Genomic DNA, 72,089 nt, shown 5'->3' with positions numbered 1-72,089 from the left:
AAGAAACGTTAAATTTGGCAGTATAAATTCAGAGGTGAGACACAGTATAGGGCGGTTATGAAGGGCTGCCAGACCGACCCCGACAAAGACACTATTCATAGGTATGATAGCGTTTTGTCTACTTAAAGATAATGATCCACTTATGATAATAGTATTAAATTTAAGATAATCCGTGGGGATTATCAGAAAGATTCGGAATGCGGATTAATGAAGCGACAGTTACATAGATAAAAAGCTGGCTATATCAAACGATTTGTAGAAGAGGCATCAGTAATAAATTTGGATAGTATAGAAACTGTTTGTTTGGGGTTTAGTGAAAAGGAGACATTTGACACTAGCGATGGGTTTAATTTTGGCCGTGACTATGTAGATGAGGCAGAAGTGAATGTTTCGGAACAGTGGTCGGGTTGTTCAATTGGCATTTTTGATGAATAAAGTGATTAGAATTTGTGCTTTGAATTATGGTAATGATACTGTAAGACTTAATAGCTTATTACTTATAGTAAGAGCACATGGACATGAAAAACTTCCTAAGGATTCTAGAACACTTTTGCTTACTTCAAAGAGTAACCACCCAGCAAACACAAATCGTCCCAGCATGGTCCTTAGAGCCCAGCTTGGTCCCGTCCAAAATTCGTCCTACGGGACGAATTTTGGACGTCCCATTTTAGTCTTCGTAGAACCAATTTCGTGACATCCGATATTCAGCCCAATCGACGTCGCATGGATCTCCACTATTCGTCCGAAATGTTTCGTCCATCAATGCTATCTAGAGGTGCGATTATCAGCAATTAATTTTAATTTTTTTCACCTGTATTTGTATTTGAGCTGATAATGATTAATGAACCACAAAATATTAATTTTATTAAGAATATTATTATTTAAATTTACGAGTTTATTTAACGTGAATTAATGAAATTACGTGTTAAATCAAAACTACTTAATTATTTAATTAATTTTTTCTGTTCTTAATTTTTATATTTTTTTATATTATTATTTTCTTAATTTTTATTTCCATTATTTTCATTTGATGAATTATTTCTACAATCACAGCCAATTACTGCGAAAAAGCTGATCTAAGTTGGCCGCGCTAAAGTCCTTTTAAAATATCTGGTAGCCCAGTTTGTAGTTTCTTTTATATGACGCCATTACTCGATAGTTTGGAATCGGTCACCATAAAGTACATAATGCGTTCTACACAAACGTTAAAGATTATAACATAGTAATCTCTAGTATTGCTGATAATATATCATAAGAGTAAGTATTTTATTAAAAAACTGTTTGATTTTTTTAATGATTTATAACCTCTCTCCGGTCGGAGCGTTTTGGTGGTTAGATGGTAATTAATCAAATATGATATTAATTGTCCGGTGTTATACGCTCCCACCGAAAATGATTATAAAAGGGGAAAGGGAAAGGGGAGGTTGTGGAATCTCAGACGGAAAAACAGTATGATCGCAATCAAAATTATCTTTATTCAATCCTTTTTAACAAAATACACTCTTAAAAATAATATAATGGAGATGTAAACCAACATAATGAAATAAAACGAGGGGACCTGGCAAAATCTTACAGGGAACTTACTCTTTCTTTCGGTTCTCGGCCTTAGTGACTGATAGCTCGGGAACTCACAGGTAAAATGGAGATTCACGTAGGGTTAGGGGACTTGATTACTTGGTTTGGTTGGAGCTTAGAAGGGAAACTCTAGATTTGGGTTGATTTAGTCAGTTTGAAGGTGGGGGACTTTACTTGACTCGCTATTTGACCCAGTGAATTTTTAGAAGGAAACTTAGGAGAATCTACTACTTATCAATTGTCCTTTTGTCCGGCGTCTTCATTTCTCTTTGGAGAGGAGGGATTTCTTCTCTTCTTTCGCGCGGGGGTCTCGTTCTCACAGTCCGAGGGGGGGGACAAACAGTCACAACACTTCGTTCAAACGCACGCGGAAGGGTTGCACGTTCCCCGAACGGCAAGGGATGAATCCAGGCAGCAGATCGCAGCGGCTCCCAGAGCCCTCTTTCTCTCCTGATTCACGATGCGTCGCTTGACTCGAAGTTGCAATGGAAGGCTGGGGACTCTTTCTCTGGAATTTGACGACTCTGCTGTAGTCTCTTCGGTTTACGGGCTTCCGGGTTACGGGATTTCCGGATTACGCAAGTAGGCTCCCAGCAGTCTTCGTCGGGATAACTCTTTCGGACCTGAACGGGACTCTCGAACTCTGGATTGGATTTACGTCTCTCGCTCTCTTGGGATTTGGATTAGCCTTCTTTCTGGATTCATTGATTTTCGTAGCTGGATACGTCTGGGGACTCGCTGAACGTCATTATTATGAATGTTAAATGATAGGGGACCTCATGGTTTCATTTCGACTTCGCTAAAGTTTCTAAGTTTGGGTTAAAGTTTAAAGTTTTCAAGTGAAGGGTCGGGCCATGGCGGAGCAGAGCTTCCGCCTGCGAGTCTCTGGGGATTATCTTCTGGTTTCTTTTGGTTTTCTCTTTTTTTTTGTTTCTAGGGTGCGGGGCCTTTTTATACCCTCGATCTTGTCACTCATTCCTTAATGATCGTGCTCTTTTTGGGCATTGGGTCCCTAGGACGTATGGGGGTGGCTTACGCCTTTGGCCATGCTTTTTCGGGTTGACGTGACTTGACGAATTTGAGATCGGTGGGGAGTTGGGGGTCCTTTCATCTTATCGCGTCTTTGGTAACCTTGGCCTTGTTTCTGAGGGATCCAATGCACGATTTATACTATGGCTATTTTTAGAAGTTTATGATAGTTTCAAGGTTTTTTGCGAGGGGCTCTCTCAAACTGACAATAAAAACTCTCCTCCCTGCCTCCTTCTATTGAATTCTTTGGGTCCTAGGCTTAACACTGTAATCTACATTACTTTACATTTAACTTTCATATTTTACTAAAACTTAATGGGGATCACACTTAAATTACATTTCTAATCTTGGGCCATCAGGTCATATAGTTCCTTAGGGACTTTATACTTTAGAAATGACTAGGGGGCCAACCTTTATTATATACATGACTTAAACTTAAATTTGTACTTAAAATAGTTAACATTTCTTAGATTTAGATATTTCCATATTAAAACAGGAGGGGTACTTTACCTTGTTTATTTATCAAAATATAATTATTGCGTAGGAAACTAATTTATTATAGCGATATTACGTTAGTTACGTCAGCTTAACCTTAAACACATACTGACGAAAAGTTCGAGGGGACATTCATAAAGACTTACTTCGCTTACCAGATTTAAAAACAAGACGAGGAGTACGCACAACCTAAAAACACTCGGGGACTTTTCATAAAATATAAAATGGAATAAAAATGACAAATTATTGAAACAAAACAAGAGAATGCAACCGAGGCGGTTACAGATTTTAACTCGATTTTTTTAATGTGTCTTTTACAGAGGTAGGAAGAAAATATGTTTGATCAAAGTCTATACATTTTGGACCTGCACATGTTTCAATTTAACTTTTTAAGTTTATTATTCATTACTCTCACTGAAAGATTCTCCTAAAGCTTTATTTCATTTTGTTATATTTTGTATATTGAATTTGGAATTCCAAAAGTAAGATTTGCGTGTAATTCTCCGAATGTTAGGGAAGGTTCGCTGTTTTTAAAGTTCATTTTGGACCTGTACATGTTTCAATTTAACTTTTTAAGTTTATTATTCATTACTCTCACTGAACGGTTCGCCTAAAGCTTTATTTCATTTTGTTATATTTTGTATATTGAATTTGGAATTCCAAAAGTAAGATTTGCGTTGAATTCTCCGAATGTTAGGGAAGGTTCGCGGTTTTTAAAGTTCATTTTGGACCTGTACATGTTTCAATTTAACTTTTTAAGTTTATTATTCATTACTCTCACTGAACGGTTCGCCTAAAGCTTTATTTTATACTGTGATATATTATATAGTTAAATTGTAATTCCAAAAGTAAGATTTGCGTTGAATTCTCCGAATGTTAGGGAAGGTTCGCGGTTTTTAAAGTTCATTTTGGACCTGTACATGTTTCAATTTAACTTTTTAAGTTTATTATTCATTACTCTCACTGAAAGGTTCGCCTAAAGCTTTATTTCATTTTGTTATATTTTGTATATTGAATTTGGAATTCCAAAAGTAAGATTTGCGTTGAATTCTTCGAATGTTAGGGAAGGTTCGCGGTTTTTAAAGTTCATTTTGGACCTGTACATGTTTCAATTTAACTTTTTAAGTTTATTATTCATTACTCTCACTGAACGGTTCGCCTAAAGCTTTATTTTATACTGTGATATATTATATAGTTTAATTGTAATTCCAAAAGTAAGATTTGCGTTGAATTCTCCGAATGTTAGGGAAGGTTCGCGGTTTTTAAAGTTCATTTTGGACCTGTACATGTTTCAATTTAACTTTTTAAGTTTATTATTCATTACTCTCACTGAAAGGTTCGCCTAAAGCTTTATTTCATTTTGTTATATTTTGTATATTGAATTTGGAATTCCAAAAGTAAGATTTGCGTTGAATTCTCCGAATGTTAGGGAAGGTTTGCGGTTTTAAAGTTCATTTTGGACCTGTCCATGTTTCAATTTAACTTTTTAAGTTTATTATTCATTACTCTCACTGAACGGTTCGCCTAAAGCTTTATTTTATACTGTGATATATTATATAGTTTAATTGTAATTCCAAAAGTAAGATTTGCGTTGAATTCTCCGAATGTTAGGGAAGGTTCGCGGTTTTTAAAGTTCATTTTGGACCTGTACATGTTTCAATTTAACTTTTTAAGTTTATAATTCATTACTCTCACTGAAAGGTTCGCCTAAAGCTTTATTTCATTTTGTTATATTTTGTATATTGAATTTGGAATTCCAAAAGTAAGATTTGCGTTGAATTCTCCGAATGTTAGGGAAGGTTCGCGGTTTTTAAAGTTCATTTTGGACCTGTACATGTTTCAATTTAACTTTTTAAGTTTATTATTCATTACTCTCACTGAAAGGTTCGCCTAAAGCTTTATTTCATTTTGTTATATTTTGTATATTGAATTTGGAATTCCAAAAGTAAGATTTGGGTGTAATTCTCCGAATGTTAGGGAAGGTTCGCTGTTTTTAAAGTTCATTTTGGACCTGTACATGTTTCAATTTAACTTTTTAAGTTTATTATTCATTACTCTCACTGAACGGTTCGCCTAAAGCTTTATTTCATTTTGTTATATTTTGTATATTGAATTTGGAATTCCAAAAGTAAGATTTGCGTTGAATTCTCCGAATGTTAGGGAAGGTTCGCGGTTTTTAAAGTTCATTTTGGACCTGTACATGTTTCAATTTAACTTTTTAAGTTTATTATTCATTACTCTCACTGAACGGTTCACCTAAAGCTTTATTTTATACTGTGATATATTATATAGTTTAATTGTAATTCCAAAAGTAAGATTTGCGTTGAATTCTCCGAATGTTAGGGAAGGTTCGCGGATTTTAAAGTTCATTTTGGACCTGTACATGTTTCAATTTAACTTTTTAAGTTTATTATTCATTACTCTCACTGAACGGTTCGCCTAAAGCTTTATTTTATACTGTGATAATTTATACAGGGTGTCTCAATTTGCTCGATCAGGCCATTTTTCTCAAAATGTATTTATGCTAGGGTTCTGAAATTTTCAGGGTTTATTTGTTCGGTATTGAAGGATTTGGTTACTAAATTTCAGAATTTTTTTTCACCGGTAGGTGTCACGCAAAATGTTTCAATAGAAAAGTTGTAGGGCATAGTCGAAAGTGTAAAAATAATTTTGGTTCGGTTGAAAAAGACCTATTTTTCACTAAGTTTGGAGGTCGGGGGAAAAACAAGTTGTACTAGCAGGCAATAGCCTTTAACGAATTGTAGGTAACATGCATTTCAGTTATAAGATTTCGAAAAATAAACACATAATATTTAGCCCAAGTGACAAATGTTTTTTAATGACTTCTACAAAATGTTTTCAAAAATGCCACCTTCTGATGCAATGCACAAATATGCACGATGTTGTATATTGCGAAATGCTCCACGAACCATTTCTGGAGTCACCCGGCGACATGCTTCGATGATTCTTTGTCGTAAATCTTCAACGCTCGTCACAGGTGTTTGGTATAGGTAGTCGTTTACCAATCCCCAAAGAAAAAAGTCGAGTGGTGTTAGATCAGGGGATCTTGCAGGCCAACGAACAGGACCAGTTCTTCCGATCCATCTTCCAGGAAACTCGTCGTTTAGATATGCAACCACGTCACGATATTGGTGAGGTGGCGCCCCATCTTGCTGGAACCAGATGCGTCTGTACTCGGCCAGAGGAATGTCGTCTAACACGTTGGATATTTCCTTTTGAAGAAACTCCAAGTAGTTTTGACCGTTCAGACGATTTGGCAGGAAGAACGGGCCAATAATTCTGTCACCTAACAGACCAGCCCACACATTTAAGCGAAACTGCACTTGGTGGCGGTGAGGAAATCCCCAGTGTGGATTATCGTAGTCCCACATATGTTGGTTTTGACGGTTGAAAGGCCCATCTCTTCCGAATGAACATTCGTCGGACATCAGTAGTTGATCGTGAAAATCCTGGTGTGCGTCAGCCATGAGGCAAAACCAATTGCAGAAGTCGAGTCGGCGCTGTCTATCACCGTCATGCAGTCCTTGGTGAAGTGTCGCTCGATAAGGATGAAAATGGTGTGTTTTGAGTGTTCTCCAAACGTAGTTTCGATCCAACCCTAAGTCAAAGCTGGCAGTCCTGACGCTCGCTCGAGGATAGGCGACGAAGTAGGCAAGTATGTTTTTTCCATGCCGATGTCCTGGAGTCCACGACCACGAAACCTCGGATTGATATTACCCCAGTTGTCGAAGTCGCGGACAACTCTAAGAACCGTCGTTTGACTTGGTTGCAATTGGGAAATCTTCGTCTAAATAACTGACTTACTAGAGTAACATTACGACGACCTTCTCCGTAAAATAATTCTAGCATATGAGCGCGCTGATCTCGAGTGTAAAGAGGCATACTGGACAACAATCGGCCAGGCTGAGATAATGTTTTAACTTTGAAATGTAAACGCTTTAAATACTACTCGGACAATTGATATTTCACGTTAAAAAACAACAAAAGAAAAATAAGCGTAATTTTTGGTCTACAAATCTTTGTTTGATGATCTTACTCGTAACCACGTCGAAATGGAAGACGCGGTCTTTGTCTACTTTGTCTAATTAGGTGTTGAACGTAATAATTTTCTTTAACAATAACTTTTTGCAGATCTGATTATTAACTACATAGCTGAAAGCATAAGTTCCCTAAAATAAATGTACATGTGTGTTGTGATTATGTACGATTGTTTACGTTAAAGGCTATTGCCTGCTAGTACAACTTGTTTTTTCGCCCGACCTCCAAACTCAGTGAAAAATAGGTCTTTTTCAACCGAACCAAAATTATTTTTACGCTTTCGACTATGCCCTACAACTTTTCCATTAAAACATTTTGCGTGACACCTACCGGTGAAAAAATAAATTTTCCAAAACGGCACAAAATCGTTCGATTTTTCTGAAATTTAGTAACCAAAGCCTTCCATACCTAACAAATATACCCTGTAAATTTCAGAGCCCTAGCATAAATAAATTTTGAGAAAAATGGCCTGATCGAGCAAATTGAGACACCCTGTATAGTTAAATTGTAATTCCAAAAGTAAGATTTTCGTTGAATTCTCCGAATGTTAGGGAAGGTTCGTTGTTTTTAAAGTTCATTTTGGACCTGTACATGTTTCAATTTAACTTTTTAAGTTTATAATTCATTACTCTCACTGAAAGGTTCGCCTAAAGCTTTATTTCATTTTGTTATATTTTGTATATTGAATTTGGAATTCCAAAAGTAAGATTTGCGTTGAATTCTCCGAATGTTAGGGAAGGTTCGCGGTTTTTGAAGTTCATTTTGGACCTGTACATGTTTCAATTTAACTTTTTAAGTTTATTATTCATTACTCTCACTGAAAGGTTCGCCTAAAGCTTTATTTCATTTTGTTATATTTTGTATATTGAATTTGGAATTCCAAAAGTAAGATTTGCGTTGAATTCTCCGAATGTTAGGGAAGGTTCGCGGTTTTTAAAGTTCATTTTGGACCTGTACATGTTTCAATTTAACTTTTTAAGTTTATTATTCATTACTCTCACTGAACGGTTCGCCCAAAGCTTTATTTTATACTGTGATAATTTATACAGGGTGTCTCAATTTGCTCGATCAGGCCATTTTTCTCAAAATGTATTTATGCTAGGGTTCTGAAATTTTCAGGGTTTATTTGTTCGGTATTGAAGGATTTGGTTACTAAATTTCAGAATTTTTTTCACCGGCAGGTGTCACGCAAAATGTTTCAATAGAAAAGTTGTAGGGCATAGTCGAAAGTGTAAAAATAATTTTGGTTCGGTTGAAAAAGACCTATTTTTCACTAAGTTTGGAGGTCGGGGGAAAAACAAGTTGTACTAGCAGGCAATAGCCTTTAACGAATTGTTGGAATGAAAGTGGAAAATTTTCGTATGATAATCAACTGGGTGGATCATTTTATAATAAAAATCAACGTGGTGGATATTTCACATATATGGGTGGAGTGGAACGTAGTGGAGATATTGTGAGTGTTTAAATATAAAAAATTGGCGTTTTAATGGAAGTAGATTTTAACAGCACTGAGTACTTCACGGTGGCCTTTGACTTCCTATAATTCTGGAAACAGCTACATTGGTGGGAAGACTTTTTATTTGACGTTTGATAGAGTACTTGCGCACCCATATAAAATACTTCCAAAAATCGTAATATTTTTATTCATATATATTATATTTATTTCTGGTTTACAGATCTTAGCCAAGCCAAATTCCAAAAAACCATATTATTAATGATGATTGACCTAAATTCAAATGTGGAAAGAATAATTCGTCAGCAGAAAATCAAGAATTTGCAGCAATCAAAGGTTTTCCCCCGCTGCCTTAAATACAATTGATGATGTTAAAACTGTTGAAAAATAATTAGGAAACGAAGAAATCTTGAAAGAAACGGTAGTTAAACAAATATTTCTGTTTTAATTCCAAATTCTTGTAAGGACCGAAATTTTTCGAGGCTTCAAATAATATCAAATCATAACTCACCCCAACGTCATGTGCTAAATTTGACCATAGCTTGCCCGGGCTAGCCATATAAAGGGCTTTTGCACTACTATGGGCGCTAATGTACTGGTGAACTGCGGGGACACCTTACAACCTGTTGGATATTGTTCAAAATCGATAACTTTCAAGTTATATTCCCATAATTGATAATTTTTTTTATTTAATCTTGAAATGCTCTTTCGCTTAACACGTTTTTGGAAATAAAGCAACGATTGATATCTGACTGCTACAATACATATATAATATTAAATGAGTCTATTTTTCAGATTAAAAATTTCGCAACCTATGGTGGAAAGAAACTAAAAGATACGTGCAGAAATTTAATGAAAAGAGTGTTTTCCCATGGAATAAAACTGAAATACAACTGGGTTGGAGCTAATGGCAAGAAAACATTTGACCACTTAAAAATAAAGGATGTTATAATTGGTAAGATCATAAAACTCAAATTTTACTTGGGTTAGAAGTAAATCCTAGCAATTATTGTTTTATATATGGTTTTTTATATTATCGTTTAAACTTACTTCCCTCATATTTTTAATTAAATTTCGTCGCAAAAAAATATGCCATCCTAGGGTAAGCAGTCTTTAAGCTTCCATCATTCGGATATTTATTCTGATAGAGATCCAGCCCCATTATGTGACAGAAACCATTTAATGCATTTGGGGATTTTCTCAATTGTTAAAAGTGCATTGCGAAGTGTGATTTAAATTACATAACACATAATTGATTTTTGGTACATTCAGAAACCATTAAACAAAATGTCAAAGGAGAAAAGGATTACGATATTCAAGTCGTGATCAAGCACTGGATCAAATACGCACCGGACCGTGAAAGTGGCCGCGAAAAAAACAAAGAAAATTCCAGACAGGCAAAGTGATAGCGACCAATAAGGCGAAATAATAAAATTAATTAAAAAAATCATGTTTTTTTATTTTGCTCTTAAAACAAAGTCGGGGTACCTCGGATTATGGGGTTGGCCAGTGGCTTTATTATGTCTAAAATTGAAACGTACAGTTGGCCACCCAGTGGTTTTACAGCAGTTATTACAATTAATTTTGGTACTGCCGTTGGAAACTAACTGCAACCCACCTGGAAAACCAGTAGTAGGCCATCACCAGCTTTTATAGACACACACTACACCTACCCAACGTTAAAACCACCAGTTGGTCAGGTAGGACATTTCGACTTCTAAAATGGTGGTGCGCCACCTAAGTTGGCCAACTGTAAAACTCTTACAGTTGGGTCAATAGGATTGTGCTACTTGGATATATGGATTGACATTTTCTCGATTTCTAAGTATTTGAATTAACTTGTTGTTTGATTGGGTTATTAAGTCGTTTTAGCAAACATTTGACCAAATCTCAAAAACTGAGAACTGAGATCAAAATGTTATAAGAAAACAGTTCAATTCAAGTATTAAGGTGTAAATGAGAAATAAAGTAGTTTGAGATAAAATGTTTAGATATCGAATATTTTGGATCATCTAGTAAATATTATTTCTTTAATATTTTATAATTTGCAAATGATATCTTTAATATAAAATAAATCCTTTTTTTTAAAAGAACAAATGACGTCCATTTAACTGGTTTATTTCCACAATAACTAACCCTTACACTTTTTATATATTATTAGGTGAAATTAACCCTGTAAGTAGATTAACTTTGCATAACATCTTCAAACTTTCATTTGCATCAAATGAGAATATCTCAGATGCGTTTTATATAAATATAAAAAATTCGCATAACGTTTTTAATTTTCCTTTAGAAGTAGTTTTAATTAGTTTTAAGTCAATATGAAACAACCTTAAACATCAATAAGAATGATCATAACTAATTTCGAATTATATAATTTGAGTGAACCACTTTATATACTTTGTAAATTGTTATCCTAGTATAAACAAGGGTACCCTCAAGTTCAATTACTATAATCCAAAGTTACTTTCATGTATTAATTGCAAAAAAGTTATTATTACACAGAAATTTATTAAATGATTTAGTTATTTTAAAACCGAGAGGCTAAGCCATAAAAAAACTAAACACCAATAATGCTGGCGCTGAAAATTGCTTTCGTGGTTCTTTAGCTAGTCAACTATATTCTATTAAATTCTAGATATACAAGGGGTATCAGAGAGGTCTGGCACAAATTTACAAAAGTGTTCTTTGAGTAATGTTTTCCTAAATTGAACCGTATCCGAGTAATGGGCTGAATTGTTTGCTTTTAATAGGCATTTCTTTTTTATCGAAAAAGATAAGAAAACGATCATAAGTTCCTTATTAATTGAAAGAAGTGATTTAATTAACAATAAAAAGGTGTTTCATAGAGACCACGGAAGAGTCGAGCTCGCGCCCAAAAATAGCTCTCGGACTCTTTAGAGCCCAGAGCCCGCCTGTCTCTGCAACCGAATAACCAATTTGCATCCTTTATTTCATACCAATATTGGGTTAAGAAGGGTTTCACTCAATTTTTAGTTATAGTACTACCCAAAATAATAATGCACAATAGTGTCAAATAATAACACAAATTTGGTCACTCATCTACTTTAAATTCATGTTGGGTTGTTAACAACAACCTTATTTTTGTAGATCTTTTAACGAAAATGCAGTCAAATTAGTCACTTACTTTAACCTGATATTGAGTCAGAAGGCAAAACTCTTTTCAAGTCAATTTTCACTATCCAACCATGTTTCTTCCCAAATTATTAGATATAAATTCCAATGGCATAAATTATGCCCCCGGATACGCCGTGGCATCGCATTGATTAACATAATACACATTTAAGTACTGTTACTTATGGCGTATAAAATGAAAATCATTGCAGCATCTCTTTAAATTCGATAGACTGTTTGGGGGTCCCTTAGTTCAAGATGCTTAAGATTAAAAGTAATAATAAATTAGGTTATTAAACCCATAATGATATTTGTATTACGAGCTTGGTACTTTACCAGAAACATTTTAGCAGTAACTAAGAAATGATGCAAGATATAATTGATTTGATTACGAACTTGGTACTTTTACAAAAACATTTTAGCTGTAGTTAACAATTAGGCTTTTATGGATACATACATCGGAGGTTTTAACTTTTCGCAACGACTTATTGTTAGACGTTAATCGTAATTTAACTACATAGAAATGTGTGCTCTTCTGGGAAAAATTTAAGAAAATGTGACTTTTGACGGCCAATTATTATGTTAGCAGTAGTTCTTAGATCATGTGACTACATTAAAATGAAACTTTTGGGGTTAAAGATTAATACCCAATTTTAAAAAACCTATCTAGTTATTTTTGACCACTTATGGGTAAAAAAAATTACAAATTGGTTTTAAACCCAACCGTTTTGAGTGTGTAAGATATTTCATTCAAAGGGTGTTGGCCCAAAATGGTCGATTGCGATAGCGTGCTAAGTTTTTCTGTGATGGTTGGTGTTGCTAATGTGGTATATTGGCCTGATACGCTTGGCACGCATCAATACGCGGTTGTACTTTGTAATTAACGCCGGGAAACCAGATTTTATTTCTTATGATTGGTTTTATGGGAACTATTCCAGGATGACTTTCATGTTTATTGCTTGGTCAATGAGTGCTGTGGGCAAGATGATTTTATCTCCTTGTATGACTTGGACTTGGGCGCTGTCTTCAGAAATTTCAGACGGAGTTTTTTTATACGCGTTCTCATAGACAATTCGTTTTCAGTGGCTTTGTAGGTGTCCAAAATGTTGGGATTGAGAATCGCTACTTTGACTTTGTTTAGCAGAGGGACTTTGTTTAGCAGAGGTTCTTTATGGTTTTCACTTTATTGTAGGAAGAAATAGTTGCACCGAAATATGTGAACTGCAGCGAGTCCAAGCTGCAATCATTTTTGGTTGCTAATGGATGACAGGAATAAATTGTCTTCTGGGTGGGTTTTCCTGGTTGTTGAGCAACGCGAAGTTGTTAATGTTGGAGGCGGATTAAGCGAACGCTGAATGCGATTGTAAGTAAGAGTGCGTAGATTATTTAACATTGCGCCCAATAGGTTATGATCTGTGATGACTTGAAATAATGCACAATTTAGATTTAGATCAAAATGCTCACCCCTTAAAACGATAACAAGCGCCTCACTTTTGATTTTGGAATATAATTGTTCTGTTGCAGATAAAGCTTTGCTGGCATATGTAATCACATTCTCTTGATCGTTATCATCATGTTAGGTTAGAATCGCGGAGACTCCTACAGGACTAGCATTTACGATAACAGTTGTACCTTTGTCAGTGTTGTGTTTGTTGGTAGATCAATAAAGCGTTGTTTAACAATTGGCATTTAATAAAGAATCTTTTATTTACAGAACTATGAATATTTTAGTAATTGAGATCCGTTTAGATAACTGCCATTTTATTATCACTGTGCAAGACTAACTTTCTCTCGCGTTCTCCCAGTATATCAGAAACCGTTTTCCACTTCTTGTGTTCCTGGCGCCATCGGTTGACAAATGTCTGAACTTACTTTGGTATATAACATAATACCTTCCCTCTTTTTTTATTTAGAAATGAAAAAAATAGTTCATAAGTTCATGAGGATCTTTGGTTTTCGTATTCTTGATGATTGCCGCACTGGCATCAGTGTGAGATCATGGGTTGACAAAGAAGGACTAATCACACTTTTTGGGGTCCCTGCGGCCATTCCTGGTTGTGATTGTCTATTTACAGGGCTGCTTACCGTTGGCAGAATATTTCCTTGTGGTGGTCTAATCGGCGTTGAGGTGCCTTCTTCATTGGTAGTGTCATATTGGTCAGGTATTGTATAGTAAGTTGACGGTACATTGTTGCCACTGTTTTTCGGTTCGTGGTTGTCATGGTGCATTGGCACAACTTCACTACCGGAACTGAGCTGTCGTGGTCTCATTTGGTTAGCATGTCCTCTAATAATTCCATTGATAATTATGATTTCATACATCACATTACCAACATGTTTGGTAACTACAACGGGGAACCATTTAGTACCCGGCTGAAAATTTCTTGCAAAAACATTATCGCCTATAGCATATTTATTTTTGTCCTGTGGTTCTTCAGGTCTTGATTGAAGTCTCTTAGGGTGGAATAAATCTAACCTTGTTAAAATGTTTCATCCGAACATTTTCTCAGCTGGTGATTTTCCACTAGCATTGGGCGTTCTGCGATAATTTATGAGAAACTTGGAAACTTTAGTTATAAGAGGATAATTTTTATACTTCTCCAGCCCAAGTCCTAGTTGAGTTATTTCTTCAGATGTTTTAACAGTACGTACAGAGCGTTCAGCTTGTCCGTTTGATGCTGGGCTGTAGGGAGCTGTTATTATATCGATAATACCATTCCCTTTGGTGAAGTGTTCAAATTGTTCACTTGTTAAACAAGTCGCATTGTCCGTTACTAGAGTAGGGATAAATCCAAAGCGGGCCATATGACAACGTAGTATATTGATTACAGTTTCTGTAGTTGTATTATGAGTTACAGCAACCTCTATCCACTTGGAAAAAGCATTAATTACCACCAGTAGAAATTTTCCTTCTACCGGTAGAGCGAAATCAGCGTGCACTCGTTGCCATGGTGCATCTGGTGTAGGCCACGGTGAATGTGATTTTGCTGGCATAGGCGCATGTTAGAGATAAGGGGAGCGACAAGGGTTATTTCTTATAGGTTATTTGGTGTACTATGGATTATGTACTATAGGTTGAAAGGCCCAATTAGACAAGCTCCATTCTCCCCCCCCCCTAATTTTCTCAACCCGCAATGCAGCTGCCCCTCAGCCCTGGGTTATGTACTATAGGTTAAAAAGCCCAATTAGACAAGCACCATTTTTCCCCCTAATTTTCTCAACCCCCAATGCAGCTGTCCCTCAGCCCCAGCATGTCTATTTAATAATGGACTATAAGAAGGCAGCGTGATATTGTAAGCCTTTTCAACAATAAAGAAAATATATATGAGCAAATACTTTTATTGAACGAGAAATAATTGTTCCTTTAAATACGCGTTATTAGCATTTACAAGTGCAAACACATTAAAAAGATTAAACGTAGAATATAGTTTTTTTTCGTTTAACATTATTTTGAAATCTTTTATAATATTGAACGCTGTAACGTAGTTTGCAGCGTATGCGACGACCGCGTCGAATCTCTGATGCTCCTCGACGAGAAAGAAACGTCCGGCATGCCCTGAATCACTAAACAAAATCTCGTAAACATTTCGATAGCAATTTAAAATAGCATCGGCCATAGTCTTGAATATATCGGCACTAGCTTGTAATAATGCGAGATGACTGTTGACGTAATACATGAGCCGTGCCAGCTCCCCGGTTTCATCGGCGGTTAGAGTTAAATAGTCGTCCTTATTACGAAGAGTTGTAATAAATGTTATTTCTTTATTGGACGAGACTTTAACATCGGTCGTGTTTGAGAGTGTCAGGCTCTTTTCAGCGCTCGATTCTGAGAAGCCGAACAATTCTACCCAATTGCGGCTTAATTCTTGCCAGGCAGACACGTCGACGGTGAAAATTGAAAAGTTATTTTTATTGACGAAGACCAATTCGACTGAGCAATCGCTTTTTAGGTTAAAAGTTAGGAAAGATTGTTGGGATAATAGATATCTCTGATTAATCTTCTTAAGAGAGGGTGTTGTTTTAGACCATTTACGTGGTTCTGCAGAATCTGTATGAGGAAAAGTAGTTTTAATAAAAAAGCGGTTTTGCGTAATTAAAACGTACGTACCCATGTCGGAATTGTTTCTTTTGTACATCCGAAGGATAGTGATGCGTTCGCACCGATAGTTAAGGGTCTACTGAGTAGAGGTGCCGCTGGAGAAGTGGCCTTTATAGCCGACTTTTTAATGACGTAATATTGGAATGACGCAAATATTTAAATACGTCATTAAATTTTGTGACGTTGCGGGTGTCTACTGATACGTTAATATTATAATTTTTAAACCAAAACGTTACATACTCAAGGAGAGCAAATAGTGAGAGAACAGCGAGAATAAGCGTTATATTTTTAGGACTATCAAATACGATTCGCGTGAGCGCTGTTGCCGCTGGACTGTCCATGACTAAAGCAGCGTGTAAGCTTAAGATATTTAAATACACTTGACCTTTCGTTACGTAGGAAAGTGTTATATGTGTAATTTGAACAAAAATTAATAGATAGGGCTGATTTAATATATACATTTTATTAGTTACTCAAATGTACAAAGGGTTGCGGGGGGGGGGGGCGGTCACCACCGGCAATAATAGCTGTTAAGGACCGCAGCAGCGTGGCGTTACTGTATAATAAATTCCCCAGGACTTCGGGCTGGTCGCCGAAAAGTCTTCGCGCCGAGTGATCCAGTCCTCCTACGAATTGTTGGGTCTCGAGGAGGATCCTAAGAAATACACATGTTAAAATAAAACAGTAAAAAGACATAGATCATGTATTAGGTACGTACCGTACAATCTCCTCGGCGCCAGAGGCTTCTCGACGACATCCAAGTGCTAGGGAGGCGACAACACCCCGCAGCCGCGGCTCTTCTGCTATTGACGGTGTCCGCGTTGTTGAGGTATCCCACCCCGCTCCCACGATGCCGGTAGGGGTATGCCAAATAGGCCAACCTTGTCCGTCCTGCTCGGGGGTGGAACAACCGTCAAGGGACCCATTCGATACTTGTACGTTGTGTCTGTAGACGATAGATATTATTTAACATGGTTAATTTAATCTAAAAAATGGTTATTAGTTAATACTTACAAACAGGGCTCCGGTGATGGCAGATCCAACCTCTGAACTTGTCCCGCAAAGGAATAGCAGGACGGATGGATGGGTGGTGAATCTGATATGTCTATAACATAGGGCGTCCTACCGGCATCTTCGGTGGTAAAATTTGCTGGTGACCACGACATTATGAAGCGGAAGATTTAATGGCGTCTTACTTCTAGGTCCTTCTATTTATAGGTTCTCTACTCCCTGCTCCACCCATGTAGGGGGTAAAAAGCTATAATTTTTCGTTGCTTATATTCTTTCGAAGGATGCGCGAGCGGGAGAAAAATGGTCGTTTAACAGGTGTTCAGTGAATCACCAAGCTTTTAGCTGTGATTACACCTGAACCTTGAAAGCTGATTGGCAGTATAAGTATCCTAACACGTGTGTGTGTGTGTGTGTGTGGAGGATTTCTGAAACTCTACGACCAAGATTTCTGTTAATTTAGCTAATGTACTGTGGTGTGTGGGGGGTATGAGAAATGAATGGGTTTGGCGATTCACAAAACCCACGGGTGGTGCTCATCAATGTCTTTTCCATAGTGTATGAGAGGAGGCTTAAGGATAAACCAACGGTTATTTTTGAAAAACGGGTAGTTATATCAAATACGTATATAAGTTTTAGTTTAAAAATAAATAAATTTAAGGTATTATAAACATAACAACGGTGTTGCATTAGAATTTACCTACGAAAACGAATATACTAACGGCTACATACAATTACTCGATACTATCTTAGATGTTCAATGACCGTCCCATACTAGCTGTCAAATACGTTTTAGGGACACCTGTTTCTTTATTGTGCTATGGAGTGACATATAAATTCGTTACGCTCTATAATCCTAATGTTAATAAGCCTACGAAATCTTGTATAATTTATTACGAATAAACCGTAATAGTTGGAGCCATATGAATTACATATTCGCGTAGCTTACAATTTACTGGTTGTTTTGAATCTAAAATATATTTCCAAAACGATAATAAAATAAATTGATAGAAAAATAATGTACAATATCAAAAGTACACTTATTAATTTTAATTAACATTTACCATTTAATACACATACGTGAAAATTACAGCATAAAAGAACTGTAAGCATGGCTATTTCAGAGCGTTACTTACAATTACAACCTCTAATCTATAACCAGGCGGTAAGCCTGATTGACAGGACGATTTTAATGAAAAAAGGGACAATAACTAAATGACTGCGGGGGTATTTTGGATCAAGACCTATAAATAGAGGTAGGATTTTGACGAAGAAATCAGTTCATCAATTGAGCTTGAAGCTGGTTTATACACGAGCAAAATGAACGGCGAATCGTTAGTATGGTGTCTTCAGGGAATGTCGGAAATACGGCCTTGGTGTTTAAACCATCTCCTTGGTTTTTATTTCTCGCTATGTGTATTTTTAAATATAGACCCCCCAACCCCCATAACTATTTTACCAGACATTATCAAACATTTGAAATTAAATGTAATCGAAAGTTTTATAGAGATAATAGCCACTCTACGTAAAGTACCCGTTTCCCCCGAGTTATGTAATACGACCGAAGAACTTCAAAGCTTTATGAACAACTTACCGGGGCGTTATGCAGCCGTTTACGGTAAGCGTTGCGAAAACAGAGATTTAGAAATAAACTCAGCGGATCTTACGCTCGACGAAATGTTATCATCGCAGTACGATGGACACGTACTTGATTTCATCCAGCAAGAAAACGGTAAGTTTTCTTTTAAAACTCACATGGCCCTCTCTACACGTGGTGGCTGTCAATTTTGACATATCGCTAAAAATCATGAACACTAGCGATATCTTACGTTAACATAAAAAATTCGAAAAATCATAAAGGTTAATATTACAGATATTTTGGATGACTTTTTAATATCTCAAATGTATGATGAATCCTCTGCTATATCCCCGGACGCAGCGGAAACGATGGAGGAAGACATGGAGAGAGAGTCGGCGGAATTCGTTGTCGACTTCTTCCGTAAATTGGGCGATCAAGAAGGTGGCGGAGGTGTCGATTCGAGGAGCGACGTCATGCCCCTCATCAAAGATATCGTCGATTGCGAGATATTAGACCAAACCGTAAAGAACTTCCCCAAATTTGGCATTAATGGTTTGAAAATTAAGGTGCAACTAACGAACGATATCGTTGAAGGTATCAAGTCTGTAGCGGAAGCTGTGTTAGTTGACGTTGCGGCGTGGGACTACGTTCAAATTATTTTGCGCAGTGTTGTACTAGACGTACATCGGCCTGATATCGAACTTAGTTTCAAAAGGCGCGATCAAATCGATATAGGTTTATTGTTCGATCAAATAGAGGACATTTTGTACGACGACGAGTTGGAGAATTTTTTTTTGAACCCCGTAACTATTATATTTTCGATCGTGCGTCTTCCGCAGGGTCAAGGAAGGCCCAAAAGTAAAAATGCCCAAACTTTTCAAACTTTTTCGAGGAATAGACGCTGCATACTCGCCATTAACAATAAAGATTCTCTCTGTTTAGCGCGGGCGATATGTGTAGGGCTCGCTCATTCGAAACACCAGACAGATAAAGCGAATAAAGATTTTAAAAGAGAATACGATAGACTTTCTCAGTGCGATGTGAATAACTCGGCGCAAAAGAAGGCCGCCCTCGACTTGTGCGCCAAAGCGTGTGTTTCGATAGCAGAGTGCGGATCGCCCGAATCGTATCGAAAATTTCAAGCGTTTTTGGACTCCCACTCGATTTTAATTTTTCAAATGCAGAATAACGTACCCGTACTTTCGCTAGGCTCTATTAGCGTTGAAGACGACCGACCTAGGATTGCCCTGTTAAACGACGCCAATCATTTTAACGTCATTACGAAACTCAAACCTTTATTCGGCAAGGAACATTTTTGTCACAAGTGTCTAGAAGGGTATAAATATATCCATTCTCATAAATGTAACGACTTTTGTTTTAACTGCCGGCTAGCCGTAAAATGTGAAGGTATGGTTCGTAAATGCCCCGACTGTCAGCGCTCTTTCACGGGAGACGAATGCTTCGCGTGGCACAAAAGATTCGTGGCGGGTAAAATACCATTATGCGGTCGACTATATCATTGTTCGGATTGTTCAAAGCTAACCCAAGTAGCAAATATGAGTCGGCCCAACCACCACGGATTCAAGTCGGCCTACTCAGTCGGGTAGCTATCCGTTCGACAGTACCAAATGTCCTAGGAGGCCCAACGCATCTTTTAGGGTTGGCCGAGTTTATTACCCGACTATATTCTGGTTGTCGGGCCTACTTAAAAAAGCTCTTTTATAAGCCTTTTTTTCAGATACGACATATTACTACGGGTAAATACGACCTTTTCGTAGTCGGGCCAACTTATTAATATGGAATAACATTCGTCCGTAAAGAGTCGGGCCAACTTCCTGGCTCTTAATTTAGAAGCTATAATTTGTGCTATACATTCCAAATTGGTAAAAATTAGCAAATTTTAGTTGTAAAAAATATTTAATGAATTGGAAATAGTTCAGGTACAGTGCAGAATTATGAAAAGATATTTAATTCATTTGTCAACATTTAAAAAAAATTTAATCTTCATTGTTGTTTGCTCGCGAAGTTGCTGCAGCTCTAACGCTCCTTCTACCTTCTCGATCCTTAGCATGCTTAATCAACTTTTTTATGACTCCTTCAATTTCAAAGTCTGTAACTAGTCTTAGTTTTGCATTAAATCGAACAGCATCTAAAAAATATAACAAGAATAAGAGGAAAACCAATTTTAAAACTTAAGGTGCAGTTTAAAACACTAAATATTTATATATAAATTAAAAACTAGTATTACCAATAATCACAGTCTTTAGAGATAAATTGTGAAATGCTTGTTTGCGATTAGCACCACTCCAATTACACTGTAGAATTACTTCATGTGAAATCACGTTTCTTAAGATTCTCCGGGTTGTATCTTGAACGTTTTTTCCTCCCCAAACTGCAAATTTTCGTGACTAAAAAAAGTATTTCAACTTTAAAAATATTTGAAGAAATATATATGTTTTTCAAGATATATTTACTGCGGCACTCCTTGCAGTTTGTTATGATAAAAAAATTTCAAATGATTTTAGTTGTTCCATGGAAGTCAGCGGCATCGATGGAACTTCCACTCCAACTTCAAATGCAACATTTGACGCACCACCAACGTTCTCTTGGAGGAATTTGGTTATGCTATCTAACTTAACATTAATATCTATAAGCATTGTAGAGATTCTGTCCATCTGGTTGAACCCTAATACAGGAATGAAAAAAATTTAAATTTCTTAAGTCCATAAACTGAAGTAAAACTACTATTATAAGCTCATGACAACCAACCAATAGGTGACACTCTTGAACTTCTTAAAAGCGGTGTGGCTAGTCCGGGAGATTGGAAGTTTTCTGATCTTGAATAAGTTAACACGTTGTTTGTAGAAGTTGAACTTTTACTAAAACTATAATCACCAATCCTTGTCCCTGAAAAAAAAAAGGTTGATTATTAAAATAATTTAAACCAAAAAGTATAAGTTTTACCCAAATTTATGATATCCTGAGTGTTGTCATCTTCCTCGCTTGAGTTTAAGTGGTTAAGAGCCGAAACACCTGGTGTGTTTTTGAAGGTGTTCCTTTGTTAGTTGATTTAAATTTTTTAGAAAATCTCTCTTTTGTAGTTGGTGCTTGCATAGAAGTTACACTTCCTGGTGTATCAGGATTTAAAGTACTAGTACAGCTTTGAATTGAAGGATCACAGTTTTCCAAATTATTTTGGCTCCGACTGACCAGATTGTTGCTTGTCTTTCTGTTTTTACTTAATTCTTGAGGTGAATTAGGTGATTTTTCAGCTACTTTCGATGCTGGTTATAAAACATAAATATAATATGGCATCTTTCGACCTTTACATAAACATGACTAGTAATTCTTACATTCTTCAGGTCTGTCATTTTGTTCATTATCTAGTATTCTTTCAATTTGACTTTCGCACAAATTCTTAGATGGTGCATGCGAAGGTTTTAGGGTGGATTTTACACTGTCTAATAATAATAAAAATTCATTAAATTTTAGCACACTAAAAATGAGATTAGGATAGTGTTCTATAACAATCACAAAAACACCTACTTCTTTTTAATGTAACTTCCTTAAATGGCGGAGGCATACCGATAGTGGGCTTAGTACTACCACTAGGGGTGTTTTGCTTCACCTTTTTAAAAGGTTTCTTAGTTCCATTTATTTCATCTAAAATTGTTTCTGTTGTTAGAAGTTAGTTTTATTGAAATTTTAAAAATAAACCAACCATTTTCTTCGTCGTCATCAGATATTTGTCGTTTTTTACTGTTTCCTACTGCTGGTTTTACACGCATTCCTCTCCCTAAAAGCATTTCCGATTCACTTGCAGTTCCAATATCGGACTCCACCAATAATTTGTTTAACTTTTCACGAGCTCTTTCATATGAAACTATAAAGAACATAATTTAGAATGTTTTAAGTTCAGTAAATATATTTTCAAACATTATCTTACAAGTTTCATAAACCAAATCAATTTCATATTCTTGCCAATTTTCTTCAGGATGAACTCCTTTTCTCGCAAGTTTTGAAATATCACAGTTGCTAGGGGGCCATTTACAAGTTTTATTGCCAGTCAGCCACGAAAGAGAGATTACGTCAGCTGAATTTCCTTCCAAAAATTTAACCACTCCATACATCTAAAAACATTTTAAAACGGAAATAAATATTCTAAAGAAACTGAAAATTTAGATTTATTTATAATAGATCCTTAATCCATGATAAATATATGATACGTATTTTTAAAATTAGCTAAAATTCTTAGTGTTTTTATACAACTTTAAAATCTTAACAAAACCAAATTAAAATCATTATTTTAAAAATTAAGGTATGAAACTATCTCCTAATTTTAATGAAGGTTAAAAATTAATATCAGCCTATGTATTGTGTAATAATGGAATAATTGCTACTTTATTGTCTTTGCTTGGGAGCAAAACACATTTTTGTTTCAGCGAAGAACTCTGAAAAATTCTATTCCGACGAGAAATAACACCCTCAAAAATTCCCAGTTTCGACGAATCCGTTGGTAATTTAAAAATATCCCCATTAAATTGGCAAATTCTTCCACACACGAATATTTCAGAACTAGCTCTTTTCTGAAATATATCTGATATTTCAATTATTTCGCCAGTATCTAATTTAAAACAGTTGTCCCCTGATTTAATTGATACCAAAAATGATTTATCATAAAGCTTTTTAAAATTTTGTACATTTGGAGGGAGATAGTCACTTGTTACATCAAATGGTTGCTTAAGACCAATTTTTTTGGGTCGAGAATTTCCGCTGACTAGTCCAGATGATTCGCTTATTCTCTTCATTACCTGTTGTAATGGTTTATAAGGTGATCGAATTTTTTTCTTTAATAACTGAAGGCAATTTTCGAAGGGAAAAGAACTAAAGTAATCTAAAGGGCCATAGGTGGTCACATCGTTTGAGAGATGTATTAAAGAATGAACATTCATACTCATAAATGCTTTGCCGTAAAAATCTGGACATTTAAAACAAATAATTTCAACAACTCATTTGCATAACTGGTTAAACTCAAATAAAGTTGAGGGCTTGCTAGGATATAAATTGCCACATGAAAAAACATAAAATGATTTAAAACTTCTTCCGATAAAACATCTTTCAAAATTACTGGACCAGTATACAACAAAAATTGACGCAACTCAGTGGCCTTCCACCTATCAATATGTTTGAGAGAGCGAGGTTTTCTGCAAAACTCACTGGTAATTCTATTACGACAGGAAATAAGTTTCTCAGAAAGAATGTTACGAAGTCGAACACTTAATCTGTGTGTGGATTTCCCTGATTTAACCCAACAATTTAATAGCTTTCGCATTACACCCAAACACGTTAAATGCATGTAATCTAACGGAAATTGTTGTACTAAATCTATATTTAAAATTGTTAAAGGAGTTGGTTCTCCTAGATGGTGGCCTACATTATTTTGGTTTCTAAAGGAATTATCAGATCTTAGATTGGATCCATTTTCAGGCTCTATGAAAATTGTTCTACCATCAGCTCGCTCCCCGTGAATCGTGCATTTATCACAAGACTCATAGCCGGTATGACCTTTAGAACTTTTCAAAAAAGATCTAGCAGGTGTATCCAATACAAATGGTCCCTTTAAATTACAAGGAAAAGTTTTTCCGGCATACTGAAATCCTTCATTTTCTAGACATATCATATCACTTATAAAATACTTCAAATACTCTGATAAATTTCCCGGTTTAGCTTCACCACAAAAAATTCCTACTGGAAATGGATCACACAAAAAACCTCCTTCAAAACTATATATACAGGCTAATATAGGCCAAAACTGTACACCAGTACTTTTATGAAGTGGTAGGCCATCAATATTTATTCCAAATGAAATTTAGTTTGGATAGTTAGGATTCGTGTCTAGAAATTTAGATATACCATCGTTAAAACCTAAATGCCAATATTGCCCATTTTCCATAGTAATAATTTCATCAGTATTGCGTTGAGATTTAAGTAGCGTTCGACTATCTTTGGGTAATCCATGACCATAATTTCTTAATAGAGTTGATTTGAAGACCACTCTCGTAAGGCCTCAGCTATTTCTATATCTGGTTCGTCATCGGAATCAGATTTACTACTTGAACTATCGGTAAAGTCAGAAATACCCGCAACATTATTCTCATTTTCATCATCGGTGGCGTCATCAATTTGTACATTATTATTTTCGTTAAAATTGTCATTTTCATTTGACTCTTGTTCTAAATATGGGTCCAAAACCTCATTATCGTTAACACAACCATCTACCCTTAAAGGAACCATATTTCCAAGTGCAATTTCATTACCAGTATTGTGTAGCATCTTTGATTTATTTAGCCTCTGAATAACATTTTTAGCATATGAAACTCGTTTTCTTCGTTCTTGGCGTTTAGATATTCCTAAAGGTACCTTTCTAAATCGATCCATTTCAATAATTTAAATATTACCCTAGGTACAATTGTTATTTTTAAAAAATTTCATTGGAATTTAAAAGTTATAAATGAATTCATAAAGAATGTAATTTCTTAACTAGGTACCATGCGTTCCGTTAGGCCTATCTAGCCTAGTCTTAAACCTCGATCCCTTTCATTCAATGTAAACCAAATTTAGGTGTTTTAAACTTACAGTTAATTTCCTTTCGCCAAACATTCTAACGATTTTAAAGTTAAACAATGTAATTCTAAATTAATCAATTAAAATCTAGCAAAAGTATTAAGCCTATACGCACTTCGTCGTCGCCGCAGGGAGATTGAGAATGAGAAGAAAGTCACTGATGATGGTTGATGCCAGGATTTAAGAATTGTTATTACCGTCTGATCGGAAAGTTGAAATTTCCCATTTTATGAAAATTTTTCCTCGTTATAGAAATTACGTAATTATCACTTATTTCGTTAGGCGGAAATGAAATATATTTCCAGCTTATAATAAATCGATACTAAAATAGCGTTTTAATTAACTGGCCACTCTTAATGGAATATTTCCTGAAGAGAAATGAAAAATACCAATCAATGAAGGAAATAATTTAAATGTGCAATTTTTTTGCTACCTTGCTTCAAATGGGAAGTTTTGGAAAAGATCATGTGACTGATAACGGCCGTGCGTGAAAAAACCTAAAAAATATATAATAATTTTGGAAAATAATTAATTAGCTTCCGAAAAATACCGCTACTCTCCTTTCCGTGTCGGTCAAAAACATTTAGAAGTTTTTGCTCGCTCTATTCTTCCCAATAGAGGAATATTTATTTTTTATTTTCGTATTCTTGTAACGACGTGTATTTAAACAAGCTCTAAAGCGCTGCATAACGGTACGAATCTGGCCGAATGGTTAGCGTGCTTACCTTCAGAGTAGAAATTCCTAAGTTCGAATCCTCACTGCTACTTCTTATTCATTTTAAATGCAGTTTACAATTAAAAATAATTTATCATATATATTATATAAATGCTGCATTTGAAATTTAAATTTTACTTTCTTTTAAATTCTTCAATTTGGTTAAAGGCAAAATTCGCAGGTATAATCTTCGGTACGATTCAAATAATTATATTTATAACTATTGTTTTGTTTCTTTAGTTATTATATAGTGTTTGGAAACTATTAATTAATTGATTAAGATATTTTTTTTATTTACTTTTTGAGGTTTGTATATCGAAACTATTTGTCTTCGTCCCAACTCTAAGTTAATATTTTTTGGACGGCTCACTTTTTGAAGTTGGTATTTCGAGACTATTTGTAGGTGGCCCGACTCTAAGATAATTTTTGGACGGCTCACTTTTGAAAAGTTAATTTCGAGACTATTTGTAGTTGGCCCAACACTAAAATGAAGTCTGATAAGAGTAGAACATTTCTACTTGTAGCCGACTCGGATATGGTAGTCGGCTAACAGTCGAGGATTCCTATCACGCCGACCAGTGCAGTCACCTGACTCCTCAACCCTTTACCGACTCAAATGCGACACTTGTGTGCTACCATATCAGTCGTCATTGAGTCGGCGTGACGCACACTAGCCGACTCCGACTACTACCCGACAGCGCGACCCCTACCCGACCATAAAACGCACTACGTGTGCTACTGGGGAATCGATATGGATAAACGTTCAAAATGCCCCCACGAATGCGGAGAAATATATTGTTTCTCGTGCTCCAGTTTTAGACCCTCGAACCATTTGTACTATATACAAATTATTAAAGCGCCACGGGTAAAACCACCTGCCAAAAGATCTCTTAAAAACCTCCAAAACGGCTCATGGTATTTTTCGATTTCGAGTGCCAACAAACTCGTAGACACGCCGGAAAAAAAAGTTGTTTCATTCACGAAGCCGTATTATGTATGGCTGAATCGTGCTGCGACGTGTGCATCGAGAATGTGAACGATACGCATTGTCATCGCTGCGGCCCTAGGAGACATTCGTTTCTGGGGTCGAGTTGCGTAACTGACTTTTTCGCGTATTTGAGAACGATGCACAAAGTTAAGGACGTTACGCTCTTAAGTCATAACGGTTCGAACTACGACCACCAGTTACTACTTCAAACGATCATGGAAACCGACGATACGTTTTCCCCCGACGTTATTATTAATGGCACACGCATTCTACAAATTAAACTATTCAATCTGACATTTTTAGACAGTTACTGTTTTATCCCTATTCCCCTATCAAATTTCGCCGCTACTTTCGAACTAGGTGACGCATTCTTAAAGGGTCATTTTCCTCATTTCGTGCATCGTTGTTTTACGTAAAAAATTCCTCAAAAAGGGCACGATAGGCTTAATTCCGGCGCGCGGTTACCGGCTTTTCGAAAACCAATCTAGGGTCGCGATGGAATGGCTTTCGTGGAAAAGTCACGTAACTGGTGATGTTATAAATTCAGCTCTGAACGGCAAAGAGGAGAAGGTACTCAAGATGAAAGTCGACGGAAAGTGCGGCAATAGGATATATCAATTCTCCGGCTGTCTCTGGCACGGTTGTAGAAGGTGTTACGGCGCTGGAACCAATAGAAACCAAGTTTTGCACGGTAACCCCTACGACACTTTGAATGTACGTTTTAATAACACGATGAAAATACATAACCGCTTGAAGGAGCTGGGTTACGACGTTACGGAACTTCGGGAATGCGACTGGAGTAAACAGAAAAGCGCCAACCCCTATATTAAATTGTTTTTGGAAAAATCAAATTTCGCGAAAAAATTTCACGAGCCTCTTAATCCTAGAAAAGCTTTTTTTGGCGGACGCGTCAACACTTTGCGCACATATTTCAAAGTATCGGGCCCCGGAAAGATCTTTTACATCGACATTTGTTCGTTGTACCCCTATATAAACAAGATGGGCAAGACACCCATAGGCCACCCCGAAATATTGTTAGAAAATATACCCAATGTTTCTGATTTTGAGGGACTTTTATTAGGCGACGTTTTACCCCCCACAAACCTATATCACCCGGTATTACCCTACCGTACCCTGAAGGGGAAACTCTTTTCGGGTTGTGTAGAACTTGTAGCGAAACGCGCTTCCAGGGTGAGTGTAGCCATACCGAAGATGAAAGACTTTTGAGCGGCGTCTGGGTTGTTGATGAGCTACGAAAAGCAGAGCAGCGGGGCTACGTTATCAAGACTAAATACGAGGCATGGAAATACGAAGTGACACAATACGATAAAAGTAACGACTCTGGGGGGTTATTTAAAGAATATGTCAACTGTTTTCTCAAGGCTAAACAAAAGTCATCCGATTGGCCTCAAGGATGTGATTCAACCGATGATAAAGCCGCGTACATTAAGGCTTACCAAGTTGCCGAAGGGATCAAGCTTGACCCTAATAAAATCAAGAAGAACGAAGGACTAAGGGCAATATCGAAGCTACTTTTAAACTCGATGTGGGGTGAGTACCAAATTTTCGATTTGAGAATTATTTACAAAGATAATAAGCATTCCTATAGGGATGATTCGTATACTAATATATATCTCCCCTTTTTACAGGTAAACTAGGCCAACGACCTCTCGTCACGAAAACGGAAATCATCAAAGACTGCAAAATCCTGAAGTAGAGGTAAAGCCAGTCTTAACCATCACCGACGAAGCTATCCTAGTGAAATGGATCCCGTGTAAAGAAGCTGAAGTGCCCCTAAAGCATACAAACACGGTAATCGCCGCGTACACAACGGCACAAGCCCGATTGGCTTTACTGGAGTACTTGGAACAAGTTGGCCAATTAAATTTGTACCACGATACTGATTCACTTTTATATTACAGTCCTAGCGGCGAGCCCCTAATTAAGACTGGTCCCTTTTTAGGGGATATGACCTGCGAATTAACTCCTACGTACGGTCCGGGCAGTTACATTTCGGAATTCGCGTAAGCGGGACCTAAAAATTACAGTTATTGGGTAGAGTCCCCGGCAACTGGCAAACGGTTCTCCGTAACGAAATGTAAAGGTTTCAGAATAAATTGTACAAACCAGAGTATCATAAACGGTGATACTTTGAAAGCCATGTTAGGCGTGGGTCTCGATAAACCCGCTGACCCGTTCGTCGTTGATTTGCCCCGACAAATACGCCGTCTGGCCGACCATACTCTAGTTAGTGTAGATTTATTTAAGACGTACCGAGTCCTAATAGATTAAGTCAGAGTACTACCCAATTACGAGACAGTTCCATACGGATATCGTTCCCCTGGCACCACAACACCACCGGTGATTTTATTATCAGATTGAGACTTGTACAAAAGCACCCCCGCGACCGCGCCTGCCAGCCCTCCCGCGACCCCCCACCCCGTGAACGCGCCGCGACCCGTGCGCGACCGAGATAGTCTTTTTTATACCTGTATATATTGTTGTTGTTGAATGTAAAAATAAAAACAAACAAAAATAAATCATAAAAACTTCGTTATTATTTATACTTATATCATTATAGTTTTAGACACGAGGCAGACATGATTCCATTTTATCATAGCTGCAACATGATGTTGTGCGGACCGAGTCAAAGCGGGAAAACGTATTTCGCCGAGCAATTAATTAAACATAAAGACGAAATGTTCCAACCCAATATCGATGAGGTTTATTGGCACTATAGCGAGTACCAACCGAATTACGATAAATTAAAAGATAGCGTTATTTTTCGCGAAGGACTTCCCGATATTAGTACGTTTGACGGCTCGAAAAAGACGCTTATAGTTCTCGACGATTTGCAGGGAACATCCAAGGGAGAGATTGGACAGTTATTAACCCGCGGGTCGCATCATAGGAATTTATCTGTCCTGTATATTACGCAAAACATTTTTCACCAAGCCCGAGATTCCCGGAACATTTCGTTGAACTGCCATTATTTGATATTATTTAAAAATGTTCGTGACAAAGCGCAAGTACATTATTTGGCTAGACAGATTATGCCCGAAAATCCAAAATTTCTCATCGAGAGCGTAAGTGACGCAACCAAGTTACCGAATTCCCACGTCGTGTTGGATTTGCAAAAAGACTGCCCCGACGAATACAGAGTCAGGTCCGGCGTTTTCCCCGATCAACAGCTGATAGTCTACGTTCCAAAATAATAGCAACCCCCTCAACCACCAGCCTTACGTCAGTCGCTCTACGATGTCCCAAGTCGCACAAAACCACGCTCGTCGCTTTGGGTAAATTGAAAGGCTGTAATCGTCGAGCTCTTTTAAGCGGCGCCGATAAGGGGTTATTAGACGCTCTGTCCGCCTGCGTTCATAATACACTTCGAGGTAATATTCCTCTTACTAAAACCCAAAAGTTAGCTTTGAAAAAACATAAGCATACGCTGAGAAAAATCGCTTCTAAGACTTTAACTTGGAAACGAAAGAAACAAATTCTTTTAAATCAGAGAGGGGACGGATTTTTCTCGATATTAGTGCCCATCATTACGTCTATACTAGGAGCGCTAACGGGTCGCTAATATGTTACGTTACGCTAAGAAAATGGTTCTAGTACCGGCCAGTACAGCAACTACAACACCAGCAACCTCAACAACAACATCGGTACCTGCCGTCACGTCGATCATTAATCCAACGGACAATGCGTGGAAGGAAATGGACGCCGAAAAGGAAGATATACTGAAAGATAATAGCACCGATGACCGTACGAAATGGAAGTTCAACGAAGAACTACTTAAAATTCAGCGAGGCTTGGTAAAGAAAACGACACCGGAAGTTGCGCAATACGAATCGTGGATAAATCTTTTACCAGCCGGATATAGAGGGCAAGCTAGATAATTATTTCAACAGTTGGCTTCGGATTCCGAACGCGTACGGTGGAACGAAAAAGCTGAGGTTTTAATAGACGGAGTCCGTGAAACCAACGCCGATATTGTGGATTTAGTTTACCATACGTTGAAACCCGTCGGTAAACGACCCGTAGGCTGGGAAAGGTTTCAAAGAATCGTCGCGCCAAAAGGGTCCGAATCGGTAATCGTTAAAAAGAAAAAAGTTAAAAAGTCTAGTACGCCGCTGAGGAAACGATTGAGAAGTGGCAAAGAGAACAACAGGGCTTCGTTTATGAAGACGAAATGGGAGGCTTATTAAAGAAAACTGAACGACTCTTATCCAAAATATATTTCGACAGCAAACATCCAGCTTCTTTCGGCGGCGCTACGAAATTGTACGAAGCCGTGAAAGAGCGCGGCGTGTCTCTCGAAGAAGTGGAAACGTTCTTGCAAGGTCACGACGCTTTCACTCTTCATAAACCTGTCATCAGAAAATTCAAGAGACGTCTTGTGTACGTACATAACCGTTACGACTTGTACCAATTAGACTTATGCGATATGAGATCGTTGGCGCAATATAACGATCAATATACGTTCATTTTAACGGGAATCGACGCTTTTTCGAGAGTCGGGTTCGCCGTACCTCTGAAACGGAAAACCGGGGCGGAAGTCGTTCGAGCCTTAAAGATTATTTTCCAAGAGGGCCTACTTATCAGGGTCCAATTCGACAAAGGCCGGGAATTTTTAAACCTTTCAGTGAAGACGTACCTACGGGGGCTGGACGTCAAATATTTCACGTCAGAGAACGAGGATGTCAAAGCAGCCCTGGTCGAGATGTACAACAAAACGCTCAAGGGTCGAATGTGGAAATGGTTTACGCATAACAACACTTATCGATACATCGAAGAGTTGCCTAATTTCGTCCACGCCTACAATCATTCCAAACATAGTAGCATAAAGATGGCGCCCGTCGACGTCAATGACCGAAACGTACTTCAAGTTTATAAGAACATTTACAAACGTGAAAAGAAATCGACGAAAACTACGAAATGTCGAATTGACGTAAACGATTATGTGCGGTTAAGTAAGCCTGCGGAGGCTTTCGCAAAAGGATACGATGTCAACTGGAGTACCGAGATTTTCAAGGTCGTCTTCAAGGGGGCCAAGAAACGATTATTATTCAAACTCGTGGATTTATCTGACGAGCCTGTTATTGGCCAGTTTTACTATTCCGAGTTGCAACGCGTCGACAAACCCGAGATATTCCAAATGGATCAAGTTTTGAAGAAACGCAAGTCGCGGGGAAAAACAGAATGTCTAGTTTCGTGGCGTGGCTACCCCCGCTCATTCGATTCGTGGGTGCCCGAGAAAGATGTCGTCTCAATTTTACCTCACGTTACCGTCTAACAGCAGCTTAGATACGTTCCCCAATAATACATTAGCGTCTTTCGTGACGCAATTACCGCAACCCATCCAACTGGAAACCGAATACGAAATTGGACTCGTTTCGATTATATATCCGTCCGCTTTTTACAACGTACTCGAGAACGACAATTATTTAGAGTGTCACGTTGAAGACGTGGCGGAACACGATTTTGGCGCTAAAGGAAGACAGGTAGCCCGAGTGAAAGAAGTACCCGCAAGACATTATCAATCTATTGATCATTTAATTAAAGAAATAAACGAAAATGCGCTGTGTAAAGTGGCGGAAGCTTTTTTCGTTCACGACAGCTTAAGCGGACACGTTGCCCTCGCCGAAAGTAGCCGCAAAGAAATGATATTAACCATGAGCGAAGGTTTGAGTAATATTCTGGGCTACGGACCTAACGAGAAAATCATTGGTAAAAGCTCGAGACCGGCTCGCGTAGATTATAACGTGCCCTCGCAAATATTCGTGTACACGGATATAGTCGAGGAAGTCGTAGTCGGACACTATTTAGTTCAACTTTTGAGAATTATCGCCATCGACGATAAAAGACACGGTTCTCACATTGAAAAGACGTATATCGCTCCTCATTACGTTCCCGTCAACAAACGTTATTTCGACACTATCCAAATAGATCTCAGAGACGCCTTGGGGAAACCGATCCCATTTCAGTTCGGCAACCTAACGGTGAAAGTTCATTTAAGGCCCCGACAATGATGAAGCCTGACGTCCTAAAACATCGCTCCTGCGTTTACCGAGATTATTACGTAAATCAAGCCGGTCAAGGCGTATCAAAAGTGTATGTTGGCGCTAATTACCAGCGTGAACACGGACAAATTGGTCACGGAATCGGGAGTTTCTTCTCGGGATTGTGTCGAGCCGCTAAGCCTTTTTTCATGAGAGGCGTTAAATTTTTGGGTGGTCAGGCCCTTTCGACTGGCAGTCAAATTCTTAGTGACGTTCAAAAATGTGAGAATGTCAAGTTGGCCGCCAAGTCAACGAAACTTACGATAATTTAAAACAACAATACGGATCTGGCAAACGTAGACGTCGCGCCATTCCTAAACAAACTAAGAAAAGGGCCCCCGCGAAGACCAAGAAATCATTAGGAGTTCGGAACGCCACCCGGAAAGTTCTCGACATTTTCAGCTCTCGCAAACTAAATCGTAATGGCCGCCCACTGTCAGGCGCTTAAGAGCGAATTAGATTTGTTCGAATCTACACCGGTTCAGACGTCCATCGAAGGAGGAAAATGGATGACGTATCAACCCGTATCTTCGTTACGCGGCGAAGCCATCGAATTCAACGTCTTAAGCGGGGGCGACGAATATCTCGATTTACCTTTAACGTATATGTACCTGAAATTGAAAATCGTCGCCGACGCCGCGGGAACCGACCTAGCGGATGTCGACGAGGTCGCTCCGTGTAATAACTTTCTCAACACGTTGTTCAGTCAAGCCGAAGTTCATTTAAACGGTACCCTGCTCTCGCCGTCGGCATCTACTTACGCGTACCGTTCTTACGTCGAGACTCTCCTAAACTATGGCAGTGACGCTAAATTATCCCATTTGACCTCGGCCATGTGGCATAAAGACACGGCGGGGTCTATGAATAATTTAACCACCAACGAAGGTTATAAGACTAGAAAGGCTCTCCCCAGCAATTCCAAAGAAGTTGAACTGATAGGCCCCTTTTTCTGGACATATTCAACGTGGAAAAATTCATTATAAATGGCGTCGATCTTCGCGTAAAACTCTCGCGCAGTAAAGCTCATTTCGCATTGATGGGTAAAGCCAAGGCTGGCTCTGATTATCGAATAGTGATTTCGGACGCTACGCTTTTGGTTCGCAAAGTTCGCGTGGCACCTAAAATACTTCTCGCTCACGAAGCAGCTCTAGCCCAATCAGCGGCCAAGTACGCTTACACTAGGACCGAGACGAAAATATTCACTATAAACTCGAGCGTGTTAAGCACCACTATAAATAATTTGCATTTGGGGACTATGCCCAATCGCGTTATAGTGGGTTTACTCGATCTCGACGCCTACAATGGTAATCTAGCCAAAACACCCTTTTGTTTCGAACAGTTTGACGTAAATAGTTTAGCTCTGTATTCGGATTCCGAGGGTGTCGATTCTAAACCCCTACGGCCCAATTACGCGTCTAATCTTTACGTCGAAGCGTATCACACTTTATTCACCGGAAGTGGCTTGCACTACAAAGACCAGGGCAATCAGATTTCGCTAGCCGAGTTTTATTTATACCTTTTCGACCTGTCCCAAGATTTAAGCACCGGTTCAGTGTTCCACTTCAATCCAACAAGGCAGGGACAATTGAGGCTCGAGTTAGGATTCGCTAAATCGGTACCCCACGCGTTAAGTTGTCTCGTTTATATGGAATTTCAGAGTTCATTTAGAATTGATAAAGCCCGTAACGTAATTGTCGATAATCCATGAAAGGCGGAGACATAATGAGCGTAATGGCCAATACCCAACATTTTCTAGGTGTTTTCCCGTCCGATTTACTACCCTCGAGAATCGACCAATACCCCGCTTCTCTAATAGTTAACTTGTATAAGCATGACGAACAGGGCAGCCATTGGATAGCTATATATTTTGGCGCTAGGTGTCACGGTTTTTATTTCGACTCATTAGCACTAGGGCTATTATTACCCACCATTAAAAAATTCTTTAAAGACAATTCAGTCAAAAGGCGTCACAATAGACGGCGCTTACAGTCGCTAAGTAGTAAAGTGTGCGGTGAATATTGCGTCATCTATATTACTCATCGAACTAAAAAGAAAAGTACGGCCAACATCTTCAGGGGTTTTTCCAAGCACCATGAGATAAATGACGTCAAAGCTACTCGTAAATTCACTGAGAAATAGTCACAGTACGCAAAATGGAATCTCTGATACTGGACTTGGAATACCTCACTACCGACAAGGATCGGTATCTAACCAGTGACCGCGTATTGAAAACTGTTTCACCGTACTATCGAAGTTCGGTTATCGTGGAATTTGATTATTTAATCGGAAAAACCAAACGGGAAGAAAGACCCGACATTGTAGTAAAGGAACTGGCCGTATGTACCGCCGAGAAAACCCCCGCCTGTTTATCGTGGACATTTGAACCACCCTACAACCAGGAACAGTTACCGGTATCTATTCAACGACAAAACAGTTGGGTCGTAAGAAACCAACACGGTCTAGACTGGACTACCGGACAAACGCCTTACGTTAAATTGCCATCTTGCCTACTCGCGTCTACATCCCTCGCTACCCGGATCTTCACCAAAGGTGCTGTGAAACGTCAGTACTTGGCCGATTTCTTGAACACTGTCATCTACGACTTGGATGATTTCGCCTGTCCAAAAGCCATAAACATCGATAAAACACCGCCTGTGAAGTGTCTATACAACCACTGATCAAATTTCGAACGTAAGCCTTGCGCCCTGGAAAGAAGTCTACTCTTGGCCGATTGGGTCCATCACCACGACGACTCCATTAATATCCAATTACAGTTTCCGTTTTAAATTATCCCCCTTGTATATTTTACCCCCTCAAATAAATATTTTTAACACCTCACGGCTGTTTTTATTAATACATATAAGAAACCGTCTTTTCCACCCGTAGTCTTCAGTAGGTATCATGGAATCTGAACAGAAACGTCTCGAGAGTTTTCGCTGCTGGGAGAATCCGTTTGTCACCAAAGAAGAGTTGGCGGAGGCCGGGCTATATCGCGTATATAAAGGAGACGCCGTTCGCTGCGCTTTTTGCAATGGAGAAATGTACGACTGGATATCCGGAGATATCCCCAGACTGGAACACGATAAATTCTTCCCCAATTGTGGCAGAGATATAACACCCTTAGAAAAATATCTAAAACCAGATGACAACTTAGCATTTACAGTTAAGCCACATGAGCTAGACGCTCTTATGGAAATCTTTGTAAAACAACGAAATGAACTAGACGCTCTTATGGAAATCTTTGTAACACATCTCATTTCAGACACCTAAAAAAGTACGCTTTGATACGCTTAACGTAATCTTGTATACCCCGCCTGAAGATCGCCGAAATTACGATTTAATAAACAAGGCACATTTTCAACGTATTATTTATAATGTCGGTAAAGTTCTCGAACCTGTATTGCTTAAAAAAATAATTTTGTTTCGATATATACCGTATTTTTATTCATTTGTAGGGGCAGCTGCATTGGGGGTTGAGAAAATTAGGGGGAAAAGAATGGAGCTTGTCTAATTGGGCCTTTCAACCTATAGTACATAATCCATAGTACACCAAATAACCTATAAGAAATAACCCATGTCGCTCCCCTTATCTCTCATGTTGGTTGCAAACATTGAAGGTTTGAGATTTCAATGTTATGTCGTGGTCAATGTTTGGCCACCAAACAGTAGAGCGGGCTGAATTCTTCATTTGAACTATTCCCTGATGGGTACTATGCAGTTCGTCAAGTAAAGCTGGTCTTAGTTTTTTAGGAACAACCACTCTATTTCCAATTAACAAAATGTCATGTAATAATGTTAACTCATGTCGTCTGCGATAAAATGTTTTAAGTAGTTCATTGTTACATTGTAACAATGACCATCCGTTCTGTGTAAAGTCAATGACTCTGTAATTCAACGTCGTTTCTGGTTTCTTCAACCATTTTGCTGTAGGTAATTGGCCTTTTCATGAGAGATTCGAGTAACAGTACATGTTCTGTTGGAAGTGGTGGCTGAAAATCTTGAACCTGAAGCGGAAGTCTACTTAATGCATCAGCATTGTTGTGGGTAGATCCCTTTTTGTAGACTATTTCATAGTCGTAAGCTCTGAGCATTAGAGCCCAACGCTGTATCCTGGCAGCAGCGATTTGTGGGACCAATTTGTTTGCAGAAAAAATCGTAACCAAATGTTGGTGATCCGTGACTAGTTTAAATTTTCTTCCTAACAGGTAATCACGAAACTTAGTAACGCCAAATATTTTTGATAAGGCTTCCCGCTCAATCTGGGGATAATTTCTTTCGGCTTTGGAGAGGGAACGTGATGCGAAAGCAATAGGGAACTCACCACCATTTTCTACATGGGAAATCACAGCACCTATGCCAACAGGCGATGCATCACATGCCAATAAAAGTTCTTTGCTTTGATCATAATGAACAAGTCTGTTGGAATCTTTGATAGACCGTTTAGCCTCTCGAAAAGCAGTTTCCTGGTCTTCATTCCATGTCCAAGGTGTGGTTTTATGCAATAAGTTATAAAGTGGTGCGAGACGTGTTGCATTGTTAGGCAAAAACTTGTCGTAATAGTTTAGTAAACCAATGAAAGATCGAAATTCTTCAATGTTCTGAGGCGATGGAGCTTCCATGATGGCTTGCATTTTACCTTCTTGCGGATGAAGACCTTCTCCATCAAGCCTGTGTCCTAAAAATTCGAGAGATGTCTGTAAGAGTTTACATTTATCGCTTCTTAATTTGATGCCAGCTTTCTCAAGTGTTGTAAAAACATCGTCCAGTTGTTGTAAATGAGCTTCCATAGATTCATGACCAAGAAGAACATCATCTTGGAATGGAGTCACGCGTTTGTGTAATTGTAGAAGAGTTTCCATATGTCGTTGGAAAACTGCTGATGCCGAAGATACTCCAAAAGGAAGACGGTTCTGTTTAAATAGGCCTTTAGATGTGTTGATAACAAGCAATCTTTTTGAAGCTTCATCTAACTCTAATTGGTTGTAAGCATCGCTCATGTCCAAACGCGAGAATACCTTGCATCCAGATAATGATGCAAAAATAGCTTCAGGTTTGGGTAAAGGATATTGTTCAGTATCAATAGCCTTGTTAGCAGGTACACTGTAATCGCCACAAATACGTATGCCACCATTTGGTTTTCTAATTGGTACAATTGGTGCAGCATAATCCGAATATGGAATGGGGGTAATTACTCCCATTTCTTGAAGTCGTGTCAGCTCTTCTTCAACTTTCTCAGTGAGAGCGTAAGGAATGGTACGTGGTTTAAAAAACTTTGGAATTGCATCTTGCTTTTCGTATAATTTCACCTTGACTCCTTTGAGACAACCTACTCCAGGAGAGAAGAGCGCTTGATGTTTGTCCATAATAAATTGCAACTTGGAAGGGAATTTCACAATTGTTGATATTTGTCTTCTTGGTTGGAACGTGGGAAGGTGAATCTGTAAATCTGAGTAAATCCATGCGCGTCCACATAAGGTTTGTCCGCTCCTTTATAAATCAATAAAGGTAATGTTGCTAGATTGTTTTGATATTTAGCAGTAACCATTGTGAGGCCTTTGATGTTGACTGTGTGACCAGTAAAAGAATTCAAGTTGTTGCCATATGGTACAATGGGTGACTGTTGCGGTAAATTGTTTTAGTCAGCCTCAGACATCATAGAGTGACCTGAGCCTGAATCTAGTTCCATTTGTAAATCCATATCATTGATTTTGCATAGTATCATTATAGGTGGTGGAGCTTTCGTGTTACTAGTAAGATTTTGCGTATGATTAATGGATTCTAGTTCTTTAATATGATTCATTTCACTGTATTCATCATGCATATGATCTTGTATATGATGCGTATTGTTCGTATTTGCCTTTCCTTGACTTCTATTTTATTATCTGTTTTACGCTTAATGCATGCTTTGTAAATATGTCGTACCTTTTTACAATAATTACAGGTTGATTCGATAAAAGTACATTTCCATGATACGTGGTCAGTTGATGTACATCTTATACATGATTTGTGTTGTGAACTATTGGAATTGTTGTTTCCATAATTTCCATATTTTTTTGCGGAGTTTTACCACTACTTTGATTTCCAGAATTGTTGCTCTTTTGGTTGTTGTTTGATTTCACTTTTGAATGTTGGTTTATTTTGTTGACTGTGGTATTATCTGTAGCATGATTGTTGCCATTATTAGATCCCTTTTTGAGTTCCATGGCGTTTTGAGTCGCAGCTTCCATACGTGTAACTATTTCCACAGCTTTCGTAAAAGTAAGTGTTGTGGGATCTTCTAAGAATAACTTTCTTTGCATTTCATCGTCATTGATCCCTGCGACTAATCTGTCTCGTAGGTTTGTGTTCAAATTTGCACCATAATTACAAAATTCAGTAAGCTTTTGAAGTTGTGCAACAAATGTAGCATTCGTTTCTCCTTTTTGTCTGACACGATTGTTGAATTTACATCTGCATACTAATTCTGAAGGTGCTGGACTAAAATGGTTGTTAAGTACAGTTATTAGCTCATAATATGTTTTATCTGTAGGCTTAGAAGGCGCAATCAAATCTCTAAGTGTCGTATAAGTTTCGGAACCATTAACTGTTAAGAGTGTTGCTCTTTTCTTGATTAAAACTTTGGCATTTCGATTGACGTCTTCATCTTCTTCTAAACCTTGAACCAAAAGGTGTTGTTCCAGCCGCTCCAAATAAATTGACCATGTCTCTTTTGTTGTTGTTGATTCAAAAGATGGAAACTGTCTTAATGATGAGGCATTTTGAATGTTGTTATTTAGGGTATTTTTTTACTTATTTATTTTTGAATTGGGTTGGCCTTGGTTTGAGTCTTGACTTAAAGTGAAATTGTTTGTAAACTTTCTTCATCCCATCTCCGTCGCCATTTTTGTTGTGTTTGTTGGTAGATCAATAAAGCGTTGTTTAACAATTGGCATTTAATAAAGAATCTTTTATTTACATAACTATGAATATTTTAGTAATTGAGATCCGTTTAGATAACTGCTATTTTATTATCACTGTGCAAGACTAACTTTCTCTCGCGTTCTCCCAGTATATCAGAAACCGTTTTTCACTTCTTGTGTACCTGGCGCCATCGGTTGACAAATGTCTGAACTTACTTCGGTATATAACAGTCAGGATCCGGAAACTAGAGAAGAGAGCACTATTTGAGTTTAGCTTTTACTCTATCCAGTGGCAGTTGGTGGCAGTGTGTTCATATAAAATCGACATCCTTTTTGAGCAAGTTGCAAAATCCGGTACGAAACGATAGAGCAAGTTATTTAAGACCTCAGCCCACTTTCCTATGGCTAAGCCGAGTAAATAAGGATACCTTTATGAAAGTAATAAGTTGGCAAACTTTTCTTCAATTCAATAAACACCACAGTAAAATCTAGGATACAATGGCGAAAGAAGGTACTAAGCTTACATGATTGGGATTACGTACGTTAGAATAATATTAGAATTTTCATGAAAACGGCCATTTTTATTTAACTAATTACAAACAAGTGTGGTTCGAATACTCCACCATCGACTGCGATATAGGCTTGGGTGCGAACAATCATGTTGTGGAAAGCACGTGGAACCATTTTCGACATGTCAAAAATGATTGTTTTGGTGATTGGAAGGCCCGTCTCTTGAAAAGGAAGATTCATCCGATAATAGAGGTTGCGAATAAATTGAGGGTCCTCAGCCACCGAATTCAGCAGTCAGTTGCAAATGTCCAGCAGTTTTATTTAATAGTTTGAGCTATTGGCTCACGTTACACGAATCACTGGTCACCACCTTCCTACGCGGCCACCTGATTCGATTAGCATTATAAGTCACTTAATACGATCTAGTGTAGTGTTTGGGTATTTATCTAACTGATTACAATTGCATTTATATAGACATAAGACCATTGCCGAAACTTTAGAGAATAGGCCTGTGCTTTTTCAAAGTCAACACTTCCACATAATTGGGCTTAAAATTGCTTTGTTTTGTACTTCAGTGTGTCTTAAGTTGTGATTAAATGTTATTTTGGAATAATTAACTCCTTCAATTTTAAGGTACTTCGCAGTTGTTTTATTGATTTATTACCAATCTATACGGCTGGTGTTTTTCCTAAAATTATTCGTTATATTAAATGTTATATTTACTCCAAAGATTTTTATATATGACATTTTAAAAACATAATTCCGAATTTAAAATAAGGAATGGAATACACAATGATACAGAGTGGCCAGTATGGTTTTTTTTTAATATAATATACTTAATGTTACTGTTATTTGTAGCAAAACTTAAAAGAAAAAATTAGTTTTAAATTAACACAATTTTCATTATTAATTGGTTTTAAAACATTTTTTCTTCCTTCACTATTATTTATTAATACAAATTTTTTCATTTTACACTTCTTTAAAAATTGATACATAAGAACTTTGAACTAGTTAATTTGAACATTATAGTTATATTAATACCGCATAAATAAGCAATTAATTAAATCAAATTATTGTATCGATTGTGTAAGTATTTCAAATATAATGATATTTAAAACACCGATTTAATATTTATTGCAAGCCGGCAAGTATTGGGTAAAATTTCGAAAAGAGGTTGCAGGTCAGGTGGAAAAGGTGAGTACCTTTGTTACGAAAACCCACAAATTGAAAGTCTTTTTTTTAAAATTTTACCCTGCGCACCCCATTTGCACCTGAAAACTATTCTATTGGCAGTTGCTTTTCGTACATTTTCGGGCTCGGTCGATATATAATAATAATCAGCTTGGCTTAGATAATAATACTTAAAATGTAAGTGTTTCAAACGTGACCTACTTAAACAATGTTTACGTAATTAACAATAACAGTTATTTCACGGAAAATAACGCTAGTTAACAATTTATTTCTATACACGCAAGTCAAGTAACGGATAATTTTTTTTATACATAATGATATGCTTATTTGGTTACAAATGTAACGTACAATTTGTGTCAACAAATACATTAAAAATCAGCTAAGAATATGTTGAAATTACAAAGCCGCTTTATTATTTTATGTATAAATATATCAATAAACTTTAGTTCGTTTTATTAACGAAGGATTTCTTTTGGAAGTCGGTCGTATTTTGTTTTTTTTTTTACATTTAATAATCGGTTTTCGCAGTGCTAAATATCTTGGCTTAAGATATTCAAAAGAATTTCAAATGATTCGTTTTTGTGTCACTCAGGTTATGTATTCATTTTTTCCTAATTGCTTTTCTTTTTGCGAAAAACTAATTATTGAATTAATAATTAATGCTAATATGACCGCTCTCAAAGTGGATGGACGATATGCATTCAGGGTCTTTTAGCATAACCAAAATGGTTTTGGGGAGGTATCTTTTTAAAAACTTTTAAAAAGGGCAATCATTATCCATTACTTAAAAACCATCTTTAGTCTTATCATACTTATCTTATTTGTGAAAGACACGGTTTTGTTTCCTACATTAATTAAGATGCATTGGAATGTCAAAAGGCTTTAATTTTGGTAAACATAAAGAAACCTTTTTTTTAAAACAGTCTACTTTAAACTGCCTAATGTATCAATTCATAAAGATGGTATTAATTGTATGATATTTATTTTATGGGGTTTTAGAATTTTAAAAAACTGTTGTGGTTGGTGATATTGTCTGTATAAGTAAAAGTTTTTAAAAAGAAGTGCATAGTTGCATACGATTTGAAGATACTAATTGAATGGTTCTTAGTTTGTGTCTGAGGCATGGGTGATATCTGTAAAGAAACTAGACTTAATTTGTTTCTTTATTCTGGCCCAGGGTTAATCAATACTATTGAAAGGATTAGGCGTAGATTCATTTGATTAAGTGAATAAGCTGATTTACTAATTAGACTTGTCTCTCTATTTTAAAGCCCTATTTGGCGAACATTTGCTCAGGATCCGTGTAGTAGGGGGTGTTATAAATAGTGTCATTCTCTCAAATTTTTAAGATTTAAGATTTTTAAATACGACCTAGCTTATCATTACTCAAATGAAGTAAACAAAGTACTAAGCTTTCATTTAAGCCAACGTTTCATTTCGCTGGTCGAGTTCCTGCATTTCCATTTTGCTTTAATAATACTGTTGGATAAGTTCGATATTGTAACGTTTTGTCTCTTTCGATCGGCAGTGGTTTTGGTCGCTGGTTTGGAATTTTGTTTGCAAGCATTTGATATTTTTTTTGCCTCCCCCTTTTTGGTATTTGCCTTCCCTCTTCAGTTTTTCCCCGTTCCCCATTTTTTTACATAAAACTTATTGTTAATATCTTCCTTTTTGACGATCCTTTTTAGTAGGTTTATTTTTTTGTGTCGCGTGGTCATTTTCGCGTTTTTCTCGTTGCGTGTTTTTGTTTTCTCGCGTCGCATGTTGTTATTTTTAAAAAATTCCGTTAGTTAGTCTTAATTTGTACTTTCGCCTTCAACGCCTATCGGCCGAGTACCGCGTATCAGTTTAGTTTCCTAAATAAATATATTTTAGTTTTCCCAAACGTTGTTGGTCTTTTTTACCTCTTCAAACGTGTTCACTGTTAGATAAATAACGACTTTAGTGAAAATTGACCTGAAAAAAGCTACAAGCGTTATTCTTCATTTATAATTCGTGAATAGCAATAATTTGAAGTTAGAAGGATCGCAACTTCTATCTGGCTTTGAAGCAATAAATTAATAATGTTCTCCAGTTGCGACAGAAGGTTTTGGAAACTAGGATCTCATTCGTAATTTCCCTTGCTTGAATAATTATCCGTACATCAAAGGACATACATGTAGATGTACCTCAAACTTAAAGCCATATAATTAAGAGAAAAATAATCAACTTTGTTAATACTCAAGCCAACACCTTAAGAGCCCGTCATCTAGCGTTTTTTTAAGCTTTTCAATCAGGTGAACGGGTTACAATTCGTAGGAGGGTGGAGGCAAGCCACACTAACCAACAGCTCCCTATACTAAATATTACCATAAAGTTTAACAAGTTTCTAGTCCCTTGTACTAAATCTATTTAACTTAGAGCATAGTTGAAGATAGAGGAAGACGAGCAATATAAATTCGGGAAAAGATTATTAAGATCGAATGACGGTCAATGAGTAATTTACAATGTTAAACAAAACATAGTGTAAAATAAAAAACAAGCAAACAATATAGTCTTTACAAAGCTGTAGAGGGTCATGGTCGCAGTGGGTTAGTAGAGTAATCGTAAACAGAGGAGATAAGCATCGCATTACTCCAACAATCCTTCTCGATGATTATCGGATATACCAGCTTTGTCCATCAGATTGGAGAGTCTCTGCCTTGCTAACTGATTGGTAAGAAAATCAGCAGTCATGTCTTCCTTGGGGCAGTAGTTCAAATGTTTTTAATATAAACATTATTTTGTACATATTTGGTTAGAGGGCCAAGTCAACATGCGACTTATACCCCTCTTGCAATACACTTTTTTTTCTGATTGTAAGACAACAAAGGAACAATAAATTAAATAAAAAAATTAATATAAAGGTAAAAAGAAGAAAGTATACGGTATTTAAGTGTTCAATTTTATGGTAGAATTGGTTAAATAACTTAACTCCTGCGTAAAATAGTGAAGTTATTATTAATAGTTAGTTAATTTTGCGTTTATGAAGTTATTTTTTGTTGTGTTAAATAATGGAGTTTCTAATATATTATTTGACCTTGTGACGCGTGTTTTAACTTGTAGCTTAAAGAGGTTAACCTGCTTAGACGTTATACTTTGGTAACGAAGTTTAAATAGACATACTTGGTATGAGCGAGCCATTCTATTTTATATATGCTTCTCAAAGTACGTTTTTGTAGAATATCCATTCGTTTGATATTTTTACTACGATTGTTTCCCCAGACAACAATTCCATATAATACACGAGAGTAAAAAAAGCTATAGTACAATTAAAATAGAACTGAGCGAGGGAAAGATGGTTCTCACAGTCCATAGGTGGTTTCTTCTAACTTAACTTATCGTATATACTATTCTCCACCACACTCCCCCCTTTTCGGCTTTCCGTTGCTATGCAACGCGTTTTGAAAATTTTAATGTTTAGGCTTAGTTTCTCCTTTAGATTTGACAGTCGCCAGCCAGATTTCCCGCACGGTACTGATGAGTTCCAAATAGAACGAAACCAGTCTACCGTTGGAATTTCTGGCTATTTTATTACTCGATGATCTCTTTGATCCGAGTTTCGCGTTTTTTCTCGAAAACCTTTTGGTACGAGTTATTAGTAAGTTTTTTAATTTCTTCAAATTTGTTTAGGATTTAGCAATATTATCCCTATTATTTATAGACTAATCTACTTTTCGCGTATTTTTTCATCCTTCTCACAGTCCATAGGTGGTTTCTTCTAATTTAACTTAACGATGGTTTACATTTTCGAATTAAATACGCAGCACCAGACATAGTTTGTATGATCGTTCCAGCTAAGATGATGGTCAAATATTACCCTCAAGTATTTGTATTCGAGAACTCTCTTAATTTCACTTCCTTTGATAAATATTTTATATAACTCATCTTTTACTAATTTGCCTTGGTTAACGAATGTTATACAGGGTTTGTACTGTACATTATACGTGCCGGGGGACACTTTCTACCAAAATTGCATCTAAATCGAAAAGTATATTCACGTTTTTTGAAAATTTAAATTTTAACCGCTAGGTGCTATAAGAATGAGAAAATTGTAGAGCGTCACCGAAAACGTACAAATAGCAATGGCAAGAAAAAATAGACGTCTTTTTCACTGAAAAAATACGACTTGAAAAAGTGACCAGTTGGGCAAGCTAAAATAACTTTTTTTGAATTCCATTGGGAGAGTAATGTAACTTTATGGAAGTCAGAAATTTGTCAATCTGGTGTTTAATGCATTAAACACCGCTGAAAAATCGAGGAAACAATTTCGAAGAAGGCATTACAGGATTTGATTTCGTAGGATGAAAAATTCGATTTTTTTAAAAAACAAAGAAATTTTATTGATCTTCTTACAAACAAAATGTATAAGTACGTTTCGAAAATATCACCTTCGGCTGCGATGTAGGCTTGGGGGCGCGAACAATCATATTGTCGAAGGTGGCTTGAATCATTTCCGGGGTTACCTCCCTGCAAGCGCTTACAATTCGTTGACGCAGCACTTCAAGGGTCTCAACCGGAGTGGCGTACACCTTGTCCTTGACGAAGCCCCAAAGAAAAAAATCCAACGGAGTCAGATCGGGTGACCTTGATGGCCAGTGTACGGGACCGTTTCTCCCTATCCATCGTTGTGGAAATTCGTTGTTTAGGTAATTCTCACGGCTCTGTGGTAATGAGGCGGGGCACCGTCTAGCGGAAACCACGGTCTTGCTCCTTGCGCCTACGGTAGATTGACAAGTTGTTGTTCTAGCTCATTTCTCAAGAAATCTAAATAACTCTGGCCTTTAAGATTTTGCGCTAAGAATACTGAACCAATTAGCCGGTTTCCAACAAGACCAATCCAAACATTCAAGTCCCCAAATTGAAATTGGTGACGGTGTTCATATCCCCAGTGTGGATTGGTGTCTTCCAAAACATGATTATTTTGGTTATTGTAAGGGCAAACGAGGATTCATCCGAGAATAGCATGTTACGGAGGAATTGTGGGTCGTCGTACACGGAATTTAGCAGCCAGTTGCAAAAATCCAGCCGTTGTTGAGCGTCTCCATCTCGTTGCTCTGTAAGGATGGTACTTATGCCAATGTAAAATTTCTCATATGCGAGTTTTACTGCAAGCCAAATCCTTACTTGCCGTGGCACAACTACTACGTGGGTATGGTTGCTCAAAGATCTCACTCACTCGTCGTAGATTTCTTCCACCTTCCGCGTAGTAAATGGCGACTATTTACGGCAATAATGTTACACAGTTTGTATTACAGTTATTTAAAAGGTTTTTACTGACCTTTAAACCTGTGGTCTATTTATCTTCTCACCTATCAGGGTTAAAATAGGTTTCGAATACGACTAGATTAAAAAACCAATATCAATAGCTAAATGAGACAGGTTGTGGTTTCAAAAATAGTGCCACGCCTCATGACCCCCGAAATGTCAAATACTGTATTTCAAAAAGGATGAATAGGGTGAAACAGTTCGGCACATTGGCCAGCAAGGTCGCACGTAATTTAAATCGCTATTTATAATTAAATTAATTAATATAAATTCTTCGCCATTGTCTGGTTAATCTGGTGTTTATTGCATTAAACACCAGATTAACAAATTTCTGACGTTCATAAAGTTACACTACTCTCCCAATGGAATTCAAAAAAAGTTATTATAGCTTGCCCAACTTGTCACTTTTTCAAGTCGTATTTTGTCAGTGAAAAAGACGTCTATTTTTTTCGTGCCAACGCTATTTGTACGTTTTCGGTGACGCTCTACAATTTTATCATTGAAATATTTCTTATAGCACCTAGCGGTTAAAATTTAAATATTTCAAAGAACGTAAAAATATTTTTCGATTAAGATGCAATTTTGGAAAAAATAGTGTCCCTCGGCACGTATAATGTACAGTACAAATTTTAAATTTTTAGAAAACATATAGTTTGTTTAAAAAATCACTTTTTCGAGAAAAAAAACACCCTGTATACTCAGTTTTCGTTTTGTTTAACTTAAGGCCGTTATCTTCAGCCATTTGTTAATTGAGTTAAGATACTCATTCGTTGTTTTAATTAGTGTTTCGAGATGTTGATAGTGCCGTTCTCCCTCAAGTCTTGTAGTAGATGGTAGCGGACATCAATGTGTTTTGTCCTGGAACTGGTTCTCTTCGAAAGACTTACCTTGATACAACCCTGGTTGTCTTCAAACAGTTCGGTAGTGTAGGGACTGGTAGTCCGACGTAATTTAGGAGTTACCTTAACCAAATCGCTTCGTGCGCTGCATGAGATGCTGCAATATACTTGGCCTTTGTCGATGATCAAGCGACTGTCGATTGTTTTTGACTCAACCACGATACTGTCCCTTGTCCAAATTGAAACAGGTACCCGCTTGTGGATTTTCGGTCTTGGTAGTCTGCATCAACGTATCCGACTAGCTCTGGTTTCTCAGTAGCTTTTAATTTGAGACGAACGTCGATCGTGTTGTTAAGGTAACGCATTACGCGCTTTACGGCCGTCCAGTCCTTTGCTCTTTGCGCTGCTAATCTTCGGCATAGAAATCGGATGCTTGCAGCTATATCGGGTCTGGATACGGTAGCTATGTGAAGAAGCGATCTGATGGCATAACGGTACTGATTGTTGTTAGGTAGAACATCTTCCTCCCTAAGTGATTTCAAGTAGCCGAGATCCATTTGAGTTTTACCTTGTTTGGCTTCCTTCATGCCAAAGTCTTCCAGTATGAACTTTATCTTGGTCCCTTGATGAATGTCGAAATGGTGGTTAAGTCTTCTGTAGATTTATTAATGGTGGTCATCCACGTAAAGCAGGAAGTTTCGTCTTTCTCTAGATTACTGTAGAGTCCAGGATCTGCCTTACTTCGAGTGAATCCTTCAGCTAGTAGTATCTGGTTGGCTTTGACGTTCCATGCCCTTGCCGATTGCTTCAGTCCATAAAGGCTGCGCTTGAGTTTGCAGACTATCTTCCAGACCAGTTTCAACAAATCCTTGAGGTTGCTCCATATAAAGGTCTTCAAATATGTGCCTATGAAGAAAATCTGTTTTATCATCGTAGTGCTTGACATTCAAGTTCTTGGCCGCTGCGATTGTAACAAGAAGTCGTACGGTTTCGTACTTCACGACAACGGCGTAAGTGTCTTCAAAATCGTCTCGAAAATTCTGGGAATAACCTTTCGCAAACAACCGTGCTTTATATTTGCTGATTTCTCCATGTTGGTCGTGCTTCATTTTTAAAATTCAACGACACCCAATAGCGTTTCGATTCGTTGGGAGATCAGTCAATTTCCAAGTTCCTCTGTCGTGTTAAGACGTAATTTCTTCATTTGTGGCGTCAATCCGTTTCTTCTTTTCTTTAGTATGTAAATCTTCTAGTTGCGCCCATGAACTGGAATCTAGAGGATATTCAACTGTGGCCTTATACTTCAATCTTGGTGTTGGGACGCCTTTGTTTTCTCATTCAGACCGCCTGGGAACTGATATTTCTACCTCCACTTCTGCGATTGACGTCGTCTCGGATTTTTCGTCTGCCGTCTCTGGAGTGATTGGGCTTTCTGTTAGGGTGGTCCTTATTTTGTTTATTTATTAACTGTTGCAGTCTTACCCTCTTTATTTGTTCCAATGTATAAAAATATAATTCATAAGAAATTTGGGATAAATTGAGCAAAATTCAGAGGTAGCTCAATAACCTTGAAAATGCGCTATATCTTAGCATTAGAATAAATGGGACGTTTTTAATTTGTATCCATATTTTTCGAGTTAGTTACGGATCATGCCTACTCTATCTAAAAATTAACCACTGTGTTGCTTAATATGCCTTTAATTATCTAGTTTCCAACTGCCCAACGTTCTATTACCGAAAGTGTCAAGTTATTACCATACACAAAGCAGTTTGGAAATTCCCTTTATTTAGCAATCGAAACGAACGTTAATTTTTATTTTTTCAGAGTTAGTTACGGGTTATGGCTACTTTATCTAATAATTGTAAAACTGAAATATTCCCAGTTATGTAATATATAACCAATTGCTCTGGTTTCAAACTTCTTGGTTTACGAGTGGCAATAGATCTAATTGATTTGCCATTTTCAGTAATAGTAGACCAAGCAGTTGGAATCCAGAAAATCTAATGAATTATTCAACAACAGAGTGGTTAATTTTGAGATAGAGTAGCCGTAATCTGTAACCAACTCGAAAAATTTAGATAAAAATTAGTAATCACTGTTTTTAATGCTTAAGTATAGATAATTTTCAAGCTATTGAGTTAACTCTAAATTTTGTTCAATTTAACCAAAATCTCTTATGAATTATGTTTTCAAACACTGTAACAAATGTGAAGGGTAGGACTGCAACGTTTAAGAAATAAACTGAATAAGGACCAACCTACTGTCTGTCGACACCAATTGATCCCCCCCCCTTTTGGTTTTGATGATTCGCTGTCTTTATAGATGTCATCGCCATTACCTTCATCCAACATTACGGATTTACTGAAGTGAGCCAGGCAAGTTTTCGGATTGGAAATCCTATAGCCTTCCGTTGCTAGTCCTTATCCGACTAGGACTCCTTCTACGGCCTTGTCATTCCACTTCACTCGTTTCTCCTTGGGAATGTAGGAGGATTAGCTAACACTACCATATCACATCCGAGTATTCGGATGTGATATGGTAGTGTTAGCTAATCCTCATTGCCAAGTCCCTTTAGATAGACTTCTATAACATGATTGATGTATTTTCCGCCATTACCGGATCGAATCTTATTCGAGGTTCTCTCAAAAATGTTGCACGTGACTGCTATGAACTCCTGGAAAACTTTATTGACTGCGTCCTTTGTTTTTACCAGGTAGGTATGGGTGAACCTTGAATGATCATCGATAAACGTTACCATATATCGGCGTAGGTGTTGGCATGGGACTACATACATCAGTGTGGATTCAATCCAAAGGCCGTTCGCTCTTCGATGTTGAAGCCTGGTATGGTTTCGCTGCCATCTTGCCTTTGAGACAACACTCGCAAATTAGTTTCCGCTTGCAGCCGGATAGCTTGATATAATCGGCGAGGTCTTTTCAGGAAAGTGTCTTGACGACGTCTACGTCCCTATGTCCAAATCGTCTTGGCCACAAATGCAGGCAGTCTTCGGAATGGGCGTTGCTGGCAGCTCTAGTAGTCTGTTTTGTTTGTAATCGGCAGAGAAACCCATCCATCTTAGCCATAGCCACAATCTGACGACCTTCCATGATCTTGCAATCATCGTTCTCGAATACAACCCGGTGCCCGGTTTTCGTTAGACGGTGTACTGATAGCAAGCTGCCTCCCAATTTATGTACGTAGAGAACGTTCTGGATGGTTATACGATGTACATCGCCTTCCACTCCAAGACATTCGAGGACACTTTCGCCAATACCTTCCGCCATCACGATTGAATCGTCTGCTAGGTAAATCTTATCTGATACTGGTCGTAAAGATGTGAAATGCTTCAGAGCTTCAGATCGTTGGTCATATGACTAGTCGCTCTTGTATCCATGAGTCCGCTGATGTACCGCTTGAAGCCATGAAGGTTGCGTAATCTTTGGACGGCTTTTCTTCCACGGCGCCTCTGCTTCTCTGAGTCCACTGTGTTAGATTCTCCTTGTAGAGTCTGCACTCCTTCACTATATATCCAGGCTTGTGACAGTGAAAACAAATTGCTCTGTTCGGACCATTAGCTCGATCCATGTGCCGTGTTGGAAGTCTTAACTACCTGCTATTCTCTTGACGACGGTTGAATTCGTCAATTAATTTGGCTATTATGAATTCCAATGTCAAATCCGCCTCTGTCCTCACTTCGACGGCTGTAACCAAGTTATTGCATGACTCTGGTAAACTGAAGAGAATCATTGCAGCAACGTAAGAATCCTTCATTGTTTCGCCTTTTCCTCTCAATTTCTCCATCATCTGCAGCATAGACGTAATGTGATCTTGTATGATTTGCTTACCCTCTTTGAACCCAATCTGGTGGTTTCATCTTAATAAGAAAAGCTTACTGGTAACAATGGGCTGCTCGAGTAGCTTTTGAAAGATATCCTTATTGATCTGGCAATGCTTTGCTTCACGATATGTACCAACTGATCGTCTTGTAAAGATAACGCAATAGCTGCTTGAGCCTGCTTGTTTTTATCGTCCCAGTCCGCAGGAATGTTAGCAGTCGGTTTATCGTTATCCACAACTTACCATAGGTGGTCCCTGGTAAGCAACATCTTCATTTTGAACTTCCATATATGATAGTTAGAGTTGTCGAGCCGGGTGAAAAGGGAGTCGCTTGAAGCCATCGTGGTTCGTTTGATAGGAGTTGACGATTAACTGATCCACTCTAAGCTAATTCCGAACTCCACTATTTAAAGATGCTGTTATACGTAACTGGGGTGATAACCTGATAGAATCTTAAACTTAGAACCTATGAAGGGACAGATAAGAGAAAGGGGTGCCCGCCGGTGATTGAGAATTTCATTCTCAATCACCGGAAGGACACAAAGCTGTAGCTTGGCTCCCGCCGTTCACCCGCGCCTTTCCTCCTTTAATCACCAGAATTTCTAATCACCAGATTATCCCGTTCCTCCCTTAATCACCAGATTCTCCCGTTCACCGGTTGCTTTCCCCCACCCCCCATTCACTGGATACTTTATCTCTCGTTCACCAGCTCCTTTCCCCCTTTGCTATCCCCATTCACTGGATACTTTATCTCTCTCGTTCACCAGCTGCTTTCCCCCATTTCTAGGCAATAAAAACAACCATAATTGTTATCTCTCATACTATCGCTCCCAATCGCTAGAAATTGGCTTTTTCCCCATTCGCTATAAATCGCAGCAGTTTGCCAGAATTAGTTTTATCTCTCCGAAATAATTAATATACCCAAAATTGGACCGCCAGTTTATTATTCTTTTAAGGGGAATCTCTATGGGAGTTTAACATTACAATAAAGCTAAAAGGTCCAGTTTGGGGTACATTTGGTCCGAAATGGGGTACATAGGGCCGAAAATGGTGACTTTGGTCGTTTTTGGGGTACATTTGGTCCATTTTGGTCCATTTTTGGGTACATCCCTGCTTTCCCCCATCCCCATTCACTGGATACTTTATCTCTCGTTCACCAGCTCCTTTTCCCCATTGCTATCCCCATTCACTGGATACTTTATCTCTCTCTCTCGTTCACCAGCTGCTTTCCCCCGTTGCTACCCCCATTCACTGGCTCCTTTCCCCCTTCCAACCCTCCCCATTCTCCAAAATTAGTTTTGCTCGTGCAGATATCTGGAGATTAGATTTTACCCGTTTGCTTATCGCTTCCGAACTCCATAATTTCTAATCTCTAGGCAATAAAAACAAGTTATTTACATTTAATTTTTTATGTTAGAACTTTATTTTACATGTTAGTAGGTACTATCAGATATTCCATTAGATGGTTATCTTGTACATTACACAATTAAAACAAATTAAAGTAGTTAAGTTTACAGGCATTTAAATGGGGTGAAACGATCTCCTGCAACTTAATTTAATTAAAAGTTCTAACTCACGTATTTGTAGTGTTTAGCAGCAGTATCGTCTTCTTCTTCTTCTTCAGGTACAGGTGAGATGTATTTGTCAGCGACCGTAGTTGCTTTTGGCGTCGGTGGAATGTCCCATTCTAGCGAAAGGTACTTTTTTTCCGATGGTGAATTATCCCTAGCCGGACAGTTTGGAAAGAATCTGGCATGTTCCCATTCTGGTACGTCTCCTGATTCCCATCCTTCTAATACGCCATGGCATTTGTAACATCGTACTTCATCGCCCCGCTGAATATAGTAGAATCCAGCCTTCGCTAGTTGCTCCTTAGTGACGTGCGGATTTTTCCAGTGACGAAACGTTTCAAGTCGATACACTTCGATGTCCATAGCTGATCTAGACCAAATACGTTCTATAGTTTCAAATGATACATTCTCTAAGCCTACATTTACCCCTAAGTCTACTAAACCTAATTTTATCAATATGGTTAAATTTCTACGCTAAAATTCTCAATATAAACGCTTTTTTCAATATGCAAATTGTTTTAAATATGTCTAAAAATATAGTCTATTACAAAGAAAAAATAGTTACTTACTTTACGGGTAGAAATCCTTTGTCGAGCTGTAGAAAAGACTGAGCGATCCGTCAGCAGGTCTTTACTCGTCAATGCGCCGTAGAGAAATGACGCATGGAAGATTAATTTATTCCTATCTTGTTGAGAGTAATTCATCACGTGATCTAAACTTCAAATAACCCTCAAATTCTATTGGCTGTCTCTCTCTGACAGTTTAAACTGCCTCTAATGATTGACGGCACATATTAACCCACTTGAGTATTTGGAAAAAACCCTTTGCTACTCGAAGGAGAGTTTTGGAAATACCAAGTTGCCGATATCAAAATCGAGCTCTCACTTGAAAATGTTTACGGAAAACAATCCTCTTGGAAAATTGAGTTACGTAGAAGATTGCTAAAAAAAGGCTAAGTGTTATGTTATTTTCAATAATGAGTCTTATTTTTTACATTTTAAAGTATTTATTAAGAGTGAAAAATCCCATGACTACACTGACGGCATATCTTAAGTACCGGTGGAAAAAAATCCATTGCTCCAAGTTCAGTTATCTTATTAAACGTGCGCGTGCACAGAAAAATGAACGAGTCACGTGATAGTAACTTAATTTCTACGCTAATCTTACCCGTACTAGGCCTAATTTCTGTCTAATACATTTCCAATATATATATATAAAAGAATGCCTAAAAATTTCATTTTAAATATAATAAAATAGTATAGCTGATTATTATTATTATTATTATTATTATAACTTACTTTCAATGACTATTCCCAATGCTAAGACTCTTTATTGAGATAACGAAAACTTTTAGTATACTATTAATACCATTTTGCGAACTACAGTGAAAAAAGTTACAATTTTACGGTAGAAACGTTTTCAAAATACCATTCTCATTTTAAACGGTTTTCCAATAACTTAATTGTCTAAAATATATACTCTACAACAAAAACAAAATAGTAAATTACTTTCTACGCTAATCTTGGCCTAAAAAAAAGCAAAATACTAAATTTAATTTTTAACTCTAATTCAGATTCCTACCTGGTAAGCCTAAATTTGATATACTAAGTATAATATGCCTTAAAGTTCAAATACTGTCTAATACAATAAATATTCATGAAAAATTCTTACTTTGTATGTACAATGAACGCTCCAAAAGGCTGAAAATGTAACATGGGACAAGACAGAATTTCTACCCAAACCTTTCCGATTGTATCGTCAAATAAAACAAAGTTCAGCTATCTTATCAATGGTACGCGCGCGCGCGCTCGGAAAAATGAACGAGTCACGTGAGAATCGGTACGTCACGAGCCCCTATGCATAAATGTTAGGGCGTCTTACTACCATTAGATCTAATCGCACTAGCACATTCTCGAAAATAAACCAGTTCTTGGGAATAAGAGACGGTTTTTTTTATCAAAGATAAGCCAATTTATAGTTTATTGTATGAAAATATTAATTAATTCGGAAATATATTCGATGCTTACTGTTTTTTTTATAAGAATACGCTGAAATACATTTTCCAATACGTAAAAAATTAAAGCTAAACCTAAAAACCTGTAAAGTGTAAATAGTTAAGACTAAATTTCTAACCCTAACCCATGAAAGTACATTTTCCATAAATCATATCCTAACATGAATGCATTTGTTAAGAATACATGTTTTTTTTTTTTTTAAATACGCTAATTAATTTCGTAAAACAAGCATAGATTTTAGTTAGCCCTTCCTCCAAAATGTCCAATAGAGCTAGTACATTCTCGATAAATATACATGTTCTTGGGGAATAAGAGACGTTTTTTATCAAAGTAAGCCAAGTTTAAAGCTTATTGTCATTGGTTCCATAACAAAAACCACATTGTAACGTGATAATGGCTGCTCACTAATCCCAATTCCATGTGAAACTCTTCCAGTTTCTTTTGAGTTTCAAAATAGGGTTTTAGAAATAGATTTTTCCTATTTCATTAAATATAAGTATTAAAATTAGAATTGCTTCATTAAATTATGCATTTGTACTGTACTGTACACAATACCTGCATTTGAAATTGTATAACATAAAAACACAGTTTTAAAAAAAAAATATATCAAGGTTTTCAATTCAGTTAAAAATAATTAAATTAGTTGTATTGTGTTTATATTTTTAACTTAATTGCATTGATGTTTTAAAAGCAAACCTCGGGCCTAAGAAACAGGCAAAGTGTAAATTGCTAAGACTAAATTTCTAACTCTAATAATGTGTAAATCAATTATACAATTATCTATTCATAAGTGTTAGAGACTTTATTACAATGAAATAAAACCATGTAGAAATGTATATGTTATAAATTTAAGAAAACTCAAACATTCTGTTTTAAATCAACAATTTTATAATTCTTTCTTATCATTTTTTATACAACCATTTGTTTTTATATAGATAACCTGAGGACGGCTATAATATGAACATATACCTAAAAAAAATCGGGAATTAAACAAAAACAACCTTAAGTTTACTATTTTTATATATTCACACGTCCTCAATTATGCAAATTTTATATAAACATTTCTACTATACATATTTCATAATTAATATTTACATAAATAATTATTTTTTATATAAAATCGTACAATTCTATCAGAACTTAAACCGGAAGATTCAGGCATATAATTTCCAAAAACAATTTTATAAATAAAAACATTCACAAAAACATCTCCACTCCATATTTAACAACTTAGGAAATCCTTCCATATGTGGAGATGTTTTTGTGAATGTTTTTATTTATAAAATTGGTATTGAGATGATTGGAAACTTTTTTAAATATATTTCTCAAGTTATGAAATGTGTTTATGAATTAGTATAAAAACCGATACTGCTCTCCAAATTTATTCATTCTTCTAGTCTCTCTAGAAACGTAGAAACAAAACTTGGTAAATATACTTTTCTCTCTCTCTTTTTTCTTGGCAGTATAATTTATGGTAGAATTAAAAATTAATACCATGAATTTAAATTTGAATTAATTTATGTAAAATTTGCCTTTTTTCTATTTGTATAGTAAATGGACCATATTTCCATATATGTAAAATTTGCCTTTTTTCTATATTTTATTTTTTCTATTTGTATAGTAAATGGACCATATTTCCATAAAATTGGCATCCGGAGAAGAATACGTCGGTACGACAACTGAATCTATGATTTGCTTTCATTGTGACGAATGTACAGAAGAATTGACTGTAAGAGGCGGAGGACTCTTCCTTTGCTGGGGCAGAGAGTGCTAGCATTATCAAAGGAGTGTAATTTTTCGTCATGGTAATGTCTATTCCAAACCCATCCCCGGGCATCTGATAACGGATTTCCCGCCCCATCTTCGTTGTACGTACTGTGGAAGAAGAGGGTTAAAGAGCAGCCGACGACAGGAGGAGTGCGTGGAGTTCGATTTCATGGGATGCTGTCATTACCCTAAGCCTCCCAGAGACCGAACTGTAGTTCGTTTTATAAATAAATAAATAAATAAAATTGCGAATAATTTACAAATAAATGTCTATTGACTTTTCTTCATCCTATAATATAAGTTTATTCCTAAATTTTTAAGCTTATTACAATAAGATTTCTTTAAGAGAAAGAGAGAGAGAGAGAGAGAGAGTGAGAGAGAGAGAGAGAGAGATAGAGAGAGAGAGAGAGAGAGAGAGAGAAAGAATTGCTTAAATTATTAAGTTAGGGTTATAAGTCAACATTAGTCTATGATTAAATATATCCTTAATAATTTGAAAAATAAATAAATATATTTTATTATTGCATAATAAATATAGACCAACTAAAATTAATGATTCTTAACTAATTAAAAAATTAATACATAATTATCTAGTTATATGCCATTTCTTATCTTGATAAGTTTACAGATAGAGGTAACCATTATTACGTTATAATGTGGTTTTTGTTATGGAACCAAAGACAATAAGCTTTAAACTTGGCTTACTTTGAAAAAAAAACGTCTCTTATTTCTCCAAGAACATGTATATTTATCGAGAATGTACTAGCTCTATTGGACATTTTGGAGGAAGGGCGATCTAACATTTATGCTTGTTTACGAAATTATTTCATTTAACTTCATTTCGGATATGAACACTGTAGTACAAACATTGATCATAATCGATATCCTTAAACAATCATCAAATTGATAATAATTTACTTTTAATTATTCGCTTGTTTTATTTTTTTAATACCATAAGACATTTTCTCGTTATTTAATAAATTAATTGTACATTATTTATCGTTATTTAGTTTTTCGTTGAGCAAAGTTTTTAGTCTATGATTATTTGATAAAAAACGTCTCTTATTCACAAGAACTTGTATATTTATCGAGAATGTACTAGAGCTATTAGATATTTTGGAGGAAAGGCGATCTAAAATTTATGCTTATTTACTTAATTATTCCATTTCACTCTAACCTTAACCTAACCAGTGTTTATTCTTTATATTTAAATAAAGCATATGATGTTTTTTATATTGACAATATTCAGATTAATTAGAAGCGATGATATAAGAAAAGGTTTTTATTGGAATATCCATTTCAGAAGATCAACGCCAGTGTATGAATTAGGCTAAATTTGGAATGATGTAATGAATAAGGGAATTGTACATAGCATAAAACTGAATTGTTGGAAGATACAAGGTTATATCAAATTAATGTAAAAAAATGGAATGAAGGTGTTGAATAAGTAAACGTTATCTGAAACACTTAATTTGGAAGAAAATCAAAATAGGGCTGATATTATTTCTACCCTCAGAACCCACATTTTATACTTTATATACGGAGATCCCACAAAAATCGATAACAGTTTATGAATAAACTCGGTTCGAGTAAAACGTACGTGTTTGTCTCCTTTGAATATATTCAAAATGGGTCGAAACAAATATATTCAGTGTCCAAGTTGCGAGAAACGAATACGTAGCTATAGATTAAGAACCCATAAATGTAAACGTACATCGTGTACAACGTGCAATAAATCGTTTAAATCACAACTGAGTCGACATATTAGACGTTGCAGTCTAAGCCCACACAAAGTAAACTTAGGCAAAGTAGAAGCGGAAATTGATAAACAACGAGTCCGCGCAGAAGCCGTTGCTCGATCTGGACTACCATCGCATCTCTTTGGAAATTTGACAAGTGCTTGGGTGGAACAAATGAAAACCCCTAAACGAATAAACAAAGATATAGAACTTAGACCATGGCAAAAAAGTTTATTGGAACATTTAATTCTCTCAGACAGAAAAATAATATTTGTAATAGGAAAAGATGGAAATGAAGGAAAATCGTGGATGTTAAATTACTTGAAATCCCGTAAGCCCAATTTTGTACATTTTCAGCAAGTGACAGTTTCGGGGAGTGAAATGCTTTTTCAATTGAAAAAAGTTTGCTCTGGTGTGAACCACTTTTTCTTTAACACCTTGAGAAGTACAAAAATATGCGACGAACACATTTGAAAGTTTAAAAGATGGTGAAATTGTTAGTACGAAATATAATTGTGTGAGTATAAATATTAGTACTCCAAATGTAGTTTGTGTTTTTGGAAATTATATGCCTGAATCTTCCGGTTTAAGTTCTGATAGAATTGTACGATTTTATATAAAAAATAATTATTTATGTAAATATTAATTATGAAATATGTATAGTAGAAATGTTTATATAAAATTTGCATAATTGAGGACGTGTGAATATATAAAAATAGTAAACTTAAGGTTGTTTTTGTTTAATTCCCGATTTTTTTTAGGTATATGTTCATATTATAGCCGTCCTCAGGTTATCTATATAAAAACAAATGGTTGTATAAAAAAATGATAAGAAAGAATAATAAAATTGTTGATTTAAAACAGAATGTTTGAGTTTTCTTAAATTTATAACATATACATTTCTACATGGTTTTATTTCATTGTAATAAAGTCTCTAACACTTATGAATAGATAATTGTATAATTGATTTACACATTATTAGAGTTAGAAATTTAGTCTTAGCAATTTACACTTTGCCTGTTTCTTAGGCCCGAGGTTTGCTTTTAAAACATCAATGCAATTAAGTTAAAAATATAAACACAATACAACTAATTTAATTATTTTTAACTGAATTGAAAACCTTGATATATTTTTTTTTTAAAACTGTGTTTTTATGTTATACAATTTCAAATGCAGGTATTGTGTACAGTACAGTACAAATGCATAATTTAATGAAGCAATTCTAATTTTAATACTTATATTTAATGAAATAGGAAAAATCTATTTCTAAAACCCTATTTTGAAACTCAAAAGAAACTGGAAGAGTTTCACATGGAATTGGGATTAGTGAGCAGCCATTATCACGTTACAATGTGGTTTTTGTTATGGAACCAATGACAATAAGCTTTAAACTTGGCTTACTTTGATAAAAAACGTCTCTTATTCCCCAAGAACATGTATATTTATCGAGAATGTACTAGCTCTATTGGACATTTTGGAGGAAGGCTAACTAAAATCTATGCTTGTTTTACGAAATTAATTAGCGTATTTAAAAAAAAAAAACATGTATTCTTAACAAATGCATTCATGTTAGGATATGATTTATGGAAAATGTACTTTCATGGGTTAGGGTTAGAAATTTAGTTATAACTATTTACACTTTACAGGTTTTTAGGTTTAGCTTTAATTTTTTACGTATTGGAAAATGTATTTCAGCGTATTCTTATAAAAAAAACAGTAAGCATCGAATATATTTCCGAATTAATTAATATTTTCATACAATAAACTATAAATTGGCTTATCTTTGATAAAAAAAACCGTCTCTTATTCCCAAGAACTGGTTTATTTTTCGAGAATGTGCTAGTGCGATTAGATCTAATGGTAGTAAGACGCCCTAACATTTATGCATAGGGGCTCGTGACGTACCGATTCTCACGTGACTCGTTCATTTTTCCGAGCGCGCGCGCGCGCGTACCATTGATAAGATAGCTGAACTTTGTTTTATTTGACGATACAATCGGAAAGGTTTGGGTAGAAATTCTGTCTTGTCCCATGTTACATTTTCAGCCTTTTGGAGCGTTCATTGTACATACAAAGTAAGACTTTTTCATGAATATTTATTGTATTAGACAGTATTTGAACTTTAAGGCATATTATACTTAGTATATCAAATTTAGGCTTACCAGGTAGGAATCTGAATTAGAGTTAAAAATTAAATTTAGTATTTTGCTTTTTTTTAGGCCAAGATTAGCGTAGAAAGTAATTTACTATTTTGTTTTTGTTGTAGAGTATATATTTTAGACAATTAAGTTATTGGAAAACCGTTTAAAATGAGAATGGTATTTTGAAAACGTTTCTACCGTAAAATTGTAACTTTTTTCACTGTAGTTCGCAAAATGGTATTAATAGTATACTAAAAGTTTTCGTTATATCAATAAAGAGTCTTAGCATTGGGAATAGTCATTGAAAGTCACGCTGAAAAGTAAGTTATAATAATAATAATAATAATAATAATAATCAGCTAGGCTATTTTATTATATTTAAAATGAAATTTTTAGGCATTCTTTTATATATATATATTGGAAATGTATTAGACAGAAATAAGGCCTAGTACGGGTAAGATTAGCGTAGAAATTAAGTTACTATCACGTGACTCGTTCATTTTTCTGTGCACGCGCACGTTTAATAAGATAACTGAACTTGGAGCAATGGATTTTTTTCCACCGGTACTTAAGATATGCCGTCAGTGTAGTCATGGGATTTTTCACTCTTAATAAATACTTTAAAATGTAAAAAATAAGACTCATTATTGAAAAAAACATAACACTTAGCCATTTTTTAGCAATCTTCTACGTAACTCAATTTTCCAAGAGGATTGTTTTCCGTAAACATTTTCAAGTGAGAGCTCGATTTTGATATCGTCAACGTGGTATTTCCAAAACTCCCCTTCGAGTAGCAAAGGGTTTATTCAAATACTCAAGTGGGTTAATATGTGCCGTCAATCATTAGAGGCAGTTTAAACTGTCAGAGAGAGACAGCCAATAGAATTTGAGGGTTATTTGAAGTTTAGATCACGTGATGAATTATTCTCAACAAGATAGGAATAAATTAATCTTCCATGCGTCATTTCTCTACGGCGCATTGACGAGTAAAGACCTGCTGACGGATCGCTCAGTCTTTTCTACAGCTCGACAAAGGATTTCTACCCGTAAAGTAAGTAACTATTTTTCTTTGTAATAGACTATATTTTTAGACATATTTAAAACAATTTGCATATTGAAAAAAGCGTTTATATTGAGAATTTTAGCGTAGAAATTTAACCATATTGATAAAATTAGGTTTAGTAGACTTAGGGGTAAATGTAGGCTTAGAGAATGTATCATTTGAAACTATAGAACGTATTTGGTCTAGATCAGCTATGGACATCGAAGTGTATCGACTTGAAACGTTTCGTCACTGGAAAAATCCGCACGTCACTAAGGAGCAACTAGCGAAGGCTGGATTCTACTATATTCAGCGGGGCGATGAAGTACGATCTTACAAATGCCATGGCGTATTAGAAGGATGGGAATCAGGAGACGTACCAGAATGGGAACATGCCAGATTCTTTCCAAACTGTCCGGCTAGGGATAATTCACCATCGGAAAAAAAGTACCTTTCGCTAGAATGGGACATTCCACCGACGCCAAAAGCAACTACGGTCGCTGACAAATACATCTCACCTATACCTGAAGAAGAAGAAGAAGACGATACTGCTGCTAAACACTACAAATACGTGAGTTAGAACTTTTAATTAAATTAAGTTGCAGGAGATCGTTTCACCCCATTTAAATGCCTGTAAACTTAACTACTTTAATTTGTTTTAATTGTGTAATGTACAAGATAACCATCTAATGGAATATCTGATAGTACCTACTAACATGTAAAATAAAGTTCTAACATAAAAAATTAAATGTAAATAACTTGTTTTTATTGCCTAGAGATTAGAAATTATGGAGTTCGGAAGCGATAAGCAAACGGGTAAAATCTAATCTCCAGATATCTGCACGAGCAAAACTAATTTTGGAGAATGGGGAGGGTTGGAAGGGGGAAAGGAGCCAGTGAATGGGGGTAGCAACGGGGGAAAGCAGCTGGTGAACGAGAGAGAGAGAGAGAGAGATAAAGTATCCAGTGAATGGGGATAGCAATGGGGAAAAGGAGCTGGTGAACGAGAGATAAAGTATCCAGTGAATGGGGATGGGGGAAAGCAGGGATGTACCCAAAAATGGACCAAAATGGACCAAATGTACCCCAAAAACGACCAAAGTCACCATTTTCGGCCCTATGTACCCCATTTCGGACCAAATGTACCCCAAACTGGACCTTTTAGCTTTATTGTAATGTTAAACTCCCATAGAGATTCCCCTTAAAAGAATAATAAACTGGCGGTCCAATTTTGGGTACATTAATTATTTCGGAGAGATAAAACTAATTCTGGCAAACTGCTGCGATTTATAGCGAATGGGGAAAAAGCCAATTTCTAGCGATTGGGAGCGATAGTATAAGAGATAACAATTATGGTTGTTTTTATTGCCTAGAAATGGGGGAAAGCAGCTGGTGAACGAGAGAGATAAAGTATCCTTTGAATGGGGATAGCAAAGGGGGAAAGGAGCTGGTGAACGAGAGATAAAGTATCCAGTGAATGGGGGGTGGGGGAAAGCAACCGGTGAACGGGAGAATCTGGTGATTAGAAATTCTGGTGATTAAGGGAGGAACGGGAGAATCTGGTGATTAGAAATTCTGGTGATTAAAGGAGGAAAGGCGCGGGTGAACGGCGGGAGGAACGGGAGAGGCGCGGGTGAACGGCGGGTGCCAAGCTACAGCTTTGTGTCCTTCCGGTGATTGAGAATGAAATTCTCAATCACCGGCGGCGCACCCCTTTCTCTCAGATATTGGAAATGTTTTAGAATTTAACAGTTATTTTTTGGAATTATTTTAAAAAGCAAAATATATTTCTCAAATAATTTCCATCGATTTTCCTCACCTTTTATATATTTTAAAACCCTTTCCTTAAATTTGAGCCTTGAAACTGTAACAATAAACTGAGAAAATTTTAAATTTTTAAGGAGTACGTTTGTTTAGTTCAGAATTATGTATATACTAATGGAAATATTTAAGATTAATTTAAAATGTGACTTTCTATGTGAACAACGTGAATTTTTCATTTAAAGAAATTACCGCGAGAGCGCAATATTAAGATATCACACGTGGAAGCCCTTTACAGACGTCTCCTATGCTGTCGTTACTGGATCTTGCAATTTTTGTGTTCCCAACTACTACTCGCAAAATATAATTTATATGCTGTTTTTATGTTAAATTAAAATTTTGTATAACTACATAAGAAATTAAACCGTTAAAGGAGTTTACAATGTAAGCAAGTTCTCTTAATGAACTTATAAAACAGACATTTACTAAATTCTATCTATCCAAGTCTGCAGAATTAAACAATTATTTAAATTTGGCGTGCATCATGAAAAACTGAAGCTCCTCACGAGTCAAGTACGCGCTGTTAGTAAAAAAGAGTGACATTAAATTAAAGGGCATAATTCTTTCAAGAAAGGCCTGACATAATGTGTCCAGTAGCCTGTTGTTTAAGGGACTTGCAAGAAAGACCTAGTCGAATTGAAATAAGTCACTCAGTCGTCACCACAATGAACGGCAACTGAATTTTGTCTTTTAAATTGACTAGAGTAGAGGGTCTCTTGAAAGTATCTTTAATAAAAGAAAATTCATGACTTATCTTTTCTAAGCTAAAGGACAAGACACATGGCTCTCTTTGCTCTTGCAGGCACAGGTAGAGAATATCATAGAGGATATAGCTGCACCCAATTTTTCTGTTAACTTAAATAACATTCTTGATTAAATTGATTGCAAATCTATTTTATTGATGACTTTTTAACTAGTTTAGTTTCTATAATGAGTTTCAACGATTTTAATGCTGTATTTTAACACGTAATCCTTTACAATTTAAAATTTTCTCAGTTTACTGTTTCAGTTTCAAGGCTCAAATTTAAGGAAAGGGTTTTAAAATAAATAAAAGGTGAGGAAAATCGATGAAAATTTTTTTAGAAATATATTTTGCTTTTTAAAATAATTCCAAAAAATAACTTTAAAAATATCTGTGCCTTCATAGATCCTTTACTACTCCCCTTAAATCAACCTTTCAACTGCTTTGATTAAAGCAATTTTTACTTACATGGCATATTTTGCCTAAAATTTATAATTTAAAATAAAAGCCATAAGTTAGAAAATAAATTGGTTTTATTTTTAAATATTTTTTGAACAGACATTTTAGTATTATTTAATGTAATTTAAGATATTGAATATTACTTTAAATATTTGTCAAACTGAGTTTTAATTTCCCATTAAGATTGAGATAACAAGATATATGTGTATAACTGGTTCTAGTGAGCAAGTGAAATATATGCTAAGATTGGTAAGACTTTCAATCGAAAACAGACCTTTGATGAGATAGTGTATTATGTTACTATGTTTTTCATTGATTCAAAGATAGGGTTTATGAGTAGCATAGTATGATTTGTGAATAGATTTTAATCATGTATCAAGAGTTTTCCAATTCGGCTGAGCTATCAAATCAAAAACCAACAACGTGAAAATTATATTCACAAAGGGAAAGTGTAATTTATATTGACAAATGCCACGTGTAATCTATAGCGACAAATGCCACGTGCAATTTATAGCGACAAATGCAACGTGTAATTTATAGCATAGCAACAAGAAAATAAAACGGGGTACAGTACACAGACATTGTAAATGAAAATAGCCATTAAGGCTATTAATATGAGTATATAATATATTACAAAACTAAAAAAAATTCTAACGCACTTAATGAAAGTAAGCACATTTTTAAACAGTACTTGAATGGTTGGTCTCCAGCCCTGTTCTAGCTGTACTACCTTACAACGGTATGGCTCGTACACTCAAATAACAATAATTTCAGTCTACTCACTCTTTAAGCTTTTGAACAATTAAGACGTCTTTACATTGTGGATTAAGTCTGAATGCCCAAAAAGTTTCTTGTTATGAAAAATAATTTAAATATTTACCAAACTCCCCCTTACCAAAATCGTGACTGTCACTTTTAAACTTAATAAAGTTTTATTTAAAGCTGCCACAGTTCCAAATACAGCTTCAAATCAGATTCAATTCATACTTATTCTGAGAAATTGAGTCTTAATTACGGTGCAAAAATCTTGTAAAATCAAGTTTTAAATAAGTATGCAAGAATAAACATATTTAAGACTTAATTTAATCTGCTACAGATCCAAATACATACTTATTTATTACTTATTTCATACTTGTTTTGAGTCTTAAACCTGGTTGATTCTTGCATACTTATTTAAAACATCATTTTACAAGATTTTGGCAAAAGTAATTAAGACTCTCATTGGCCTCAGAATAAGTGTGAATTAAATCTGATTTGAGGCTGTATTTGGAACTGTAGCAGCTTTAAATAAAACATTTTTAAGCTTAAAAGTGACAGTCACGATTTTGATAAGGGTTAACTCTAGCAATAATTGGAAATCTGCCTATATCAATAAAACTAATATACATCCAGGTGCCCTGTATGTGAGCGGTCCACTGCATTCTATAGTGAAATTCTTCACCAATTATTACATGGCGATCGCTATATAGCAGGTAGTTTTTACGCTCGGGTATCCTTTGAAAAAACCAAATTATATTCTAAATATCTAATTTTATAATGACCCTCTATCTGGATACTCAAATACTGAATCAAAAATGACTACTTTGTTCAGCTGTCATGCTGGATTGCAAGTTTTAAAATCTCCAGACTTCAAGGATGGCGCTAGGTGCTAGGCTATTTTTGACCCAGTTCAGTTGTTTTACACACTCGTACTTTGAATTAATTTTACTTGAAATTAAATATCCTATTTTAAGAATTTAAAGTATATTATTTAGTAAATAGACTTAAAATTTTTAAACTGTTATTTTATTACAATTTTTTTAATTTTAAGTATGTGAGGGTTTCAAGTAAGTTTAGCTTAACCAAATATAGCCAGCCAATCCCGTCTGACCATTTTGTAACCAAGCTTCAAGATTCAAGTTGCAAATCCATTACCTGTTTAATATTAATCATAAGGGGTCATTATAGTTGAACTCATGATGAGTTCAGTTGTTTGGACTTTACCACAATATAATTTTAAAAGTATAATTTAAAAGTATAGTACAGAAGATCATATAAAATATTTGGTGTATTGTTTGGACTAATGTACATATATTTATATAAATTGCGCGGCACGTGAGCGAAACTCGTTTTAGATAACTCTACAAAAATAGCTAGATAAGAGGATCCAGTCGAAAGTTTAACATAAAATTTACGATTACTTTTAGTTGAACTTCAAATTGTTACCCCTAATCAACTCTCAATTATGTATCTTTCAAGTCCCCAGAAATGAATCTCCCCATATGAGACTTAAGTCTTAAATGACTTATTTTTATCTTATATTCTAACAAATAGTAAACTCGCAAATAAGTCTCTTTCAAGTCCCCAAAAATTAGTCTCCCCATATGATACTAAAGTGAAGTCTTAAATGACTCTTATTTTAATCTAAAATTCTAACCCATAGTAAACTCTCAATTAAGTCTCTTTCAAGTCCACAAATATGAGTCTTCAAATATGAGACTAAAGTGAAGTCTTAAATGACTCTTATTTTTATCTAATATTGTAACTCATAATCAAGTCTCAATTAAACTTCTTTCAAGTCTCCAGAAATGAGTCTTCCTAACTGAGACTAAAATGAGTTTCATTTAAATATATAATAATAAAACTCTTTTATTGAGACTAAAATAGATTTTATTTAGGACCCACAATTCTGGTCTCAGTTTTTTTAATGCTTACATAATACTTAAAAATCCTTGATCCTACATTGAGACTAATTGTCCACTAAAGTAAGATTCCCATTTTGGTAAGGGCCAATACTGTAATTAAAATTATTTACACAATGTTAGATGGATACACCTAAATCAAAATTCAAAAATTAATTTTTATTAATTCTGTAAAAAATCAGCTGGGTAAAAAAACTTTAGAAAGAGATAAAAGAAAATTAACTTTAAACTAAATTTCACTTTCCACGAATATATGGTCGGGTTGTACGGGTTAATTTTCCCTACGAATCAAAGGCTTAACGGTTTAATGTTAATTACTACTAAACTGCAATAAAATTAATAACGATAATGATAATTTTTACTTAAAAAATACTTAATTACGTAAAGATAATGAAATTAAAATAAAGTTCCCGTAAGAAATGTTTTATTATTTCTTGAGTAATGTGCGAAAAAAAAACGTTAACTCGAAGACGGACAAAATTTGATTTTTGCATTTTTCCGGGAAACTGGCTACGAGCTGATCAGTTGGCCTTCCATATCAAAAATGGTACACTAACTCCTTACAGTACAAAGCTTTTTATCTACAGTTGACTAACCTTCGTTAAATGACGGGATTCTAATACGTTTCTCGCTGAAGTTGACAGTAGCAACAAACCCGTATGGATATCTCTGTACTGTACACCAACGCCGATGTTAACATGAATTGTAGTACTGCCAGACAATTATTGTAGGCAGTTAGAATAATCCACAAAACTAAATCTATCGAGCAAGTTAATAAAGGAAGACGAGCGATATAAATACGAGAATAGTTAATAAGATCGAATGACGGAGAATGGGTAATTTACAATGTTAAACAAAACTATATACAGTGTAAAATAAAAAACAAGCAAACAATATATTTTTTACAAAGCAGTTGAAGGTCATGGTCGCAGTGGGTTAGTAAATAAACGCAAACAGAGGAGATAAGCATCGTATTACTCCAACAAAAACCACATATTTTCGATCTTGTAGATTCCGTTTTGGATTATGCTTGAGAACCACGATGGACGTCTTAAGCCGATTGGAGTTTTCGCAAACTTTCTAACGTCTTTATTTCTCAAATTGAATGTCAGGTAAATATATGGAATTTTATTTCAAAGAAACCCTTTGTTTACTTCATTTCCAGCAATTTAGAAATTTGTTCGAAATTCTACTTTACTTTAAAAACCTTTTTTGGTTTTGTTAATAAGTTTAATTGAACAATAAATATTTTTGTGAGTGTTGGGGTGGGAAGGAGGTAACAAACAATTGACCTATTTTACTACTTGAGGCTTTCAAGAGATCTAACACAATGTATATAAAACTAAATGCTTTCGTCCCGTACTCTCATTTGCTAAAAATAAACTCCCGATTAAATTTTATCCTAGGGGCTGAAATACGGTGTTTAGTAAAACTTAAATTCAGGAACGTCGTAGAGTGTAAAATGCATACACACCAGGTCAGGCAGATTTAGACTGATTAAAAATTCAAATTGATTTGAAAATAAAATATCAAAACTATTAAATAGACATTTTATTTATTTATGATTTTTATTAAAAATATAAAGAAAGTGCCAACCATGGTACAAACTTTTTTTCTATTCCTAAACGGTAACAAGTATATTTAACAAAGGCGTGAATGTTCATATTAGCGCAACATTTTGAAATTGCGAGACATGGAAGATGGGATACACATTTAAATCACGTATATTATTTCGATGAGGTAGTCTGATCTATTTTGAAGATGAAAGAATAAATATTAAGAAACTATCACAATACTTCTTTGGTTTTAAATTTTAGCCTTTCGGTGGATATCGTTCGAGAAACCAACCAAATGATCGATTTTGGAAAAGTGACTGGACCCGGTGAAGGAAGCGGCACTATAGGATTCCTAGTCAGAAACGTTAAGTCCAAAAGTTGAAACGTTGTCAATAATTAATAATAAGAAGAATGCTGTATCACCTTCGCTACCCATTGAAATATAAACGTAAATTAAAGTTATTCGGCTCCCAGTGGCGATACGAATATTAATGTTCTACTATTAAATTAACTGTGTCCTTTTGTTAATCCATACAAACACGATATGGTTAACTGTTTTTATTTCCTAACTACTGATTTTTTAAATGTCATCAAAATCTAACTAATCAATTTTTTATCTGTGGATAACCGTTTTCTGGCTTAGAGTAATATGAATTAAAACATAAAAACTTAAATTTAGTTTTAAGATAAGCCTACTTTATTTTATTATAACCGCTATGTTAACTGTATGAAACCAGATAATGAAAAGAAGTATTTTATTAACCTTAAATCTAGAATTGGGCATCAATTTTTTTTAAAAGTTTCATTCCTCAAGGGTAAAAATGCTTTATTTGCAGGAATCGGATATCGCAATGGTTGCAAATTTCCCAGATTACAACTCTTTCGAGTACGTTGAATATTCGTCGCCTTACATCAGACTGTTAACCAAAATCGCTTCAGCGAAACCTATCGACATAAAGTCCAATGCATTAGGTGCTGTCAAAATTTTTCCAACCGAGGTACTATTGCATTTCAAGCGTAAAAATTGCTTTGCTTATAATGTATTAGGATGATTAGATTGAGAAATAATTAAAAATCTAAAACAATTGATCCATAAGTGACCCACATCTTTGTTGTATGAATACATGATCAGATTTTGAAGAGGCATGCAACCTTATTTAATTTATTAATTCTACAACGACTGCAAAACTAAAGGCTTAGGTGCAGAAAGACAAATAATAAATATAACAAAATAATATAATATTATTATTATCATATTAAAGGGAATATAACCTCAAGTCGTTTTTTATGTTTTTTATGCTTTTTTATGTAAACAATTTTGGCGGGAAGTCACTAAACAGTGCCAAAAATATCAAAAGTCATAGGAGGGAGCGGGAAATGTTCGAAGTTTGGTGTTCAGCACCTAAAACCTGATGTTATATTCCCTTTATTGTTATATTATATTGAAACAAAACCAGGAAGTCCATCTTACTGCGAATAAGTTGTATCTGAAATCCCCTAGAAGTCCGAACGATAACATATTTTATCGATACATTCAATTTTAATGGCAATGGTGGTGAGCAGTGGCATAAAAGATTGAAGAGTTTTCGTGTTTAACCTTTATAAGGTCCAAGAGTTCGTATACTTATAGCTCTTTCTGTTGAGATTACCATAGCATACACTAAAGATACATTTTGACTTAAGCATGTTAATGAAGAAGTTTAAAATTAAAATAATTGTTTTTTTATGATATTTAGTTTTAGTAGAAAAAATATATAAGTGGAGTTTCTAGACTTAAATTTTCAATTTATGTAAAAGGTGTATTTAAGAAGTACAATAAAATCAATAAAAGTGAAATCGAACGTTAGTTATCACATCGTAAGACAACTCTCAACAAACAAAAAAGGTTTTCTAGTGTATTGCTAGCGCTCTTTCAGACAATCACCAGCATTTAATTATGCAATGGCAATATAAAGTAGGCCTAAAGTATGAAGAACTAACGACCATGTCCGCGATAATACTTCTATGCGAATATGCGCAGATAAAACTGATCCACCGGTTGGAAGAGTCAACATTTTGGAAATGGAAATTAAACAAGTTCGCCAAGAAAGCGATAATATTATTTCATTGCACGGCTCTCAATTAAACGGTTTACCATATTTCGCCCAAAATTGTTCTCCCAATTCCATTTCTCCCAATTCCCATTTCTCCCAATCCTATGTGTCCCAATCCCATTTGTCCCAAAATAGTTATCCCAAATCCCATTTGTCCCAAAATTACACTTGGTATAAACATGAACACAAGTTATATTTTAATATGCAAGTACATCAAATTTTGCCCAAATTATACTATCAAGTGATAAAATGTTCACAACAATATTATGAATATGGTAAACCTAACCTAAAACCGCGCAATTACCATATATTTGGAAAATAATGATTTGGAGAAAGGGGAATCCATATTTTTGGGAATATTGATCGTTGGGAGAAATGGGAATCAATTTTTTTGGGAAACTTGATCTTTGGGAAAAATGGGAATACATATTTTTGGGTTAAATGAACTCCGGTTCGGAGAAATGGAATTGGGACAAATGGGACACCATGTTTTTGGGAGAACTGATAACTTTGGGAAAAGGTAAAATTGGGATAAATGGGAACATAATAATTAAACCATTATATATCAAGCAGATATCGGCATTCTAATATACAACAGAGAGCGACTGCGCTCGCGAGCCCCAGCTAACCAAGGGCATTGGCGATCTTTGAAGCCCAGAGCCCCCCGACCTATGATATAAGTTTCACTGTTTTAAATTGGTTTCATTAAAATTGAATTTAACAACAATCTATAGTACAAACGTTTTTACTATAGTGTTTTTAAAATTAAAGTCCGCAACCTTCTGAACGCCAGAAACCTACGCTGTGTAATCCCCACGCCCAAGCCGCGAAGAAAAATGTCGTATTCTTTTGGCAAGTTATACGCGATGATTTTATTAAATTAAAAGTTGGTTTTAATCAATAAAATAATGTAAATATAATTTTTTACTTAATTTGCATCTACATTTCGATAGAGAGTAGGTTATTTAACCATTTGATTATGTCTTTAAAGGAGAGAAGGGGGAGGGGAATGGCGAAGTCTAAGGTCTGCTCTTGTATCGAGTAAAAATCCTCCTAGATCGCGTTGAAAGAGGTACTG

General features: G+C 36.1%; 3 protein-coding genes across 3 annotated transcripts; 2 read left to right on the top strand and 1 right to left on the bottom strand.

The window, feature by feature from the left end:
- The first annotated feature begins 33,243 nt into the window (after positions 1 to 33,243).
- LOC149943378 (uncharacterized protein F54H12.2-like) lies at positions 33,244 to 33,804 on the top strand. The gene has a single exon (XM_090176068.1). It carries the CDS (start codon positions 33,244 to 33,246, stop codon positions 33,802 to 33,804), a length of 561 nt encoding a protein of 186 aa, XP_090032194.1.
- A 53-nt stretch (positions 33,805 to 33,857) lies between these two features.
- Positions 33,858 to 34,529, top strand: LOC149943377 (uncharacterized protein F54H12.2-like). The gene has a single exon (XM_090176066.1). The coding sequence runs from the start codon at positions 33,858 to 33,860 to the stop codon at positions 34,527 to 34,529; it is 672 nt and encodes a 223-aa protein (XP_090032192.1).
- A 13,202-nt stretch (positions 34,530 to 47,731) lies between these two features.
- LOC149943376 (uncharacterized) lies at positions 47,732 to 48,133 on the bottom strand. Its single transcript, XM_090176065.1, has one exon. The coding sequence runs from the start codon at positions 48,131 to 48,133 to the stop codon at positions 47,732 to 47,734; it is 402 nt and encodes a 133-aa protein (XP_090032191.1).
- Positions 48,134 to 72,089: the final 23,956 nt, after the last annotated feature.

This window comes from Leiobunum rupestre, chromosome 5 (genome assembly GCF_980474605.1).
Source record: "Leiobunum rupestre chromosome 5, qqLeiRupe1.1.hap1, whole genome shotgun sequence".
Lineage (NCBI taxonomy): Eukaryota > Metazoa > Arthropoda > Arachnida > Opiliones > Sclerosomatidae > Leiobunum > Leiobunum rupestre.
Note: the sequence above shows the minus strand (reverse complement) of the source record. Positions and strands in the feature narration are given on the sequence as shown.

What these genes read in the sequence shown, in the direction of transcription:
- LOC149943376 (XM_090176065.1), bottom strand. Translation starts at nt 48,133, where the DNA reads ATGAAGGAAGCCAAACAAGGTAAAACTCAAATGGATCTCGGCTACTTG.
- LOC149943377 (XM_090176066.1), top strand. Translation starts at nt 33,858, where the DNA reads ATGGGTAAAGCCAAGGCTGGCTCTGATTATCGAATAGTGATTTCGGAC.
- LOC149943378 (XM_090176068.1), top strand. Translation starts at nt 33,244, where the DNA reads ATGGCCGCCCACTGTCAGGCGCTTAAGAGCGAATTAGATTTGTTCGAA.